This window comes from Amphiura filiformis, unplaced genomic scaffold (assembly GCF_039555335.1).
Source record: "Amphiura filiformis unplaced genomic scaffold, Afil_fr2py scaffold_53, whole genome shotgun sequence".
NCBI lineage: Eukaryota > Metazoa > Echinodermata > Ophiuroidea > Amphilepidida > Amphiuridae > Amphiura > Amphiura filiformis.
The window spans coordinates 614,672-686,760 of record NW_027305517.1 but is presented as its reverse complement, the minus strand read 5'-3'; the positions used below and the strand labels follow the sequence as shown (position 1 = coordinate 686,760).

Below are 72,089 nucleotides of genomic sequence, written 5' to 3'. Positions count from 1 at the left end.
CCAGTTTAGAAATAATCTGCGTCCACTGGCTCTACGTTAGTCCTCAAGTCTTGGATTCTTTTTACTCGCACCTTGTCTGCAACTGCACCTGTATATATTTTTCTTCATGAGCAGCTAGAAGCCGTGTTCCCGCTCGTCCACATTTGCACTGCACACAGTACGACGATACTCTCGAAGAGAGGAATGTACTCACCGGTAGAAGAAGAAGAAGTAACTAAATGAAACAGGAGCAAACTATTAAGAGGGAAAGAAAGAAACTAATCAGGAAAATTAAGGGAAAAAAAAAGAAGTTAAAATTAGAAACTAATCAGGAAAAATAAGAAACATAAATAACAACTGAAGGAAACGGGAAATCACAAGCTAAGCAGCTAATAAAAATGAAGCTATAAAGGGAAACGTATAAGAAAGGATAGATTTAGAAAATAATGGGAATGGGGTTAGGCCTAGATAGATAAATAACATGGAAACGGAAAATCGCAAGCTAAATAGCATTTTGTTTTAATGGAAACAAACTAGGCCCGTGCAGAAGAAACTGAAAAGAAAATGCAAATGCAAGAAGGGACAGGTTTAGAAAAATAAAATTTACCTTTCAATGATTCTACCTTTTCAGTAATTCCTCCTGTTTTAGTGATCGCTCCCATTTACTCATCTAGCGGGGACCCGCGCGAAGCGCGGGTATCCCGCTAGTGATATAATATTGTGGAGGGCGCTAGCGTGAAATATGCTATCATCACAGTCGCTTCTATTCCTTATAGACGGGTTTCTACGGTATATAACTACAAGAAAGGCTTTCAACATTCCATATATGTTCACAAAAAATACCGTAACTTTGCAAGGAATATGATATGGGCACATAAACAAAAAATGTTGTCATGAATTGAGATAAAAGAGTAAGAAAAACTGCGTTATTTTAAAAATGGTGCGAGTTCATAAATCAGGAATTTGGATATGATTAGAAACATGGCTTATTATCCTCATATTAAAAAATCAAGATTTTTGGTTGGTTAAGACAAAAACCTGCCGGGATGAAAAGGGTATTTTACAAGACGGAAAATACCAGTAAACAGTAGGCCATGCGACAACAGCATTGAGAAGGTTCATGCGAGCAGTGTTAAACTGCGCGCGCGTATTTCACTGAACGCAGATGAATGGCGCGCTTGGGCGCAACAAAGTCACCCGCGTGTACTCGTTCATGGTGTCAAGTCACGCGGTATTGTTATGAAGTTGTTTACTTAATTTTCGTCGATGGGCCTAATCTGGGTAACCAATTTAAACTATTATAACAATTTAGAATTTTAAGTTCAAAATTTGGGACAAAGACTAATCGATAGATAAAGGTTGAAATTACTTGTCTGGCTAAAAATTAGAATGATTAAAGCGTTAAGACAGAAAATATCCGGGTTAGAAGTCCTTAGCAACGAAAATAAATTTGAAGGTAAAGCAAACGCAAAAATCACGAATTCTAACGACAAAAGTAGCCAAAATGGAAATCAAGTAGAGAATTGAGTAGTAGATATTTTCTCATAAAACTTATTTGTTAATTGCCCAAGATGATTGGCTACACATAATACGATACATTTCAAATCGAAATTTTCCGCGGGAAAAGTAAAAAAGCATACCCAAGAGTGCGACGGTCATTTTTGCCAAGGTCGCGTCCGTTAATAATTTGACCTTTAACGGAAAACGCGCATGATGGCCCTCCGACTGTGAAGAGCTTGCTTTGCTGGAGTATCATAAGGTAGTCTCAGGAGGTGCCCTAACCAAAGGAGACGCCTTTTCTTGATTTTATTACTCCATCATTTTGTTTCCTTGGTTTTCTCGTAGATTTCTTGATTTTAGATTTTCTTTGGCCATTTGATGTCTAATAGCCTTCTCAGGAGAGATCTTTGGAAAGTGTCAATTTCTTCCTCGCTTGATTTTTTATTGTCCAGAGTTCGCTGTTGTACAAGAAGATACTTTCTACGTACGTATTGAAAATTTTCAGTTTGTTTTTGAGCGTTACATTCTTGTTTTTGAAAACGTGATTTAGTTTATTATAAGCTGCTATGACTTCGTATCATATCGGATTCTGTGTCCAGAAGTGATCCGAGATATTTGCAGGATTTCCAACTGTCATCGCCATTCCGTTTGATTTTATGTTCTACCGTTTTTGTTTCATTTACATTCAGGTTATAGTCCAGTTGACACTCCCATAGGCCCTGTACACCAACCTTGCAATAGTTGGTACTATGAAGTTTTTTTCTTGATTTGTGGTCTCAAGGGGTCCCTGAGCAAATTTAGCTTAGTTGCCAAATTGGCAACTTTGGGCAACTCTCGTAATTTGCATAAATCCAATATGGCTGCCATCTGCCATCTTGAAAATACAACTTTTGGGCCCCTTGCCCAAAATTAATGTACAATTTATCATTTCAAGTGTTTTTGGGGGCAAGGAATCCATTTCTGGAGTTACTATTCTCTTAAGGGGCGCAACACTAAATCACTACGCATTTTATGTAAGAACGAAATTCGGCTAATATAGTCCATAGTGAGTATGAGATTGTAGCGACCATATCTACCGACAGGTTCACTTTAAATCACTCAATATCAGCTCATATGAATTCGACAAGTGTCTTTAATGATAACATGCAGAAAAAACCGGACATTTTATCTCAAAAGCAATTCTCTGTGGCGGATGAAGACAACTTCCGATTTTGAAATGTGAGTGGTGAATTTAGTATATTTTTAGGCCATATTTTTGCACCGCGAAATAGCGAAAAAAGTCAACGGTCATCGATATATGCCGACAAAAGTTTTGGAATCTACAGAAACAGAGCTTTAATTTGATACCAAATTTATTTTGTCAAGTATTGCAGGGACGCCAGGAATGGCGCTCGAAGTAGGCCAAAATCACACGTTATCCTATGGGACGCTTATTTAGTGTTGCGCCCCCTTGTAACGGCCGTCGCTACGAACGCGTTCTTTTTACATTCTTCGCGTAAAATAAGAAATGCGCGTCATGAAATGTGTTCTATTTCAATCATGATGATAAACAAGGATTACGAAAAGTCACGCTGATGAATTATTATTGGGAAAAATGCTTTATTGGCCGAGCAGGCGCCTGCAAAGTCTAGAAATTGTATCCAAAAATCTTCAAAAAGGCTCAAAAATGGGTTTTAAAGTTAATAGGCATTGTTAATCTGCATGAAGCCGTTTTGCTGCATATTCAGTAGGCCTATGCAAAAGACCATAATTGTTACTACTGAAACAGGGGGGGGTGTTTGTACATCACACTCATTAACAAGTGCTTTCCAAAATAAAATGGCAAGACAGATAATCCAGAAAAGAAATTAAACTTGGTTCAAAGACGTGCTTAAATTGTTGTCTGTCACTAGTTTTAGTGAGTTTTGTGCAAACTCTCGCATATTGGAGGAAAAGTCGAAATATGCGATTTTCCGCGTTTCGGCACTGATCTTTAAAACAACATTTCTCTTGAACGAAATGTCGCAGAGACATGAAATTTTCGGTGTTGAGCTACAAATTTTCTCTTATTTAATTAATAAGTGACAAATGTGGATTTTGAAAACTTTTAAATCCTTATAACCGTCGCTACGAACGCGTTCTTTTTACATTCTTCGCGTAAAATAAGAAATGCGCGTCATGAAATGTGTTCTATTTCAATCATGATGATAAACAAGGATTACGAAAAGTCACCCTGATGAATTATTATTGGGAAAAATGCTTTATTGGCCGAGCAGGCGCCTGCAAAGTCTAGAAATTGTATCCAAAAATCTTCAAAAAGGCTCAAAAATGGGTTTTAAAGTTAATAGGCATTGTTAATCTGCATGAAGCCGTTTTGCTGCATATTCAGTAGGCCTATGCAAAAAGACCATAATTGTTACTACTGAAACAGGGGGGGGTGTTTGTACTTCACACTCATTAACAAGTGCTTTCCAAAACAAAATGGCAAGACAGATAATCCAGAAAAGAAATTAAACTTGGTTCAAAGACGTGCTTAAATTGTTGTCTGTCACTAGTTTTAGTGAGTTTTGTGCAAACTCTCGCATATTGGAGGAAAAGTCGAAATATGCGATTTTCCGCGTTTCGGCACTGATCTTTAAAACAACATTTCTCTTGAACGAAATGTCGCAGAGACATGAAATTTTCGGTGTTGAGCTACAAATTTTCTCTTATTTAATTAATAAGTGACAAATGTGGATTTTGAAAACTTTTAAATCCTTATAAGGGGCGCAACACTAAATCACTACGCATTTTATGTAAGAACGAAATTCGGCTAATATAGTCCATAGTGAGTATGATATTGTAGCGACCATATCTACCGACAGGTTCACTTTAAATCACTCAATATCAGCTCATATGAATTCGACAAGTGTCTTTAATGATAACATGCAGAAAAAACCGGACATTTTATCTCAAAAGCAATTCTCTGTGGCGGATGAAGACAACTTCCGATTTTGAAATGTGAGTGGTGAATTTAGTATATTTTTAGGCCATATTTTTTGCACCGCGAAATAGCGAAAAAAGTCAACGGTCATCGATATATGCCGACAAAAGTTTTGGAATCTACAGAAACAGAGCTTTAATTTGATACCAAATTTATTTTGTCAAGTATTGCAGGGACGCCAGGAATGGCGCTCGAAGTAGGCCAAAATCACACGTTATCCTATGGGACGCTTATTTAGTGTTGCGCCCCTTAAAAGGTCGGGATCAGCTCAAATCCAAGATGGCCGCCATCCCCCATCTTGGAAATATAACTATTGAACCCCTTGGTCAAAACTAATGTGCAATACACCATTTAGTGGGTTTTCTAATATGAGCAATCCATATCTGGGGTTAATAATTTCATCAAAGAATGGGATTAGCTCAAGTCCAAGATGGCGGGATCAGCTCAAATCCAAGATGGCTGCCAGATGTCATTCAAAATTTCTCGTAAATAACCATAGTATGAATACATTTTCCATTTTTTATTTTTGTTGTCACTGGTATTATTTTATTCCCTGTACTTCGCCAGGTGGGGTAACATCTAGATAACCACCATACCTCTGCTCTTATTACATGTATAACGTCACTTTAATTCAATAGCTGCATTCGTTCTACTAATAAAACTGTAGAGTGTTATATAAATCTTTAGTTAAGAAGCATCTTAAGCATTTATAATGGTACCATGAAATGCATCAAGGTAACTCCAAATGCTCTAAGATATAACTCTTATCCATACCTTTTTATTTCATGATTTTGGGCCAATATCCTATCAATTCCCTAAATATCTGTGAGCTTTAAGAATTGTCCATAGTCCATAACACATAAATTGAAGTTGTCTATTTGTTATATAGTCTAATAAAACCCTTACCCGTAACTTGATATATGTTATGTGTTATACATGTATACCATAAGTTTACTGTACATTACTACCCACTCATCATCCACGTCCATGCCATCGTCATCTTGATCCAAAATACTGTCTGCGTTCATCATTCTCCTATTCAGTCTTGTCTGCATTCTCCTCTTTAGTTTCGTCCTCATCATTCTCCTCTTCAGTCTCGTCCTCGTCATTCTCCTCTTCAGTCTCGTCCTCATCATTCTCCTCTTCTGTCTCGTTCTCATCATTTCCATCATTCGTAGCGTCTTCAGTCAGTCTTTTGGTGTAAGGATTGCAGCACACGTCTTCATCACATTTGCAAAATGAGGTACATGTGAGATGCTCCTTGTGACAGCTGCATGCCTCGGTCCCGCACTTTCTAGATCTTTCTCGTTCTCATGTCCATCAGCTCAGGTGCTGCTGGATCCACTTGAGCAATGACAGGCACAGGGGTGTCGTCCTTGATCTGCCAGCCAAACTTTGTGATATCTGTTGACTCCTCAGGAGAGGCTTACTGATTTGCAGACTTCCACAGCATCACCTGCAGATGAGCACGAAGTACATGAAGTGCAAAATTTACAGATATCGGCGGTAGTGCCCTAATTTTGGGTGTTGTCTTCTTCTTGGTAAAGAGCGTGAAACGAACATGTTCCATGGATGTCAAGTAGTATGGTTTGGCGGACTCTACGACATCTTTTGTGGTGGAGCTAACTTCACCAAGCGCATTGTCTTGCCTTTGTAGAATGGGTATGAAGCTGTGTCACAACCACTAAGAGCATGCATTCCAAGCAGCTGGAGAGACTTGGGTCCCAGGGTGGCACATGTGGCATTGATATTCAGGATTGATCCATCCCATCGTTCCATTTGCACCTTGCATTGTAGCTTTGCCCAATATACCCAGTAGACCAGTAGGACAAATACATCTGTATCATCACAGAGGATCTATTTGTGTTCTGTCCAGAATTGGCAGCATCAAGAACATAGGACACAATGGTAATGTCTGCCTCGTCATGCTCATAATTCTCCATCATTGTGACTCTTATCACATTGAAGGTACTTAACACACTTCCCAACTTCTTGTTGTTTGTGCTCTTTATTACAGCTTCTCTCTTTGGTAGAGTACTAGTAATAGCAATTTCATACTCTATGACAGCCTTGTCAGCCCTACGCAACCTCTCAAAATCTTTGACAGAGATTCCCTGGTATTTGTCGAAGACAAGGATTCTCTTTGCTCTATAGCGATCTATGCGAGCTTGCATGGAGGCAATCAGATCTGAGGGACTTCCACCATAAGCTTATGGTGGAAGTCCCTCAGATCTGATTGCCTCTAGGCCATACAACATGGTATAACAGCTGTGATACATCCACGATGACAGTGTCGACATCATTTTTGGGCGAGATCTCGATCACACCAAGACGTTTGACAATATCTGGCTTGGGTTTTTTGCGAAGGCAACCAAATTCATCAATTAGGGATGAAGGCACAGCACACAGCTCATAGTTGAACATAGACCTAAGATCCACCTGACGCCGTTCACTAACTATTATCAACCGGAGGAAAATTGTCTCTAAGTTCTTGGGCTTGATCTTGTTTCCTCTTGCTTTTTTGAGTTTGCGCATCGGGGTACTGATAGCATTGTAGAATCCATCTTGAAGAGTAGCTATGAATTCCGCTTCCATCTGTTCTCCAATTGTGAGAGAATCTGCTACATTCACATCAGTAGATGTAATTTGTCCACTGACAGGATTATGCAGATGAGGACGAGTGTCTTCTAGTGGATGAGGGTACTTTCCTAATACTTTCGATCTTTGGTATCCAGTTTAAGTCGGTGATCCAACTCCTCTTTGTGCTTCTGCGCAGGATGGGCTGTTGTAGTATCAGAATAAATTGTGTCTACCCTCTCTGAAACATGGACAGTAATAGGAAAGGCATCGATTGTATATCAGTTTTGGCCAAGGGGTTCAAAAGTTATAGCTTCAAGATGGCGGATGGCAGCCATCTTGGATTTGAATTGATCCCGTCCTTTGAGGAGAACAGCAACCCCATAAATGGATTCCTCATACCAGAAAACCCTTAAAATTATATATTATACATTAGTTTTGGCCAAGGGGTTCAAAAATTATATTTTCAAGATGGCGGATGGCAGCCATCTTGGATTTGAGCTGATCCCAACCTTTGAGGAGAACAACAACACCCAAAATGGATTCCTCGTACCAAATAACCCTTTAAATGATGTATCACACATTAATTTTGGTCAAGGGGCTCAAAAGTTATATATTCAAAATAGCCGACGGCGGCCATATTGGATTTATGCAAATTACAAGAGTTGCCCAAAGTTGCCAATTTGGCAACTAATCTAATTTTGCTCAAAAAACTTCATAGTACCAACTATTGCAAGGTTCGAGAAATGTCAACTCGACTATTATAGTTCTTCATCTGTTGAGGAATGGTTTCTTTTACATTTTCTATTATGTGTTATCATTTGTGATCCAGATGATATCGTCTGCATACTGCAGATTTATGTTGAGGTAGACGTCACGATTTACTGTATAGTTATGATCTTTCAGGTGTTTAGGAAGTAATTCTTCTCTCGTTGCTGGTTTATTATTGTCATCAAGTGCTACGGCAAGATAAAGGGTGAATAAAACTGGGCTAAGGCAATCACCTTGTGGCACTCAGACGTTCGTGCTGATGGCGGGTCCAGTATTGCTTCCTATCTTGACCTGAACTTGAGTTCGACGTCCTTTTATGGGTACCTGCAGGTAATATGGGACCATTAAGGACGTTTAGCTTATGTGCATAAAAACTATAGAAGATATGCCCAAAAGAGATTGTTATGATGAACAACCTGTTCTTTAAGATTAATAAAACAGGCAATATTATCTTGTTTTTATGTTTGTTTGGACGCTATGACGTCAAAATGACGTCATCGTCAAGTGTCCCATATTACCTGCATGTGCAGGTAATATGGGACACTCTCTATGGTGAAAATCAAAATGTTCCGAAAAATCACTCTTTTGTTCTAAAAACATTTTTGTTACATGATTTTGAATGTTAAATGCAAATTTCAACAAGAAAATTCAATTTTCTAAATAGTTTTGCTTTTCGCATTGACAATGCACACAATTTCCTATGTGTCCCATATTACCTGCACCCATTCAGTTGAAAATCAGAGAAAATAATCATTTATAAAAGGAAAGTGCCACTTGTCAGTGGAACTTTACCTGCTGATAAGCTTAACCCATCACCTAAAGATCATAAAAAGTGACAAATGCACCCTCAGTACCAGAGTATTTGGATACACAATCATAAAATGTGGCGTCATTGATTTTATATCAGGCCCAAAAAACGACGTAAATTTTTGGGCAATTTCACTCTTTTTGGCATTGATTTCCAAGAGTTTCATAATGTTCGTCTTTGTCTAGCGCGTTTGACAGTATTTGGAATAGTTTTCCTCTGTCTACCGTGTCGAAAGCTTTGCTCATGTCGAGCATTTCAATGATAATTTCGTAATTTGACGATGTTATTGCTTTTTCTACCAAGCATTTAAAGCTAAAGACATGTTCCGTGGTGCTTCTGTCAGGCCTGTATGCTGCTTGAGAGTTTGGGATTCTTGAATGAAGTTTCTTATGAATTCCAGTTATCATGAAAATGCTTAATATTTTTCTGAGAGTTGACAGTAGAATTATCGGTTTATTATGAGGTTTCCCGGGCCCCTGGGGCTTCCCAGGTTTTGGGATTGGTATCAGGACTCCCTGCTGACATGGTGCTTGTCCTGTTTCAGCTACTTCGTTGCATATGTCCGCAATCTCCTCGTGCAGTTCTCTGGTGCGTATTTAAGTAGTTCGGCATTTATTCCATCTATCCCTGGCTTTTGTTATTTTTCAGACGTTTAGCAGCATCTTCCGATTTCGGTTGCGGTGAATACCTGGCCAATCTTTGCAAGCTGGATGTCTTCAATTTGATTAACATTATTTTGTCGTGTCTTTGATAAAATTTGTGATTATTTGGATCTGTTCTTCTGTATTTGTAGTCAAGCCGTGTTCTCCATTCACCAGTATAGCCTTTTTTGGTTTCATCTGTTGTAAAGCACGAATTGCTTGGAACATTCGATCATTAACTTCCTTATGGTTTTCGATGTCTTCAACAGTATTCCAGTATTCATTATTTTTGGGAGACTTTCTTCTGTGATGGTCATGGTCTTGTGTATTTCATTCATGATCTTGTTCCTCGTCGTTTTCATTTCTCTTCTTTTGGCCTTGTCCTGGCAGTTGTCTATTTTTTGTCCCAGTTTCTTTAGTTTTTGCGCTTTACATTTTTGGCACAATTTTGTTTTTGATGCATACATTCTTGATTTTATTCCACTTTTCTTGGGTGGTCACGTTTGGTTCAACTTCTGATGATTTTGTCATCATTTTCGTCATAGTTTCGTTATAGAGTTTTCTGCATATTGGGTCTTGAAATCTCTGTATATTTATTTGATGGTTCTGTTTCGTTTCTTTTGTTACAACATGCTTTTTGTAAAGTTGGTGCGTAGGCACAGATGAAGTGCGGTTTTCTTTTAGATATATCCTCTTCTATCGGTGCGATTGAAATATGCAAATAAGCTCATCACACAGCCGTGACGTTAGTCACGGCTGTGTCTTTTTTCTTACAGGTTCTTTCTTTCTTTCTTTCTTTCTTTCTTTACAAGCCGACGACGAACGTCGGCTTGTACTGTCTTCTTGGCGTTCTTCTTGCACAGCCGCCATCGGCGCTGTGCATTCTTTTTACCGCGTTCTTCTTTCTTCTTCTGTCAACATTATCATAATCGGCCATCGTAGCCACATGCTTTCAGGCATGTTGACCATACTTGGTCAGTAGAACCGTTTGGTGGTGCCACAGATGTCACATGATTAACTTCCGGTCAAATGTCATCAACTTCCGGTCAATGGCCAAAACTTGGATTTTCACTAAAAATGCTACTCCTCCCACATATTACATAGCACCGTGACGTCACTTACACACATGCATCACCTACAGCCAGTGTCTAAAAGTTCCTCACAGAATTGGGATCAAAGGTCATTAAGGGGTCACTTCCGGTAAAAGTCTGAAAAATTTGTACAAAATATTCAAAAATCACTGTCTTTACAAATTACATAGCAGAGAGTCGCCATTAGCACACATGCATCGCTACTAGCTAGGGTCTTTAGGATGCCTACAGTTTTGGGGTCAAAGGTCATTAAGGGGTTACTTCCGGTCAAAAACCAAAATTATAAAAAATTTAAAAAAATTTTTATCTCAAAATGTAAACAGACCAGAGCAATATAACCATCATACATGAATTGGTATTACCTGATGTATGCACGGTATTTTTATTTTGGGGGTCAAAGGTCATTAAGGGTTCACTTCCTGTTTTTAGCTAAATAACTTTAAGAATTTTTATCTCGACAACTAAACAAAGTAGAATTTTTTAATTAAAATTGGAACAATACATTTTGTCGGTGTACATAAGGTTTTTTTTCATTGAGGTCAAACGTCATTAAGGGGGTCAAAAGGTCAATCATAAATTTAAAAAAACTCAAAATCCATTTATAAATTCCGATTAAGCTGGAATTCACCAGGAATATTCCTTATGACATCCTGAGCAGTATGTAATATTTTGCGGGGTCAAAGGTTATTAAGGGATCACTTCCGGTTATCAACAAAACCGCCTGGTGGCTGTGCTCGCGGTCGCAGGTGACCGCAACCAATCAGATCTCGTTCTTTCTTCTTTCTTCTGTCGACCACATTCGTACGTATAACTCAGTCACGGGTTGACGTATTTTTACTAAACGTTGTCAGAAGGACCGTTAGCATTGCCTGCATATGTCATATGACTTTCAACTGCGTGTGACCTTTGACCTAGATACATGGGTCAAAAAAGTGATTGTTTTCCTTTTAAATGCATTTCTTGTTTATTCTTCAACACCACATTCGTACGTATAACTCAGTCACGGGTTGACGTATTTTAACTAAACATTGTCAGAAGGACCGTTGGCATTGCCCGCACATGACATATGACTTTGAACTACGTGTGACCTTTGACCTAGATAAAGAGGTCAACAATGTGATTTTTCTTCAAAATGTATCTTCTCCTACAAACAACATGCGATGATGACACGGTTTGGTCACATGACTCGTCTATGGTCGGTGTATATAGGGTGTTCATTAATAAGGGGTCAAAGGTCATTAAGGGTTTATTTCCGGTTACAGTCTGAAAAACTTGTAAATAATATTCAAAAAATCACTGTCTTTACAAATTACATAGCAGAGTGTCGCCATTAGCACACATGCATTGCTACTAGTAGGTATATCACCCCAAAAATAAGCGCAGCAGAAACATGTTATTTGACGCTTTTAATTGAATCATCGTTATGAATGCTTCAAAAACAAAAACAGAATTGAAATCGGATAATGCAAAGTGATGTAACGTCAACTTGAAGATACCCGGAAATCGGGTGAAAACCTGCCACAAATTGCTATAAATGGCAAAATGGTAATTTTTGGGATTTGTAATGCTTATTCGGACACTTACTTGAAAAGGTAGCATTGATTTAAGTATCACAGATTAATTGCATATCTTTCCGGACTTGGTTAAAGAAAACAAGATTAAAAAATCTCTCCTCGAATAAATGTAATAAATCCACCAAATATACAATTTTAGCCATTTTGACCAATCTGCAGACAAATAAAAGCTTAAAATGACTAAGTCCAGCTAATTAATATGCAAAAATAATGCCAACAGAGAACCGTACATGATATGAGGATGCGGTTTTTTTTGCACACATAAGTACCCAAAGTTCTTTCATTTGGTAACAAAAAATACACAAAAAGTCATTAATTATGCAAATTAGCTAATTACATCTAATTATATATTTATGCCATTCTTATGTTAATTAGGCATATGTAATTTTTACTTTTTTCAATATTTTATTTATGTTTTATTCATACAGCATGATTTTGTCAAATATGAACCTGCTGTGATGTTGAATAAAGAAACTGCAGTTAATTACCTAAGTGCACCGAGTTTTCAATTGGTATAGGGAAGTGTTTCACTCATTGTCCAAGGAAAAAAAATACATGATAACAAACACTGGTATTTCAGACCGGTGGTACTAGGTCCTCTATTTCGAGAGACCTATATTTATTGATTTATGGACGATCTAAAAAAATTCATAAAACAGGTCTTAACTCTTAAACTAGAAAGTGTTTAATTTCGGCGGAGTTGATAGTGATTTAGGAAATGTTTCACCTACCATATATTAAAAAGACAAATTATTGTGATCAATGAAACATAACGAGGAAATCGTTTATTGACATGTATGTTTTCAAAAATTGGCCAACTTTGATCCGCGCGCTTTTTGATTCACTGTTATGTATGCGTGCACAGTATGACAGAATTATTGTGCAGCCACTGTGACATACCTACTACTAGACGGGGTCTTTAGGATGCCTACAGTTTTGGGGTCAAAGGTCATTAAGAGGTTACTTCCGGTCAAAAACCAAAATTATAAAAAATGTTCAAAAAATTTTTATCTCAAAAGATAAACAGACCAGAATAATATAACCATCATACATGAATCAGTGTTTCCTGATGTATGCATGGTATTTTTATTTTGGGGTCAAAGGTCATTAAGGGGTCACTTCCTGTTTTTAGCTGAATAACTTCAAGAATTTTTATCTCAAGAACTAAACATGTTAGAATTTTTTAATCAAAATTGGAACAATGCATTTTGTCGGTGTACATAAGGTTTTTCTTTCATTGAGGTCAAAGGTCATTAAGGGGGTGAAAAGGTCAATCAAAAATTTAAAATCCATGTATAAGTTCCGATTAAGCTGAAATTCACCAGGAATCTTTCTTATGACATCCTAAGCACAATGCAAGAGCAGTTGACCCCATCCGTGACCCAAGGGTCAAGTTATAGGGGTCAAAGGTCAAATTTCGAAATTGGTCCAATCGAGCTCAAATTCAACAGGAATTATTCTTACGACATTCTAAACATGTTAAAAATATTTATGACCCCAAAGGTCAAAGTTTAGGGGTCAAAGGTCAAATTTCTAAATTGCTCAAACTTGACCCATTAACAGGTCGGCTTGTGTGTCATGTCTCGCATGACTTTCTATATAGCTCTTGTTCTTTCTTCTTTCTTCTGTCAACCATTACATTTGCTCTAGCACTCACATGCTTGCATCGATTTTGACCTAACTTGGTCACAATGATCATTGACCGTGCCCCTACATGTCACATGAAACTTGTTGGGTCAAACGTCACGCAGGGGTCACAGGGGTCAAAAACGTGATTTCAGCTCAAAATGCACCTTCTCCTACAAATTACGTAGGACAGAGACGCCACTTGCACACATGTATTGTAATTACTCAGTTTCTATAAGGTGTACACAGATTTGGGGTCAAAGGTCATTAAGGGGTCACTTCCGGTATAAAACGAAAAACCTTCAAATTTTTTTATTAGCTCAGTAAAACATGGGACAGTAACGGTATGTTCACATATGATCTGCAGTCACCCAATGTATATGTGGTATTTTTTATTTGGGGTCAAAGCTCATTAAGGGGTCACTTCCGGTATAAAAAGAAATACCTTTAAAATGCATCTTCTTCCACAAATTATGTAGGACAGAGACGCCACTTGCACACATGCATTGTCATTACCCAGTGTCTATGGGGTGTACACAGATTTGGGGTCAAAGGTCATTAAAGGAGTGTTTCGTGATCCTGGCATCCTCTTTTTGTGACATTTTTCAGTAGATATCCACGAAAAAAGCCTATTCCCAAAATTTCATTTGATTCCGATTTGCGTTTGCGAGTTATGCATTATTATGTGTATTACACTGCTCCATAGACAATGCGTTGTAATTTCGTTCTGGTGCACCAGAACGAAATTCAAATTTCACGATATCTTTGCAAAACGAATTAATCTGCAAGAAATATTTTGTACATAAACATTATGTAGCCAGGGGTTTCCAGTGATATAAAAATCTCAACTTTTTTTTAGAAAAGTGGGGGGATGAGGCTGTGGATCACGAAATGCCCCTTTAAGGGGTCACTTCCGGTATAAAACGAAATACCTGAAAAAAATTATATTAGCTAAGAAAAATATAGGAGAGTGATGGTACGTTCACACATGAATTATGTCTACTCAATGTATATATGGTATTTTTTTATTTGGGGTCAAAGGTCATCAAGGGGTAATTTCCGGTATAAAACGAAATACCTTTAAAATACACCTTCTCCCACAAATTACGTAGGACAGTGATGCCACTTGCACACATGCATTGTTATTACCCAGTGTCAATGGGGTGTACACAGATTTGAGGTCAAAGGTCATTAAGGGGTAACTTCCGGTATAAAACGAAATAACTTCAAAAAACTTTATCAGCCAAGAAAAATATAGCACAGAGACGGTACATTCACACATGAATTGATGTTACTCAGTGTATACGTGGTATTTTTTTTATTTGGGGGTAAAAGATCATTAAGGTGTCACTTCCGGTCTGAGACAAAAAAAATTCAAAATGCCCCTTCTGCCACAAATAACATGGCAAAGTGATGCCACGTGCACACATATATTGACATTAGCCAATGTCTATGGGGTTTTCATATATTTTAGGGTCAAAGGTCATTAAGGGGTCACAACACGGCTGTGTTCGTGGTCTTAGACCACAGCTAAGTCTAGTTAATATTCATATGCAAATAAAATGATGCAAAACTATTCAGCACATCAGGCCAATCACCATATCCTATCACAGTACCCAAGTTCGAAGTAAATCGGTGATTGCGTTTAAGCTCTAGAGTGGAATAATAAATATGTAGGCAAAATATGCCAAAGAGCTCATTAATATTTAAAAAATATGCAAATAATGTGACACAAAAGTATACAGCACATGAGGCCACCATATACTATCACTGTACCAAGTTTTGAAGTTGATCGGTGATTGTGTTTAAGCTGGAGAGTGGCTTAATGGAAATGTAGGCCAAATATGCAAATGAGCTTATTAATATTCATAAATATACTAAAAACATGACACAAAAGTATACAGCACAATGAGCAAATGAGGCCACCATATAGTACTATCACCGTACCAAGTCGGAAGTTAATCTGTGATTGCGTCGTTTAAGCTGCAGATTGGGGGCTAAATATGTACTTTGTGGCATTTAGAATATTTTAATTGTCATCTCCAATCGCTATCGCTGTGATAAGTACAAATACAAGTGACAAACGATGCATCGCAAAATTGGTGATTGTCCATCGCTTTCCAAAAGCCCAGCGTTAGTGGCCAATTATATTCAATGATGAGTAAACAGGTGGTCCATATTTCTTCATTATACAAATTGTAATAAAATGAGATTAAAAATGAGAAAAACATTTTTAAATTGATACAATCTGACACATTTATTACTTTCACATTCTTATGGTCTAGTAGAAAGATATAAATCAACAGCATGCAAGTGATGAAATTTTTTTACACATATGTGTAGTGCTGTCTAAGGCCTCGTATCCATAGGCTGTTCCCTTGTGGCGTGTGCCCTTGTTCCGTGTTTACTTTTTCCCATGTGACCTGCCACACAGACAACCTAATGATACGGCCACTAAGCAAAACAAAGGTTCGTTGTCTGTGTGGCAGGTCACATGGGAAAAAGTAAACACGGAACAAGGGCACACGCCACAAGGGAATACGAGGCCTTAGGCCTCGTATCCATAGACTGTTCCCTGCAAGTGATAAACATTTGTACACATTATGTGTATTGTCTAAATGGTGACTGTTTGGCGTGTTCTCTAGCTTTGCTAGTTCAAATATTGCTCATGGAATATGGTCCATAATCGTACAGAATTGTGTAAGGTATCAAAATGTGCAAAACAAATACGCAAAACAAATGTTCCCACTGGAACTAAACTGATTATTGTCATTTGTAGATAATTTCATCAATAAATTGCCTCTCATGTATGGCGTGTATGTGCACTTTACAATTGTGTCGGCAGAAAAAACGGGATTCATATTATTTTGAGCATTTGATACCAATTAATTGCCTGATTGTTCACCTCTATTATGTTCTATGACAAACAACATAACACAGCATAAATAGACAATACAAATTAAAACAGTGAATGTGGATTAGCTTTTAAAATAGCTACACCACCTTCACTAAGTTCACTGAATAAGAATTTCAAATTCCATCCAAAAGCATATCCATTAGGCCTATACCAGAGGATGTATACAGACATTCCCATAACTCAATGGGGTTTCTGACCTTGGTATGTCTGGCTTTTGTACACATGTGGCACAGTTGGCCATACCTTGCATTGGGATTGTGTGTAAATAAATATCTGCATGGTATTTTCATCCTTTTATTTTACATTCAAAACATTGAGACTTATGAATAAAATTTAGTGGGAAGAATGTTTTCTATAAGAAAATCCAATTTAATTTGATAAGTCTCAACCATTAGCTCGTTGGCTGCAATTTTAAAAATTACCATTTTGTGTGTGTGGTATGGGGATTTTGCTTTTAAGATTAGGTTATATTGATCAAATGTCCCAATCATAGTGCATTGTAGGAATGCCTTTAAGCCTCCTCTGGGCCTATACAGTAGTTGTGATCAAGCAAAATCAGTCTGAATTCAATTTTCAGTTTTCTACATGATTTTATACAGCATGTGGAAAGCTACATTATGCAGAAACCTCCATTGAAATTGAACATTTATTTCTAAAGATATGAAAAGTTGGAAGTGTTTCCAAAAACAAAAGGCAACAAAAGCAATTACTTCCTCTGTTTGACTGAATCTGAAAATCAATATTTCTGACTTCAGCCTAATTTTGCTTGATCACATCACATTTGGCCAAAGAAAAAGGTTTGTCTCAGATACACTTGGTAAAACTATGCACTACACCAGGGACTGCCTTTTAAGAGGAGTGAGCTCAATACAGCTCTTTTTGTAGTTGCAAGAGCTCCTCATGACTCGTTAAATTCTTTATTCTTGAAGAGACCAGAAGAGCTAGAGCTCTTCTCTCATTTTCAAAAGGCAGTCCCTGCTACACTTTATGAATGTGTATGGTCAGGGCAATATATTCCTTATACAATGGAAGGAATACCCTCTACACAGGTTGACTTATGTTATCTCATTTGGATTGTTTTTTGTGTATGCTTCATGTTTCACAGGCTATAGTTGATATTTCTTCCCTAACCCTGACAACTAAAACTAAAAAAACAATTTCTGATACAAACCTTGTTCTTGGCATTAGACAATTTTTAACCTTACAACATTTAGCAATTACAGACAAAACTATCATTTAAGCACTTGTCAAATCCTATGTCATAACTGACATTTCATATATAATCAAGATTAGCATATATAATCAATCTGTATAGTATTGTATTTTACAATAATTTCTATTTTTACATTATATATACAAATCCTTTGTGTCCTCCAGTAATTAAACAGATTTGACTTTTAGGCTGATAATATGGGATCAATTCCACAAAGAGTTTTTAAAACTTGGAATTACACTTGCAAGTTTAAGAAGCCTTCACTTATATTGGTTTTACCCTTCTAATAGGCTAATAGGTTAATAAATGCCTATCACTTGCTGGGAGTGAAATATACAAAATAATGCATGTATACGTACTGCGATATTGATGCATCTAAATGCATGAGCCCCGTAGGCCGGGGAGTGTATTAAAAGCTTCAACGTCTCAGTACAAGAAGTGCATTATGTTGTACATGTACAATTGCAACAAGTGTGACACATTTATTAACCTATTTCATATGCAAGAAAACAATCCTGTGATTATTGCTATTTTTATTACAAAATTGTCACTAAAAATGTTGGTAATTTGAGCAAATACATGCATCAACCAACACGAAAAAATGAACGTGCGCAAAAGAACTGCACTGCACGTAATACAGAGTGTATCAAAATGATTGGTACCGACGACTTTTAATTTTTGCCGATTTTTGGTACTATTTTTGGTACCAGTTTGTGGTTAATTGTTTAAATATTTGAAATTATAGTAGTTTTATCTTTTCTAACAATTTCAGATCATAAAGAGAGCACATTCTGTTCAGAAGTTACATGATTCTATTTTACTACAAATACCTTGTGAGAATGATATGTTGAAAATCATAGAAATGTTAAATTTTTTCCTTGCCTATTTCTTCATTCATAATATAAATAAATATTCTAATCAATATTTATTGGTTGAGAGTAATATTATTGACTTGAATACTTTAGCTGGGGTGAAAGAAGTTTATGTATCAACACCTTCTAGGACGGTAATTTAAATTGTAGTATAATATGCATTGAGATTACTAAGTAGATGGTGTGGCAGAATGGCTATAGACTGTAGACAGTGTATGTTTAGGTTAGACCAAAAGTTATTGGAATGGATCCACAGTATTCCACACTTCAGCGTGCATTCATAGTAAAAAATTAATTTTTGACATGAAGCTATGGAGAAGTGCAGGGGAGATTTAGAGTTTTCTTTTAAGACAGTTTTCAAGAGCAAGGAATATTCCATGCAAATATGATATAACTTGCAGTGTTTCAAAATTTGATATGGGCAGTTACAGAATGGATCCATCCCAAGTTCATTCAAGATAGGGCTTTACCTCACACTTCCAGAGTGGTAAGGCAGATACTTTATGAACTATCTTTCTAAAAGCATGTGTCAAGCAATTTTATGTTATGTAGACTGAGGTGAGATATTGAAGAACATGTATGCAATAAATAGTTCAAGCAGTGAACCTATTCATCTTGTGTTGTGTAAGTAAAACCATGATTACGTCAATCTTCGTTTATATGACAATAGCTCCCAGTTGCATCAACCTATGATCTTCAAATTATTAGATCAATAAGTTAACATGTGCCCCTTTCCATTTATAGTACAAAAACTATATTAATTAGCATTTGTATATTTTTGATATATTTTTGAAAATGTGACATAGCCCGGTACCAATCATTTTGATACACCCTGTACATGCCCATGCAATTATTATACAATCAATACACTCATGGCATTTTTCTAACGTTTGCCCTGATTGGTTCTCGCTATCTAAGAGTTGGCGTAAACAAAATGTCACATTGGGTCATTATAGTTGAAATACAATACATACACCCCCCATGGAAGACACAACCTTAATCTCCCACAAAGGAGGTGTAATTTCAATTAGGGTCACATATTCAAGTGACCTGTTCTGTAATTCACACCACTCCCTATGTGAAAGATTAAAGGTCATGTCTTCCATTAAAGTGTAAGGATTTCAACTGGAATAACCCATTACAATTGATGGACACTTCAACAACCAGAGTAATTTTACAACTTTGTGTACAAACATTGACTTCAAAAACTAGAGCAGAGTATAATATTGTTGGTCTCTTAATAACATGTGGTCCTACTCACTCTGGACTGGGCTTTACCAGTTGAAATCCATATATCTATGGAAGACATGATGACCTTAATCTTCCACATGGGGTGGGGACCTTCAAATGGAGTCAGCCAATCAGGTAACTATTTGAAATACATACTCCATGTGGAATGATTAAGGTCATGTCTTCCAGAGGGGGTGTATGGATTTCAACTGGAATAGCCTAATCATGTATACAATTAAGTAATATTGACAGTTCAGAACTGAGAGAAGTTTGCGTGAAAGGTTTGCCTTCAAAGTTGAATGGCATCATATTGAGTTAATAAACTGTGGTCTATAAGTAGGCTAAACCCAATTACAATGAGGCCAGAGTACAATGTGAAAGAAAGTTGTTCTTTAACATGTTTACATTAAATATGCAGTCTATTTTTCAATAAATATAATTGCTACATACACACAACTGTTTGGATACCATTGAAAAAAAATGCAAATTTTGCACTCCATTTTGACTTGATCCCTGGTAGTGCCCATAACCAAATTATGGCATGGGGTTTATCTTTACGACTAATCTTTACTCCTCATATCAGGCTATTCCAGCTGAACTCCATACACCATCGATGGAAGACATGACCATAATCACCCACACATAGGGGGTGTAAATATCAAAGAGTCGCCCATTCAAGTAACCCCATTTGAAATTCACACTCCCTGTATGGAGACTCAGGTCATGTCTTCCACAGGGGGTGTATGGATTTTAACTGGAATAGCCCCATTATTTGGATTTTGTTAATGTGCAATATGTAAAAATAGACCACAATCTACAAATGAAAAATACCTAAATTACTTATAGTAGGAATTTCAATTGAATGAACACAGCTTTCAACAGCTGTACTCGATCCAACCATGATAGTATATCGCGTATTTCAAACTACAACACGACCCTGGATACAATACTAACCAATCACGAGTGCCTAGCATGGTTGGATTCATTTCCGCGTTACTCACGCAGTCGCACATGCTGGCATACATCACGCATTCTTAGTCAGTGGGAGTGATCTAGTTCGTAGACACATTTCTGATTGGACAATCGCATGATTTGGTGCCGTCTATCAGGCCCAGACGCGACCCCACGTCATCATGCGCCTTGATAATGCGTAACATGCTTGTAGAGGTGTGGCGATGCATCGCGCTGTATCGCGAGACTAGTGCGGAATACGCGAACGCGCTAGCAGTATGCGCAACAGAATACGTGAAGTTGTAAACAAGTTTCGTTCATTTTATAATGAGGGAGTTTTTATGACGGTAACTTTTAGTTTTTGCTTTAAAAAATTGTTTACAGTTATTAAAATAATATTTAACTGACTAAGAATGAGAATAAACAATATGAATTTTTATTTTGCCTATCATCTACCTATGATAGAGCGACAGGCAGGTCCAATATTTTTTATCGTAGTGGATACCCGCCACGCCGCATCCACTACTCAAAATATTGGACCTGCCTGTCGCTCTATCACACGGTAGAGGATAGGCAAAATAAAAATTCCTATCGCTTATTCTCTAAGTGTATGCAAAAAATTGTCACGCTAATAGGTTGTGTTCATTCAATTGAAATTTCCGCAATAAATAAGATTAGCACACTAATTTTTTCAAACATTCAGGTATCTTATATAATCAGTGCTAATTTTTCCCCTTTAAATTATAAAATATTCACTTAGTTACAAGGTTTAGTTGTGTATCTAGGCTGAATCCGTAATCGTCTAAAGTTTGTTCGGCTTGAAAAAATGACTCATAACATTGTGTATTGATATAGAATGGCATGCACGCATTTGGGCAAAGCAATGACACTATAGTTGTTTAATGCGAAACTATCGCACGCTTACGTTAATTTATGCGAGCATAGATTGGGACGTGCGTGCAGTAACGAAAACCAAATTTTTGCCTATTATAAGCCGAACAAACTTTACCCACTTCACATGTTCCTATATAGCGATGACTGAAAGTATTCACAAAGTGCAGGAATCAAGAAAATGTGTGTTGTTTTTGTTGCGTTCTAATATATATAGCCTGACATTCCATGCGCCTGTGTCTTTGCCCACCACAGAAAACAGGATTGCAAGCTGAATATTCTAAAAATATGTACCATAATTTTAGATGTGGTTAACAGTTAATTTGGATGCAGCATCAGGTGCCCAGACTCCTGGGGTAAGTCTGTCACAAAATTAACACATAATTCTTCGTCTGCATCATACACTGTCGAATCTCAAAAGGCTGCCTTGTGTGATTTTTTTTATTATTGTCATCAAATTGTGTTGAGATACACTGTAAAATTAACTTCAAATATTAATTTTGAAGCATTATTACAATATTACAATCTCATGTCCATTTATAAAAGAAAGAAGCATTCTGAAATATAAAATAACAAAATAATACAACAATGATAATAAAAATCACACAAGGCAGCCTTTTGAGATACGACATTTAGACGACTTATTTTCTCAAAAGCACAGTCAGCCAAAATGTTGATTAATTTTGTATCACCAGATATAGGAGACCATCAGCTATGTTGGTATCCAATAATAGTATAGGGCATTAAATATACTAGTAGAATATCGGGGGTTAATGGCACATATATCACTTGTATCAGTAGCTGGAGTCGTCATCAGAATCTGGTTGTGCCCATGACCTGCCTTTTTCAAGTAGCGACTCCCCTCGGTTTACTTCTTGGTTTGTTACCTGGAAACAAAGCATTGGGGTCAATGGGCTATTCCATTTAATATCCACACTACCCCTGTGGAAGATTTTGGAAATATCTTCCACAGGGGGAGTGTGAATTTTAAATGGAATTAGCACATTAACCAACTCTATTTGAAACTCTCCCTCCCTCTGTGGAAGATTCAGGTTGAATGTTTCGCAGGGGGTTGTATGAAATTCAGATGGAGCTGCCTAATGTGTTCATTCCCTTTGAAATTCATACTCCCCCTGTGGAAAATATTTCCGGAATCTAGGTAAGTGCTATGCATTTTTTTGTAGAAAATGAGCTACATGTATGTGATATGAGATACATGTACATGTATATTCTTTTTTACAGTCAAGGCACAATGTTTATGTACTTTGTAGTATTCAAAACAGAAATTAGGCAAAACCTGTGCTATGTGAATTCCAATTTAGAGCATAGCACTACACGGTAGTTATCTAGGCCTGATATTTGACCTCTGCATGAACTTTAACCTACTTAAATCCTGCTTATTACCTCTATATCTGCATCATGAGGTACATACATGACCCAGCCTTGACATTTAACCTCAACATGAACTTAAACCTACTTGCATCATGAGGCACATGACCCAGCCCTGACCTAAACACAAACTTTAACCTAATCAGATCATTATGCACATCATCACACTGTTAATAACACACATCTTACCTCTGTATCTGCATCATAAGATGCAGGGTCCCAGCCCTGACCTGTGACCTCTGCTTCTGACCTTTGACCTAATCGAAATGTGCCCCCTCCACCATTCCTATTTTGAGTTAATAGTAGCAAAGAGTCCAAATAAAGCATAGATGAGTTAGTACAAAATAAAATATGATGGAAAAATAGCAACTTAAAATGAAGGTGTGAATTGGAGAGGGTGAGGAATAGGTGCAGAATTTGTATCATGTGTAGCGGGATATTTTTGACATTATGTCGGCGTGAATTGTGCAGTTTTCTCCCAATAGAGGTTATCCACTTTACTCATGTGTGACTTCTAACATAAGGCACTGGTTCCCGTAGTATCTCTCATTCAAGCCAATTCAATGCAAGACCTTGGAGTTACCTGCATGATTTTGGCAGGGTATTTCCAGTCATGGTTGCACATGCAGGTACTTCTTTTGAAAGTCCTAAACAAGGTATAGCAGTTGCTGATAGGATATGCAGCTTATAGAACAAGGATAACCTCTATTACCCAAATTGTGCAGCCATCTTTTTTCAGCAATTTGTGATATCACTGATGATGTGCTCAAGAAAGTTCCCTTAAAATGCTTGCTATTAAAATGCTGATAATATTGAATGGCGTATTTTTGGGTGGTACAAGAACATATTACACTTTAGTATGAAGTATTGTATGCATATGCGACTATTACAGCATAGTTCATTAAATATGTTCTTTTATCACCCTCAATGTCATTTAATAAATACATAATTATCACAGGAAAGCTTGGATTACTTTAAAAAGTTATTGGTAATATCAACTGATAAATGCCAATAAATCCAAGCACCCTGTAACCCAACCCTCAACCAGCATGTGTCTGCAACAGTTTAAAAAGTGACAGAACTGGGGTACAATGGACCAGCTAGACATAGGGGGTGTGATGCAAGGGGCTGATATGTATAGAGGATATGAGCAGAGGTTTGATGGATTCTCTGGATTCATTCAGCTGTAATATGATATAACTGAAAAGTGCAGGTGCAACATGGGGAATATGGCATGCCCTTGCGTGTTATTTTCATCAATTTTGCGATTGCTATATTGTTATCTTTTTATAGTTTACTTATTCCTCTGTTTGGAATGCATATCACAAATTTTGCATTCACCCAACTTAGTGCCCCTCTCTAATAATAGTACGGGGAAAACAAACAAACAAATTGTTCCACATGGATGAGATTATTGAATGGCATTGTTCAACAGATACACACTCCCCAATCTTCTGAACTACCTGTAGAATTCCGTCTATAAGCGATGTATGCCTCTAAATGAGTGTTGTTTTTTTGGCAAGAGACACCCGCCACAAAAACATAACGATAGATTGGTCTTACAATAATACATGTTTGTACATCCGCCTGTATCAGTAATATAGTTGCTCAAACTCCAAATAGCATTTTTGTGAAGAGTGTTTACCTTTCGTCTCTTTCGTCAAAAACATTAATTTTACAGGCATATATGCTTGTAGATGTAATTCAACAGTATTGCAATAATGCCTTTTATACACAAAATTAATATAAAAAATACACAACACAGCCTTTGGATGTATCATCTGAACTCTTCAATTGTTACAATATTTACGGCTATAAATTAAATACATTGATATTTACATTCTTACATGCCTGAATTAGCCCAGGGTGCTGTACCTTTATACTATAAAACTACTTATTTACAGCTCGGCTTCATAATACCTGTTGTAACCTTTTTGGATTTCCTACAAATTTGGAAGTAACATTGCATTTCTGGAAGTAACATTGCATGACTCTTTGAAAATGCTGGTGCAGGTTATTGGTATTTTGTGAAAATAGAGCACTGACAAAAGTAAGCAGTTTTACAGTATCTCTTTTCTTTGTGAACCAGATTAACTAGTTGTATGAAGAAGGTTGCCTTCGGACTATTCCAGTTAAAATACATACACCCCTATATAAAAACATGACCTTTATCATCCACACAGGGAGTGTGAAATTCAAATGGGATTGCCTGAATGGGTTATTTCATTTAAAGTACACCCTTGTATTAGCGCTAATCTGACTTGAAATGTGGGGGGAATCAGCCTGAATTGTCAAAACGTGGCTGAAACGAACAAACAACGGGTCATTTTGCCAAAAGGTGGGGAACACAGCCCATTTATCCCCTGTGCGGGAGATTAAGGTCATGTCTTTCATTGTATGGATTTCACCTGCAATAGAGGCCGTCAGCGTGACGTCATATGCCGCCATCTTGTGGGTACACGCTGTGATGGTCGTTCGATCTCCATGCGTGAACAGCAAAATCACCGCGTTGGTGCGCGATAACAGCTGCGTGGCAAGCTGCGCCCTGCGCGTAGTGTCCGACGCATGAACACACAGATCATTTGTGCCCACAAGATGGCGAAAGGCTGACGGCCTCTATCCCTTTACTTCCTATTGGTAGTGATGTAGGTGTGTATTTTGAATAACAAAAACAAAACAGAATTGTACATTTGCATGACCATGTTTGGAATCAACATTAAAATGTACGAACAGGCCCATTTATTGGTCCATCTGAGGTTCTTCAGATAGCTCTTGATATTTTGAGAAAATACCTCATAACTTGGATATTTTTTATTACATTGAAGCCTATGGCCAGCACATTAACTTACTGAGATTGATTGCCTTTTGATGTGTCACCATCTTGCTGTGATGCATCTATGGAAGATAAACAAAAGACATTGATAATTAATTTACTGTTAAATAGCATTATTGCATATGTCATACAGGCTAACTGAATATGAACATATCAATATAATTGCATACATCATACAGGCTAACTGAATATGAGCATATCAATATAATTGCATACATATATCATACAGGCTAAATGAACATGAACGTGTCAATATAATTGCATACATAATAAGTCTAACTGAATATGAACATATCAATATAATTGCATATCATACAGGCTAACTGAATATTAGCATATCTGAACAACTGGCAAGCAACTACTGGGGCTTCAAAAATGTGTTGCTATGACCCTATGGGGACGTGCCACAAATAAGAGTCTCATATTCAGTGCCCTAGTATAACAACGGCTCAGGTTTGGCATAAAAATAACTAATTTTTTAAAACTTTTAGGAAAAAATACCCGGGGGGGGGGCCACTCCAACTTTGGAGGTGACGCGTATGTAGGGCTGTTAAGACCCCTTTTTCAGCATCGCTGTCACCCAAAGACCCCATATTTTTTACGAACACATGCTCTGTCACCGAAGACCCCTATTTTTCCATTTGATCTGTCACCCAAAGACCCTTACAAGTTCAATTTGAACAGAAACTTCATTTATCACTGATTTTGTTACTTATTTTGAAAAAATAACGAAATTTGAAGCCATTTAGAACTAGAAATTCGATTTTCGAGGTTTCTGTGGTGTTGTTTCGGCTCTCACCCAAAGATCCCATTTAAAAAAAGGCAATGTTCTCACCCAATGACCCCATATTTTTACATTTTGCTCTCACCGATTGCCAAAAATCATGCTCTCACCCAATGACCCCTTATTTTTTACATTTTGCTCTCACCGAATGCCCCTTAGTGCGAAATTGCCAGCCCTACACCTATATCCATTTCATATTGAAGTGCCCCCCCCCCCACCCCCCGGAAAATACCCCCCTGTCATTCACCTATTCATTCACTGAAGCCCAAAATTTGAGAGAAAATGAAATTTTGTAAAAAAATCTGCACAATTGTTTTAAATTTGCCCAACAATCTGGGCCTCAGGTATACCAGATTTTCTTTATAAATATATGTTCACTTTTAGATTCTCTGTGGTATGTCCCTGCCCAGAGAAGATAGCTTACACTTCCCATAATGCATTTCTCCCATTTCAATTTTCTATACTAATTTGCTATCTAGTGCACCATGGGTTGATAGCTAGTGATGAAATGTAACTCATTGAAGAGGCCACATCCAGATCTTGCAAATTTATGTTTATTTCTTGACTATCAACCCATGTTTGGCCAGTCTATTCTCAAAATGAAAACAAAGGGGAGCCTGTTCAAAGCAATGGGAGTGCCATTCGATGACATGAGGTCATGTATCATGTTGAAAGGATTCTGGGGAAGGGTAATAAACTTATTTCATACCCAAACCAAACTTGAGTATCTCCCTTCCCCAGGACCAGAATCACCCGAATGCAATTAATAGAGCCCCCCCCCCCCCAAATGCATGTCTCAAAGTTGTGTGCCCATTTTTGTCTCAGAGAAATGGGCCAACTTGTTTTTAAAACAAAAATATGGCTGAAATATGTTTTGAAAGCATTTCCTGGAAGAACTGTGTGATTAAAAATAAATAAGTGAAAATATATCATTATGTGTATACTATAAGGATGTCAGTTTTCAAAGGTCCGAGCTGATTTTGACCGAACTAAAAAAAGAGCAAAACAATCCCACAGCACATTACGTTTTGTTACCTGGAGAGATTTGATCATGTCTCACCTCCTTTTTCAACCAAATCGATGGTAATAACTCTTGTAGTGAGGGATCAACATTTAACCACAAATTGCCTCAGGCAAAACTCACTTCCTGGGAAACAAATACTCTTTTTAATTAGTACCAAACAAGGTCATTTTTATGCAACTCATTGACCCATTTGTGTTATATACTGCCTCTAGCTATAATGACATCTTTGTGATCTGGTCAACTCACTGACAGATACGAACCTCAGGAGGGAATTAAATTTTTGATCAATTCTATCCAGGTAGTGAAACATAATAACCTGCACTGGATTTAAAAAAAATGTTTTCTTAAGCTTTGAGACATACTATTTTTCTTTTTGGCTTTTAAATAAGATTTAATAATCAGACTTACCATCATACCACATTGGCTGCCTCTGTGGATCAAAACAGAAGAAAAAAAGTCATAATTTAGTTCGCTATGAATTAAACATATCTTAATTTACATTGGCATACATCTAATCCCAAATAACACACAACTATAATATGGCTTGAAAAAATGTGACCGTTCACGGCGAATGAGCCGTAAATTCCTCCCCGGTCAATTTTGTTTTATTTCGTGTTTAAAAATAAACATCATAAACTTAAAAATGGTATATCATTTGACTTCAAACGATATCCAGAAGCGCGGTTATGGTTTGTTAAACTTTGCTCCTTCAACAAAATGGTAGCATAGTTTCTACATGTGTCTCTTTTTCCACATTGCTGGCAATAAATATCAAACAGTCATAATTGGCGGTCATTTCAAATCATCCCCAAGTCAACGAGGTTTAAGAAAGTTCTCTCATTGTTAATTGTTGGTTATGCATACCTATACAAAATACAATGCCTGGTAACCCACCACTTGAACAGGATTTAGCAAAAGCAAACAAAGACCAGAGCTATTAAAACTTCTATAGCCATCTAAGGTAGAAGCTTATTATCCACTTCAACAATAGGATAAATGATTAGTGTTTCCACTATCAAAATGAGATCGATGTCGGGCCAGCTTAAGTTACCGATGAATATGACCTTTGTACACATTTTACACCGTAACTCAGAATACAATTTAGGGAATTTACGGCTCATTTGTGCTGCCGGGTCACAAATATACTTTAAAAAAAAAAAAAAAATCACAATACTATGGTGCAAGAATAGGAAAAGTGCAATTTGGTTTAACAAAGATGACACAACACAGCACAAATTTCACTAACTGAGGAGGACATAGGCCTACTGTAAAAATTTAATAATAAGCTTATGTGCCTATTAACGAGTTCTCTGACAAGAACACATTTTTACGGTAGTTTGTTCAACTTTTTCTCTTTTTTTCTTTGAATTTACAAATATCTGTAATCTGTAATTTGTAAATTTAAAAAATGAAAAAAAGAAACAAACTACCGTAAAAAATTTGCTCTTGCCCGAGCAACTTGTTAATAGGCATTATACTAATTATTAATGAATTTTTACAGTAGTGAACTATCATTACCATATTTGACCCATTTGGTTCTCTCCCTGAAGAGCACCAATAGTTGTGACATTGTATGTTAGATCGTATTATTTTCTATTTTCTTGAACTACAAAATTTGCATGAAAAATGTTCTGTTTGACTCACAATTAAGTGCTCTCTTCAGATGATTTAATTAAGTGGCTGAATACAGTAAATATATATTTGTGATGCGATCAAGCAAAATCAGTCGGAACTCGGAAATATTGATTTTGAGATAGCCAAACAAAGGAAATATTTCCTTTTGTTCCTGTTGTTTTGGAAACTCTTTAAATGCTCATATCTTTATTTGTTCAATTTTATTAGTTTTCTGCAAAATGCAGCTTTGACTTTTACTATCCAATAATAAACTGAACATTTAATATTTCCGAGTTCCGACTGATTTTGCTTGATCGCATTACATTTATGGCATAAGAAATAGATAGAAAGCAAATTGACAATGTCAAGCCGAAATAATGCATGCAATGATAAAAATAGGTGAGCTGATTTGATACAACCACTGTGTGTCCACCACCTCATTTTTTTCCATGCGAATTCCTATACTACCATAGAATTCCCTCTACAAGCATAGACGTCTCTCAGAAGGAAAACACCCTCCACAAAAACATTTGAGTTTGAGCAATATAATTACAGGGGGCTATAATAACATATATTGTTGTCAGCCCAATCTATTGTAATAAAAGTGAAACATTGATATCAGTGTGGCAGAAATTTGTAATCACTCGACAGCATTTCCCCTGTATTCATTGAAGGAAAAAAAATAAGCGCACACAAAACGTTGAAAAGTATATAAAATGTGAGTGTATCTGTGCACATTGTAGTTCTGAATGGCTTTCTCCCGAGAAGATGTCTTGCCATTCCCAGAAGCCTTTGCATTATGATACATCATCTCATTTCATCAACCCAGCAAACACAAAATGTTTTCGACATCATTCGCAAAGGGTTATAAAAGGTTGTCAGAAAACGTTTAAATGTCGGGTTATATAAAGGGTATATTAAGAGTATAAAACGTTTTCATAACCTTAAAAACATTTTTGATAATCTACTGCTCAGCAAACAAAAATGTTTTACAGAAAACGTTTAAATGTCGGGTTATATAAAGGGTATAAAAACGTTTTAATAACATTCCAAAAACATTCTTGAAAACTTGATACAAAACATTCTAAACAGAATGTTATTTTGGGAGTGAAAAAATATTTTGCGAAAAACGTTTGCCAAAAATATTTTCAATAACGTTTTAAAAACGTTTTCATGACCTTTATATAACCCGACATTTAAATGTTATTAAAAGGTTTTGAAAAAAACATTTTAAGAACATTTCTGTGCTTGCTGGGTTCAAATATTTTAACATAATGTTATTTAAGTATTGACACAATATTTGGCAAAAATGTTTGCAAAAATAGTTTACAATAACATTTTTGAAAACATTTAAAAATATTGTTGTAATGTGTTTTCATACAAAACGTTTTAACACGTTATCATGACCTTTATATAACCCGACATTTTAATGTTATTAAAACGTTTTTACCTAAACCAAAAGCCAAAATATAACTTATTTAAAATGTTTTTAAAACGTTTTTGTGTTTGCTGGGAAGTAACAATTCTATTACTTTTGTATATGTTCCATATGTTTTTATGTGAATAGACTGCCTAAACATGGGTCAATAGTCATGAAATGAACATAATTTACAAGTTCTGGATGCTCTGTTCATTGAAGACATTTTCTCACTATAGCAACCCATCTGTAATGGATAGCAAATGAGTACAGAAAATTGAAATGGAAGAAATGCATTGTGGGAAGTGCAAGATTTCTTCTGTGGACTTTCTCACAACAACAACAAAAACAAATCACAAAAAGAAAGTTCACATTTCTTTGATTGATCATAAAAGAATAAAACTGATATAAATGTGTGAAGAATTGTGTTAGCAGTAGTGTTCCAAAGAAGCCCAAATTTTGGGTATGAAATCTATTAATCATCAATTTACACAGGCTCAAATTTAAATTGTACAGTGTTAAATGTTATACTAGTCAAAATTTGTGATACTTTATAAATTCCCCACACATTCATATCAATCTTCATTTATAATCTATTGTTAAAGGTTTAGAGTGTTATTTTCACTGTAGTTTTCCCAATTTATTAGAAATTGCACCAAAATAATTATGTTAAACCCCATAAACCTTAAACTTAGACCAACTCCTTGGAGCCTTTAAATTTGTTTAACAGGAGTTAACATTATTGTGCACCAAATGCAAGCAGCCTAATATGCAGTTGACCTTTATGTGCTCCAGATAATTTCAAAAATAAAAGGTGCCTACCTCTTCACCCTGAAAATCAAAGAAAGCAGGGGTGAAATAAATGAATCATTAAAGTAAGTTTTTATGTCTTGAATTGCCCTGCTTAATTTTCTATCTTCCCATCAGGGCTCCAGTTTGGAACTCGCCCAATGGCAATGGGCTTTCCAGTTGAAATCCATACACCCCCAATGGAAGACGCAACCTTAATCATCAACACAGAGTGTGTACTTCAAATGGGGGTACCTGAATGGCGACTCTATTTAAATTGTAACTGCCTGTGTGGGTGATTGAAGTGATGTCTTCCATTTAGGAGTATATGGATACTGGAATATCCCTATTGAGCACAAAATATGCACACACAATAAGGTATCAGATTTCAGGCAGACTGCTGATTACATTATATAATGTTGACATGCAGTAATGGTAACAGCTCAATTATTTGTAAACAAAATCTACACATGCATCACAGAACCTTGGAAATGAGCTTGTATACATTTATATTCAAATGGCATGCACTTGTGCGCTTGTAAGGGAAGGCCAGTTATGGCATGCAACTAACATACATCTTAAACAATGGCATGCACCATCTAGTTCATGCCGAGTTGCATATAATCAATGTAAATATTAACACGGGTCCGTAGGCTTACACATACATATTTCTTTTTATATAATGGAACAAACTTGCAAGTTCATGCTAAGTTAATATTACATACATATTGTCATTGCCAAATAGCATTCAACTATTAACCTGTAATATTGTATTATTTTGTCAACAAAAGATGATATTACCAATTTATTTCCAGTGAAAAGCCTCTTATATTATCTTGGTTGCCAATCCCATAAAAGTTTATAGTGAATAGTCTAAGTTATTTGGCATCCTGCAAACAACAATAAAATCAATGCAAAATATTGATACTTACTGGTCCTGATACTTGCGAGGCACTTTCAAAATCATCATCACTAGGAGCATGATGGGCAGCAGTTCTAGCCGGTGCAAAATCAGCTCCACTCACCTCACTGAAGCTATCGATACTGGCATATTTACCGTATCCCCCATTACCTATAGTAGTGCTCGAGTCATCGGACCCTACCAGTCTGTCATAAAAATACAGAATAACAAAATAAAATTTGATGTATTTATGTACAAATATTTAATAGAACAGCTGCTTTGCATATTCAACAATTATTTCACCAAACATTCAGATATCCATAACTACCATGTAACAATAATCTTAACCTTACTAAAAACAAAAGTCTTTTCTCATATTAGCTATAACCGGTCCAATTCTCTAGAACAATTTAGAAAATTTCCTTAAAACATCCAAAACTGTTATACATTTTTGGAAAGATTCCAAGTTAAAATTAATTAATACAAATATCAAGGGTTCAGAACCAGAAAGCCACTATGACCAGCTCTCACAAAATAGCTTTGAGATATTCCAGATTTGAAATTTTATACCGGTACCCTTTAACTTCATACCAAACATGTTATATATGCTCCTTGCTTTGGTCTTCAAAAAATCAATATTTCCTCCAGATTTCCTTTGTTTTCCATCGATTTTTTTTGCGGATTAATGGACTGTATCTTCTATAGTGTCCTGGCGACTTTATGCTCATTTTGTTGGAGCAGGTGATTGTGAGTTAAGACTTTCTGGCTCTCAACCCTCGATATGATTGATTGAAACTGTTTTAAATTTACCCAATTTCATTTTCTTGTTGTCTTCGTGAGCATATTTGGTGTTTGTGTGGTTTGAAATTAGAGATGGCCATATCCTTATTGGCCTCCCAGCCATCTCCTCCATAACTTGTTTTTGCTGTGCTTTCATGTATGTTTGTTACGGAAATCATTAAAGTTTAAGTTAAGATATAATAATGTGTTAACTTGATGAGGTCTATACTATGATCAGCATGTAAAGTGAGAATTATTTGGGTTTTCTTACTGCACAAATCAATAAAGTCCCAACTTACACCTAGTGTATATTAAAAAAGGCATGCGTCAGTTACGCAATACACGAAACGCACTTCGTGTTGGGGCTGCGCCCAGCTGTGTGTATGCCATTCCATATCAATCCACAATGTTATGAGTCCTACTTATTACAAGCTGATCTCAGAGTATAGATTCATCAGACCCGACCTATTTGTCAAGTAAATTTGAAATAGCAAAATAAATTGGCAAAACACAATATTTTGAAGGCCAAGAAAAATGTTGTTTGTTTGTCAGCATTTTTATGACCTCTATAAAATCCTACATTTAAGGTGGTACTATATACCACCTGATAAATTTTGTGAGTAATTTTGCATTTTTCTCAAAAAATAACTACACTCTGGTAACAAAAGTTCTGTATATTATAGGGGCAAGGAATCCAATTACTTCACTGAAATGTCAGTGATTCAAGACAATTAGTTCATATATGTTAAGAAATGCAGTACCTCTTTTCTTATCATAAATAATATACCGCTTGTCTTTTAAGACTGGAATTTCAGTGACTTAAAAGTCACTGAAATTCCAGTGTAGTAACTGGATTCATTGCCCCTATAATATGTGACATGATCAAGGGAAATAAGTCACATGTCGACCCTGGTCCAAAATGAGTTTTACATTTGTTTCTAAAGAGAACATTTAGAGCTTTCAGAAACGGAAAACCCCATGTTAATAAGACTTTTCTTTGCAAAGTTATGTCAATGTATCAATCGCTAAAAAAAATATAAAACAAAAGAATTTAAACACTTTCTTTGCCAATATCTCAAAATCAATATGTGACCATCCACCACGAAGTGGTAGTAAAGTCGGCTCTAGACCATTTTCTGTTTATTGCAGATTTTGTAACAATGTACTTTCAGCTTTAGAGTGACACCTCAACCAGCTTCATCGGACATCTTGAAGTGAAGTTATGGTTCATCAAAGGTCAAATTTCTTATATATTTTACATAGAAATCCATATATTGTTTTTGATTGTATCTCAAAATGGTAAATGCTGACTTTACGACCAGTTTGTGGTGGATGGGCACATATTAGCAACATCCGACTCATTTCCCTTGATCGTGTCACATATACATAACTTCTGTTTAAATACCAGTGTGTCATTATCTTTTGAGAAAAAATGCAAAAATAGTCACACATTTATCAAGGGGTGTAGGTAATACCACCTTAATGTTATTAAAACATCATTTTGACCGAAACCAAGAAACCTTTTTAGGTCTAATGACCTTGCCTACCTTGCACATTTACTACACATTGTAACTTTCACCTCTGGTTCACTGGATCCAGCTCTTCTTCTTGACTGCAACAATAAAAAGGATATCAAACAGACCTTACAAGAATGACTGATAAATATTAAGAGAATGCTATAATGTAATTACACTGCCATGGAAGTGGTTACAAGATCCTTGTATGGAGGCCTATCATCACAGGGATCTTATTCCTAGTTTTCGGTTAAATTAACACCGCAGTTTGAACGGCCCTTGGAACATTATGGGGTGTTCTGTTGATGAAAAAGTCAGACTTATAGTTTCCCCATGGTTCAATAAGTATTGGGTAAGCAATGAGAGTAATTTGTATGTTTTGGAAACAATTGAAGCAAAAATAAAATAAAATACAGAGATTACCTTTGTTTGATCAACGCCTACAAGGTTTGCAGGCGATATGAGTAGAGGTGGACACTAACACATATTTTTTTTTCAGAAAGCAGTTCTATGGCCAAATTGCATCAGGAAAAAGAAAAAAAAATCACCAGATGAAACTTTAGGTCGGGTTTTGGCAAAAATTTAAAATGGCCACCAAAATAAGTTTTTTTGAGGGATTTTACCATTATGATGTTAATTTTAGTCCCATGTACAGAGAGCCATCTAGCTGTCAGCTTTAGGAAAGAGGAGGATAATATGGTGCTGTTTGAAAGTTCACAATTGACCTCTCGGTAAATCCAATATTTGCGAGTACACCTGACATGTTGTCATTTGATGTCATGCCAACTTGCAATGTGCAGTAACTATGTTCGTTACATGATGTGACGCGTAATGACATCAGTTAATGACGACATCTCAGATGTACTCGCAAAGACTTTACCGAAAAAGTCAATAAGTACCGACGTGATCTGCACCAAGGCAGCGGTCAAATCCCCAATTTGTAGGGGATGTTACGTGCACCAACTAAGTACCAATGTGATCTGTACCAATACAGGGGTCATGGCAGAAGTTCTGACATCCTCTAAAGATCTGGGGGAGGGAGGGATCTTGATGAAATGGTGCTATACAAATGACTGTAACTGCATAGTTTATGCATTTGTGTATTTCTGCTTCTTCTGCTTCTGCTTTGATACTCCTCAACACTACATTTGTAACCAGGCGAGGAGAACTCTGGAACCTAGAGTTAATGAGTGTATTTTTGAAGTACAGTCAACAGTAACGGGATGATCCCCTGCTCTTTTCGAATAGCCTGTAACGTTCTTTAACGTGCACACTACATTAATGTGAGAAAATATGCATGTACACGGGACCGACAGCTTATTTAAGTGCCCTCCGAAGCACTAAGCAAGTAGAGTGAAGTGCCTTGCTCAAGGACACAAAGAGCCAGACCTGTGATTTAATATGGACTTTGATTTTATGTTTGACTGCAGCAATTGTGAAGGTACCTGAACATGATAACAATGGGCTATTCCATTTAAAATCCACACTACCCCTGTGGAATTTTGGAAATCTCTTCCACAGGGGGAGTATGAATTTCAAATGGAATGAACACAGTTCCATTTGGAACTCACCCTCCCTGAGTGGAAGATTCATGTTGAATATTTCTCATCAGAGGGTGTATGAAATTCAAATGGAGCTGTAAATATATGTTCATTCCATTTGAAATTTATACACCCACTGTGGAAGATATTTCCAAAATCTTCCACAGGGGTAGTATTGATTTCAAATGGAATACCCCAATAATTTCTTGAAGTCACTCACCTTCTTGCCAGTTGTCTTGACTCCAACAACTCCTTCATCCATAAGATCACTGGCATCCTCTGAAATAATAAATAAGTACATAATTACCCAATTAAACAAAAAAACCAAATAAACAAAACTGTATACAAGTATATATCAATCAGTACATAAATAAATCAACAAACAAAATAAATAAAAAAAGTGATAAAAAACAAACAGTCTGAATCTTAGTTTTAAAAATTGTTCAGATATCCAGTTCTATAAAAGTATTATGTGATTCGATAAAGCAAAATGGGTATTTGTTGAGTGTAATTTTTGACCAATTCTGAACTTTTTGCCTATAGACAGCTCTTCATCGTGACAGGCACCTGCAGTAAAAATACCTAATTCACAGACTCTCTACAGGGTGTATCAAAATTATTGGTACCCATCAGCATTTTTGTCTAAATGCCTGCTTCTTTCAAATCCAACACTGAATGAATCCTCTTGAAATGACTACAATTCATAGTTCATTACCTTTTATTACATAAATCTACAAATAATTAGACAATAACTGCGCACCATCTATTTTGAGGTCATTGTGTGAAATCAGAAGGTTTTGCTTCGGGCTGAGGTATTTGCTCCTGAGGAAAAATATGGAGGCCCCCCAAAAAAACCAGACAATTTCACACAATGACCTCAAAATAGATGGTTCAAAGTTATTATTTAAGTTATTATATTGTCATTCATTACCGTCATATCTAATATTTTGAACAAATTAAAATGTCATTTGTTCATTTAATTGTTGTTATAACCCACCCTACAAAAAAATCGACCAGGCGAACTTGACATTTGTGCCATAACACGATCTACCAATCACAGACACACGACGGCATCGTGTGTTGTTGTCATAACGCTTAGCGTATACACGCACGGGCGCACAGAAGTCATTGTAGCGCATATCGGTGTGTTCCAGGAGTCATTGGGAGTTATTAATGACCGCGCAATGAGTGCGTGGTCAGGCAATCAATTTCTTTTGATTGGATCACAGGCTTCAGGTATATTAATGAGGTTATGAATGGTGGGATATTATGCTGCATTTTGATTTAGCAGTTGTGGCAATGCTCACTGGATATAGGTACCAATCATTTTGATACACCCTGTATAAGTGGTGCAGCCGAATCAACAATATAATCAGTGTCCAAAATAAGGAAAATATGGAGGTTGTCCCGAGGACAACTAAAGCATTAATTCTGCTTGTCCACAAAACATTTTGGTTGTCCCCAAAATATATATGTCATGTTTTTGAGTGCAAAGAATCCAAATAGTGGTTATCCAGGGGATAAATACATAGCTCAATATGGTTGTCCCCTGTGATTTTTGGACAAGAGGATAAGAGGATAAGTGTTTATTTCGAACACTGAATATAATTGTCCAAGTCAAGTGACTCGGATATTTTTTCCCCTTTTTTTAAAAGTATGCAGTAATTTGCCAATTTGAGATTCTTGCTCATGTATGACACCAGTTAAATATGCCTAATTCACACGCTCACTTCAAGCAGCCAAATCAAGAGAATAATTGCAGAAGTCAAGCAAGTGAATTCTGTCACCTAGTCATCACTCATTACAATGTATATCAAAGAGAGCCAATTGTGATTTTAATTACAACATTGATTGTGAAAACGACTTTACAGACAGAGCAGATAATTTTATCCGAACACTAGTATGACTCAGGCATTTAGTGTACGAAATTGATGATAAGTAGGCAACCTGCGAATTCGCTGTTGCAGTGCACGTTAGAATATGACCATTGCTAGGTCAACTGGATCACGATTTCTTTGTTACGAACCACTAATCGAAATGATCACAACACAAAGCCTATGGCATATCAAATTCGGAACAGGTGCAAGAGCCCAGGCTTGGAGCAGTAACCAATGGTTACTAACGTGCACTACGACATTGAATTAGTCAAGTTTCTTACCCAGCATATCAGTAGCCTCCTCATATCCTCCTGAGTCCGGGTCTCCATCCACATCACCGGTATCCAAGTATCCTAGACTCTCTACCTTTAGTTGTGCCTCCACCATCTGAGCCAATTCCTGCTTGTGTTTCTTGGCTTTATTGCCTGGTCTCTCGTGCCTCTCCTTCCTACATGAGCAGTGTAAAATATCAAAATATAATAAAGCAAAAAAATTAAAAAAATGTGCAAAACCCCCACTGGTGGGGAGACACTGGTCAATTGCTCAAAAGTCGGGGGAAATGCATCAATTCTAGAGAAAATTTGGGGCTTACCTATTACCTAAGCAAACCAATAATTTGTGGTCTGTCAGGGGAGTCGAGTCCCGTGGCCACTCAATTTTGGATGCCACTGACACTGGTTAGCAATGTACTTTGTAATTTTCATCAAATTTCATGAATTTCATCCATTTCTATACATTAGACCTCAGACAAGTTTTAGTATTTGATGCTAAATTTTCGAATTTCTTCAACAACTAAAAGGGCATTTTCGTGATCCACAGCATCATTCCCACACTTTTCTCAAAGAAAAGATTAATAAACAGATTAATTTGTTTAGAAAAAAATGAATCATGAAATTTGAATTTTGTTCTGGTACACCAGAACGAAATTACGACACACTCTATGGAGCAGTGTAATACACATAATCATGCATAACAAGGAAACAAAAAATCAGAACCAAACATTTTGGAAATAAGCTTTTTTCTTGGATATCTGCTGAAAAATGTCATAAAAAGAGGATGCTAGGATCACAAAATACTCCTTTAACAACAAATGCTGACCCATGATTTTGCATTATTATGTTTTGATGAGTCCAAGTGTGTGAAAATATTGGATCCAAAACATAATAATGATAAAATTGATGCTTCGCCCTAATATTTATTGGTTCATAATGAGTTTTAAAATATTGGACTCGACTACGTCTCGTCCAATATTTTAAAACTCATAGCTCGACCAATAAATATGGGCTCAACCGATCCAATTTTATATCAAAATCAGGTCAGTCTGGAAAGGAACAATATTTTTTTGGCCTTACACAAACTATACAACTTTCTTACACTAGTTCTGGCGTTACTTCTTTCGGGGCAAACTTGTCCTCTTCATTGGTCATTTTCTTAGTGAGTTTCACAGCTGACATCTCTTCCTGCAGGAATTGCTCCTCAACCCGTGCTGCTTCTTGCGGTCTTGACATTGCAGATGGACCTGTGAACAAGAGGTCCTCCTGTGTAAATAAAAAGATTTTTGTGTGAGGAAATGTTTGCCATTTATTTTCAAGTTTTATTAACATGTTTAACTGGATTTTGTTGTAATTCTTGGAGTCTGCTGGTATGGATACTTGTGTGTGCACACATGGTAAATACAAATCTCCTATACCCGTGGAAGAAAAATCAGTGTTTCGAAAAGTGAGAAAGTGCCATGTGATTTATGCATCAGAAAAGGTTTAAACCCAACTATTAGGCCCTTATTTATTCCTCATTTAGGCCTGGGTAATAAATTTCCTCATTTAGGCCTGGAAAACATATTGTACATGAAAAATGAGCAGGATCAAGCTTTTTATGAAGATTTGGCTAAACTTTCAAAATGTGTTACATTTCAGAAACACCAAGCTATTTGTGAGCTAGTATAAGTGGTGTGGGTCACAGGATGATCTAGTCAGCAATTTTCTGTGAAAAGTCACTGGACTTTGTATGTTTTCACTGAACTGCCTGTCTTTATCTGACCTTCAACTTGCAGAAAGTGTAAATTTTGAAGAACTGAGTCGCTGTCAGGTCAAAAAAATTATGTTTTCCCAGACCCTGTTTGTACAGAAAGTCAATGGGGAGTATTTTAAACTGGTGTGCAGCCTTGTAGCAACATGTAATTGAATGCAGCTTCAAATATTTTCAAAGCTGCTGTTTTCTTCATTTTGTTCATTTTTATATGAAACAAATACTTAACCCCAACTAACTATCTGCTTTTTGATTCAGTTCAAGGAAAGAAGAGAAGAAGGAAGAAATATGTTTCTTGGCAAAGGTCTAAGCATTCAAAATATGGAGTATATGCTACATGTATCAGTTTGCTTATAAATTTAAGTTTTTTATGTTAATTTTGATAAAGGATATTAGAAAATGTGGATGTTTTCCAAAACAATAGAATGCATAACCTGAAATTAGTCTTAGTACAAGTCTTTGGGCTGGATTGTCATAGCATACAAAAAAAAACCCATAAAAATGCATGTTTTTGGCCCTTATTTCCAAAAATGACTGAGCCAAATATTAAAATTTGACTTTAATTGCAAGTTAGAATTAATTACAGGATTAGGATTTAGCTATTTCATTTGGCAAAACAGGACAACATTTTTTAATCCAAAAATTTTTTAGGATTTCCTGTACTTTTCTGGAAAATTGAGAACTAATTTGGTGAAAGCAAATAATATTTTAACATACCTGCGACTGTCGTGTAGCTGAAATAGAAAACAAATAAACAATTAGTTACAAATAAATTAATGTAAAGGATGCACCACGAATCAACAAATAAAAACTAGTTTACACATACATAATACAACCAGGGATATGAGACATACAATTAATACTGCAAAATTATGTTCAAAATCACACCTCCATGTGAGTGTTCATAATTTTGTAATTATGCACTCTGTGTTTTTATCTCTTTAACGAACAAATAGCGCATATGCATGTTCATACATGTATGCACTTTGCATAAGCCTTCAAGTCCAACTCGTACAATATCTTGAAAACGTATGCGTACAAATATTCCACGATTTGATATAGAAATACCTGATATTTTCATTTGGGGGTGATGAGAGTCACTTTGAATGCTGCCAAAAAGAATGCTAGTGGGGGGATGGGGTTGCATCTTATTGTGAATTGCTTACCGCTGTGCTTCCCTTTCTTATCCGGAGATTTCCTGAACATGTGCTCTGCATCACCTGCCGACGATGTCTTGCTAAGAGGTTTTCTGCTAACTAGAGAGAGAAGGCACAAGGTGGTAGATCAACAAGTGAACTATAATAGAAATGAACTTGTCAAAAATGTCAATTTTTAATAACTAACATTTATATTTGTAATGTATCACAAAAAATATCAAAAAATCTAAATTATTTTATATCAGAAGGATAATTTATGTTTGCTTGAATTAGTGTGTTTAAAAATTAGAATAAAGGTACCATATTTATAGCTACTGTTGTGCATCTATCGCCTCATTGTTCTATGTCACCCGTGTTATGAGACGATACATGTAGATGCACGACAGCGGCTAAAAACAATACATGTATTCTTTAAATATTAAAAATATTCATTAATTTGTCTGCTTTTTTTTTTTTTTTTTTTAGAAACAAAAATACCTGCATATAGTGCATATATCTTTCAAGAATCTGAGTATGTTAAATATCCTTGATTTAATCCTGGAGATCTGATAGCCTAATGTTGGGATTTTTACTTAAGATATAGCTCAAATATGATATTATAATTAATTATTAGAAGAAAATTTATACACTTAGAGAAAGATTATAGTTCAAAATATGATATTGTAATAATTATTGAAACAAAATTATATACACTTCGAGATAGATTTACATGTAGTAAGTAAGCACAATGCTACATAAGTCATAATGATGCAAAGTAATTTGTATTTTAAAACCCCATGAGTACTACTTGATTGGTTACAAGAAGACTTTTACGATTTATTGAGCCAATCAGTAACATGGTAAGAATGGTGGTAGGGCTAAAGAGGCTACCTGCTGATTGGCTCAAAGAAGACCATTATGATTTATTGAGCCAATCAGCATCATGGTAAGGATGGTGGTAGGGCTGAAGAGGGTTGAGCTTAAATATATCAAGCTGTATTTTAATTGTTCACTCTGATGATTATATCCTGTAATTAACCAATCACAAATGCTGTAACAAAGGCAGTAGTTCTCATGGGGTTAAAATGTCAGATATATAACAACAGGCACAGCAATCATATAAACATGCAACACCAATCACACATGGTCACAAATGCATACATACCACAAACTTACCATTCAAACTAAATAATATGCAATTTTTTCACCTAAAATTGTTTTAATTTGATCATTTATGCAACAACACAAATTTTTTAGCAAAATGCATACATAGATACACTATCAACTTACCAAACTATTTAAAAAACTGTAATTTTTAACCTTAAAAATAAATTATGAATAAAATAAACAATATCACAAATGAATACAAACCCAACATTTACTCAACTTACCACACTAAAACTGAAAATTATCTTGCTGAAAGCAAAGAAAATTTACATAATGAAGATGCTAATGTTCTTATGCATAATGCATGTACTCAAAGCAATTTCTAATAACCAAATTAAGCTGAAGATATTTTTTGTGCAAACTGCAAACAAACCCAGATGTAGATCTTGTACATAAGGTATATTGCTGATAGCGAAAAAGTGATCAGGCAAAAGTGATGCATGCTGGGAAGGAAAAGGGCTCAAATTCGCGATCTTGGGTGCCAAATTCTATAGCTTTTGAACCCTTTTCATTCCAAGCATGCATCACGTTTGCCTATCGGTCTCGATCAGCAATATACCTTATAAAATATTACTTTTAAATCCCTTCTGATTTTCATAAAATTAACAGGTCTTCCATACCTCTCCTCGGTTTAAAATAATTTACACCTTATATGGTTATGATGAATATTCATGATGGCCTGTCAATGAAATGGAAATGAAGTATGGATGATTGTATAATGTGATGACAACAAAAATGTATTGTAATGAATCACTCCACCTAGGGAACTGAATGATTCTCCCTTTACCCAAACACAGAATATATATCATAAGGCCACAAGCCACTATTTAAAACCAATCTTGAAAAATCTAAAAAAACAACCCCAGAAAAACTTACTACTTTTTCTCCTAGTATAAACTAAGAATGTATTGGGTAAAAATGACACAACAAATCAACTATGTTACAACCATTAATGCTGAGAAAAAAAGTTTTTGACTAAAGTTTCAGAAATCATAGAAGCGGGGCCCTGGGATCACTTACATGATTGTGTTCTTATGGTGTTTTTAATTGCCACCCTTGCAGACTTGTCAATGGAAGACAAGCTATAATAGTTTGATCAGCTCATAATTGGCATGAATGGTTAGGCTTTCACCGCTATGCTGAAAAGTAGACCCATGATATTAAAGAGTGATATAGTTGACCTGTCTGGTCTATATTGTGCATGTTGACCAAAGTAGATAACATATAGGGACTTGAATTTATAATTGACAGTTCTCAAAATAAATATTAGTATTAATTCAAGATGTTATATTACAAGGCACATGTTAATTATGAGCCGATCAAACCACAGTTCCATAATCAAATGCATTCCAATTATAAGGCTTTTCCCCCATTTGACCGCCAGTTTAAAACAAATTGGAGGAAATGGATTTTTGTCACCACCTATCCCAAAATTCTTTTATCCCCACCCCACCCCTCCTGCATGGTAAATAATTCTGAAGTCACAGCTGACAGTTCCCAAAGAGTATTCCAAGGTATATGACTATGTGTTATTTTAATTTCTAATCGCTATTTTGTTAAAAATGCCAGAATTTCTTTTTTCTTCAATGGAGTAATGGCAAAAATCCACCCGATCATATAATTTTTGTTCCTTTCTTATATCAGTATTCATTTACCTGGACTTATGACTGGCTTCTGTAGACTAGTCACCTCACCAATGTGGGACTTATATTTCTTCATATTTGATGTCCATGGCCGCTCATACCCACGTTCAGGACCCATACCGGCCAGTGCTACAGTATGAAGTAAACACAACGACTCAAACGATAATGTGATGTCAGATAGAGACAAACATACATGTACATTTATGAGCATATCATACTACATTTAAGCAATTGCTAGGAGCGTAGCATTTACTTAGGACGTCACTTCCATCACTGATCAGCAGAGTGACTGGTGATATCTATTTGATAAGTTGCTAGCATGCCCGAGAGGTAAGTCAGAAGACTTCAAGGCAACTTTGGCACTTGCAGTGATTGCATGCTGCTGATGACGATTGTGAAAATGCTACCAGCGTTTGATCACTAACGATTTTTGAATTGCATGCTGCGACTTCTAGTATGATATGTCCTTTGTGTTTTAAAAGAGAATGATTAATTTATCCATGTTGGCTGATGACCTCTACCCATGTACATCAGCCATACCTGGCAGTGATAGAACGTTAACATGATTGAAATGTTAATGTGATAAAGTATAATAATTGGCTGACCATAAATGTAGCATACGTAGCCTCTTCATCTTCACCCATTATTTAATACTGGGTGATGATCGATGGGAAATGTCGGTGCTATAGAAAGAAAACACAATGACTGAAATAATAAATGGGGTATGATGTGAGGATAGAAACATATTTAAAACAGTGATTTATGTCCATGTTGGTTGACCATAATGTGTATAACCATGGCTTGTGAACAGGACCCATAGCTGGCGCTGGAGTAAACAAAATGACTGACACAATGATGTACATGTAATGTAAGGATGGAGACACATAACTAGACATATAGAGTGGAAAGGAAATATTAATGACTTTTGTCCGTGTTGGCTGCTCATACATTGAATAATCTTGAAATGAAAGACAAGTTTTTGTCCTTATTGGCTGCCCATACATGTGTATACTTTAAAAATTCAAATTAGTTATTAATTGAAATTAAAAATTCAAATTAGTTATCCATGAACATCCTTTTAATTCTTTAAATTACTTTTGCAGACATATTAAAATACATGTATGTCTGCAAAAGTAATTTAAAGAATTCCTGCTATTTTTATAACAAAATATTCACTAAAATGTCAGAAAATACAAGCAATATAAAATTGTGACACAATCTGGTCCACGGAGGCTAAAGGCAGCAAATTTGACATAAAGGCAAAAATGTGGAGTAAAAAATAACCTATAACTTTAGAACCAAGTATGCTAGGCATTTCGTGTTTTCAGTATGATAGCCTAGTGTTTGTATAAGGTAATAATTTTAGTAACACCATTTTCAAAAATGCCTACTTTGGCCTCCATGGACCACATCATTACATGTCACAAATTATAAATTTATACATCCACCTCCAAGGAAAATGAATCAATCCTATTACATGTATAAGTCATCAATTAATATATAATATGTGTACATCCATATCAAAACGATGCACTTGTCGGCTGCTACATGTGTCTCATTTTACATAATAGTTAGGAATAAATAACAGACTCATCTCAAGTGGAGGTCACCTTAAATCATACCAAAATCAACTGATTTAGGAATACATGACACACAGAGAACATATTCCTAAACTATGTGAACTGGGGATGTTTTGAAATGATGTCCACTTGAGATGAGTCTGGTATTTATTCCTAGCTATTATGTGAAATGAGACACATGTAGCAGCCAACAAGTGCATCGTTTTGATATGGATGTACACATATTATAGTTAATTAATCAATTAATAATTCTGTTAAAAGTGCTTTCAACCATATCAAAACTTTGATCTTTCTCAATCATTCATTCGAAGAAGTGGTTTGGTTTTAGTTGCTTTGTTTTGATTGTTTAGTTTTGTTTTTGTTATGAGAGCATTGGAATCATGCCACACTCAAGGTGAACAGGATTCCTTCTTTTAAGTTCATGAGAGTTCGAATGTCGGGAATATACCTGAATTTTGTACATAAGGAAGTATATTCTAAGCATGGTATACACTCTGTTCACGTTCAAGTCATTTTAAAGATTCTTTTACTTACCATTATATATTGTCATTAAAACTTTTATTGTCATTAACATTATTTATTTAAATGTTGGTAATAAACTTGAACATCGTACATTCATACATTGATGTCGCCAGCTTTCTTGGTGGGGGGGGGGGGCAAAATAAAAAATTTGGGGCAAAGACACAAAAAATATTCCTGGTTGCATCGATCATTTTGACCCAGTATTTGGAATATATACAATGCATACCAGGGTTTTTTTTAGAGTGACTGTACAATCATGTTTAAGTATTTGAACTTCTAAAAAAAAAACACTTTATTGGGTCAATGTGTGCATTTAGGACACAGAAATTTGGTATTAACTATTTTGGCCCATGATCAGGGTAAATTTTGAAGGGAAATTGAATCCTTCACCCTTTTCTTTTCCTTTGCCTGACCGATTATCTCTTTCATTTTTTTGACAGGGGCACTTTTCTCTTTCATTTCTTGTCAGGGGGCACACTGCACCCAGTGTCCCCACCCCTTGCTGGCTACACTACTGTTACCCTAAGAAATGGGCATGGGTTTAGCAGCTCGAGCTGCACACCGCCTCAAAATTAATTCAAGCCCCCCCCCCCCATTGTTACTATCACAAAGTGTGTGTTATTTGTTGTTGTTGTTGTTGTCATTATCATCATCCTCGTCACTCAAAAGTTTCCTTGAAATTCTTTCTTTACACAATATGTAATATATCCCTGTAGAATTCAATGTAATACAAGCCTCAATACTTTGAAAGTCTGTCAGGATAACATTATTTTTCCTGCTATGCATGCAATGCCCACGTACAGGAAAACAAGATAGTTGACACAATTGATCACTGTTTAGTGATATGTTTTGTTGTTGCCATGGCAACAATGTTAAGTCAATATTTACCTGTCACGGTCTATATAGCATGTGTTTTGAAATTTTATTTTTTTTGTGACTCATCTGGGGAATAACATTTTAAAATATACCATGCTATCACATTTTGTGGTTTTCAACATGAAAAAGCTACAATGTGTACATACATGTACATTGTATGCACCCCCTATGGAAGACATGACCTTAATCTTCTGCACTGGGAGTCCTTCAGGGGCTGTGGGCAAATTCCAAATGGCCTGCCAAAATGATTACCCCTCCTCCCCAATCTCTTAGCCTGCCAATAAAATCTTGCCCCCCTGGCCTACCAAAAATTGCTTGCCCTGCACATCTTGGTGTGCCAAAAAATCCTGTAGCCATGGGGTCCCAATTTTTGGGAACCCAATTTGCAAAATCTTAAATGATGTAGATATAATGCGAGCATTTAAAAACTTGGTTAATGAAATGAAAACAAATTAAAATTTGTTTTCTTTTAAAATATTAAAAATAATCACATGGATATAAAACAAAATACACTTGAATCACAATACACTTGAATCACAAAATGTGACATGATCAAGGAGAAACACATGTCGACTCTTGTCGAAAATGAGTTTTACATTTGTTTCTATAGATGACATTTAGAGCTTTCAGAAACTGAAAAACCCATGTTGATACGACTTTTCCTTGTTAAGTTACATCAATTTATCAATCGCTAAAACAATATAAAACAAAAGAATTTTAACACTCTCTTTGCCAATATCTCAAAATCAATCTTAGCGACATCCGACTCATTTCCCTTGATCGTGTCACAAATGTGATTAAAGGCCCATTCATTGATTTACTCACATGGTGGGCCTGGATGGCCAGTGTACTGTAGAAAGCGTAAGCCGAAGCCTAGCTAGACTACCATGAAATGGTACAAAACAAAGATGTTCTGACTTGGTTCCAACTCATTAATTTCTATGCTAATTCTATTACAGGTGGAGTATGTTCAAGTCATATGGCTACACATTCAATCTACACAGATATATGGGGGCTATCATTATTCGTTTTCTTCAGAAGGGGGAAGGTTGGTCCAAAATTTACAAGTCAGCATCAATAAAATTGTGAGCCCCCCTATTTTGGCAACAAAATGTTATGATTTCACCAATACAACTTTCCCCCAAATAGGGAAAATTGTATTGAAATCAGTCTCTTTTAATAAAATAAACACACTATCTGTGGTCATTCATCTTGTGACTCCCTACATGTACATTTTGGTAATCAAAATTTTATGACCCCCTCCCCTATTTTTGAAGAAAATGATAGCCCTTTAATGTCAAGAAACACAGCAAAATCAATGCTCTATTGGGGCCACTATGTAACCTGACATTTTGTGTGTGTTCCTGGTTGTGCCACCAAACGCAATGGCAAATTTGCTGCAATGTTATTTTCTGCTGCAGAGAACAAAGCAGCGAACAAAGATAATCAGTCAAGGGGAAAATTGCAGCTGATATCCAAAACTCACAGCATTGTTAATCATGAAGGAATAGGGCACACGCAAAATGTCAGACTAAAGACCTTTTCAGCTGATGTCACCAATCAATCAATATCATGTCCAGAAATCAAGTCATCCACGACAACGCCCAAACGCAAATACCATGCTGCGCATGTAATCAATAATGCAAGATGAGCTGGGCTCTATGCATAGTGGTCAGTGTAGTGTACTTTTTAAATAGTTTGAATGCCATCGAAAGCAAATAAATTATAAAACAAAACAAAAATTGATTTTCAAGTAGCATGGGTTTTCCCTTGCTTTAGTAAAATTTAGATCAAAGCAATCTGAAACAAGGCTAATACCCCTGGTACACAGTTTATGTAAGCACTTGTTTTGTAACGGTTGAGATTCAGCAAGGAAAAAATACACATGGCTCACATTGCAATACACGTCTTGTCACTCTTGTGCACATCTGGACCCAATATGAATTAACTGATATCACAGAAAAAGGTCTATACTGGCACTACTATAAACAGGTGAATACAAATGTAACATCATTACATCATTAAAGGCCTAAAAAAAATGTTTGATTGGCATAACCCGACCGACCCTAAAAATAGGCCCAAACGGAGAGACATTTTTCTTAATTTTTTGCAAAAAAATGATTAAAAAAAAAAAAAATTAATTTATTAAAAACAGACACAAAAAAGTTCCAAGGCCTTTATCATACACAATTTACAGCTTAAAATGTGTGTGTAAAAAACAAAAAATTTTTTTGAAATTGCCGACCGAGCTACCCTATTTTTTTATGTTACGCCAATCAACCAAATTTTTTAGCTCTAATAAGAAGAAACAATTAATGTTCGTCAATTCACAGCTGAAAACGCCAATCACTACAAAGAAACAATATCACGTCACAATCACAGCATTCTCCATACCTCGCTTACTGCTGAGTCCCCTATCCATGGCTGAAGAAATATCAGTTAGAGTAGAAAAATAAATTTAGAAAGTAAATGAAAGTGAAAGTCTATGCAATGATATCATAGGCTTAAGAAGTTAAGAGAAATACCTCTCCTAAAAGCTCTCTGTATGGTCCAAGAGATAGCAAGAATTTCTTTGACAAAAATGACCAGGCGTCTTGTTATGAGAGTTAACAAGACGCAGAGACCAAGATGTTCCTACTTACAACATGCTTGGAGTCGACCTGGAAAATACTGACACTTGTCAGTATTTAGGCATCCAGATCCAAAAAGATCTTCGCTGGAACCGCCAGGTTGACCATGCTACTGGAAAGGCAACTAGATTCTAAATTTCATCAGGAGAAATTTCTACCACACCTCAGCTTCCACCAAGGAGAAGCTCTACCATACGCTCGTCCGCCCACATCTAGATTATGCCTCTGCGGCTTGGGATCCGTATACCTCCAATAATATAAATCGTCTCGAGTCTGTCCAGAAGAGAGCAGCTAGATTCGTCACAAACACATATGAACGTGACTCCAGCATTTCTGCCATTTTGAAATCCTTAAATTGGATGTCTCTGAAAGAACGACGTGCATGGAGACTACAGGATCTTAAATGACTTCATGGACATAAACTACAAGGACTATATTACCCCCAAAATTGACAGAGCCAGACGCGGACACAGTAACCAATTTCAACAACGTACACCATACCAAATCAGATGCCTATGCAAATTCTTTCTTCCCCCGCACAATCAAAGCATGGAACAGACTACTGACCGACTTAGTTTCATCACCAAAGCCCGACGCCTTTAAAGGTGCTCTCGAGAAGCTACGTGACACCAATGGACAGCCTTAGACCCCACTCTCCTCACCTCCAGTCAAAGCACCTTTACGGTGTCCTTAGGAGGATATCAACCAAGTACCAAGTAAGTAAGTAGTTGGATAGAACAACCCATAGGGCATCTGAAAGGTGAAGTCTTGAGTGTCGTGAGCGGTGCAGCGTGAGGTCAAACAATAGATAATTTTAATATCTTTCATTAGACACCAAAAATGTGAAAATTGAGGCTGTTGTTAATAAATGGCATGCATAAAACTAATTACATACAGGAAAACAGGTCAAATTTGAGGTCATTGGCCGCTGATGTCACGCTCCACCGCTCACGACACTCAAGACTTCACTTTTCAGATGTCCCATGGGATGTTCTAGCCAACTATCATAACAAGACACCTGGTCATTTTTGTCAAAGAAATTCTTGCATCTCTTGGACCATTAACTTCCTCAGGAGAATGATGTGGACAATGTTGTTCACCTATACTCAATACTGATGTTCAATTTAAATCACTCTACTAAAAGCTCTCCTAACCATTCTGAGGAGTACATGTATTATGTAGCCCTGTATCATTTGCAAAAGGTGTATCAGATTGAACGGAACACTTTTAAAATTACACTGCAACAAACAAGAAATTTCAACAAATAACAAACCAAAAGAACAGTGAATTCTGTATACTGGTGTTATAATACACAAATGACTGCCACCTTATAGCCTGGTTGGGACAAGCTTTTTGCATTACATTCTATAACCTCCATCCATATCAAAATAAGTTCACAGGCCTTCAGCAATTATTTGGTCTATTGAATCATAAAAGGAAAAAACAACAACACACATCATTTATTAATACATGCACTGTAAGGCCAAAAAAATATATGGTTTCCCTTCCAATAAGACAAAAATTTGGAGGGTCGGTATGACAATCGTTATTTTTTTTCTTTCATGGGCTCTCCATTTTCCCTCCATTTTGAAAAGGCTAGTATTGACAAATGCTTGATAATTGAAGTGATTTTACAGTAAAAAATTGTAGACTGAATATAAATGGAAATACTTCTTCCTTTTAATCAAAAATGAATTTAATAAATAAAATGAGTAAATAACAAAAATGTCCTAGATACTGTCCAAATTTAAAGTTTCTCCTAAAAATGTGACTCGAAAAAAAACGACCCACAATTTTGATCGCTGATGAGGGTAACCAAACATATTTTTTGGGCTTAATTGTAAATCAAATCAAATATGCATGAACAATTCTCTTAGTATTGATTAGACATCAGAGCAAACTGCCTCCTGTGCAAAAACATTTCGAACACATGCATATAAAGCAACCCAGTCAGCAAACGAAAAGCACAAGCACACTGCACACGTATGTTAAAACTGTTTTCTTGGCGCTGGTGCCTTTGTAGGAGGTCAAGCTTATGAAGCAATTTAGTGTTCTTTTTGTTTTAAATTTTATATGCATTTAATCAAAAACAATACTGGAAATCATCAAAAGTCATGTCGACAGGAGCCAATGGTGAAAACTCGCACAATATTTTTCTTTAAAACCATTGGTTTCTATAGAACAGGAAATTCTCAGAAGTTGTGGGGAAAATCTTGAAAAGTCTCCTAATTGGTCTACCAAATTGTGGGTTTGGCAACTGTTTCAATACTTACATGCAGCCGCCCAGGTTGCACCTTTTTTACCAGGTGTTGTGGATGATCCCTGTATTAGCAATGCAAATGAAATTAGAAATATTATTATTATCATTGTTTACTGATAAGGATGATGGATTGGTCATTTTGGATTCAGATTCAATTTTATTTAGCCACGAAGGGCCCACTTCAACCCTAGGTTATGCTTCCTTGTATATAATTAATTAATTCCGTGGATATAAACTACAAACAAATATTTAACAAAACCTGTTTACAAGAGATAGTAGTTCTATCATGTAGTTGTTTTAACAGTCAAGAATTATCAGACTTTGTAAAAAGCACCATATTTTCCTCTCCAAAGGGAATGACCTTACTATTCCACTAAGGGTGAAAGGAGTGTGAATTTCAAATGTGGTTACCTGAATGAGTGACTCCATTAGAGTGGAAGATTAAGGTCATGTATCATAATGGATTTCAGGTGGTATAGCCCAGTATAAATATACTCACTGGCTTCTTGACTTTTTCATCAAATTTACTGAGTACTTTGATGAGGAACGGCACTGGTTCTGCTGGAAGATGATGAGTCAGCCGAGCCATCAGATCCTATGGAGAAACAACAACAAATGATATAGTTAAAATAATACAGTGGACCTTGGAAGGAGGAGCTACAAGAACCTTAATTAATAGAGAATAAAAGTACTTATTGTTTTTAGCTGCTGGAGTGCATCTATCGTCTCATATAATGTCCGGGTAACATCATTATTTTAAGTAAAGCAAACAAGGCGAAGCCAAGTCGTTTTACAGCAAACAATAACGCCCTTGTCATATATGAGACGATAGATGCACGACAGTGGCTAAAAAAACAACACCTTTAATCTCATTCTTAAACAAAATCAAACTAAATCCTACATCTTACTAATTACCTAGGGCTTAAAATCGATCAGTACCGTTTGTTGATATTTATATGCACCTCCGATTGGTTCAAATAGCGTGTACGAGTATCGCGTCGATAGTGTGTGATATTGTGTCATATCACACGGGTAAGATCCAATAAGGTTGCAGGAACGTTCTCAAGTGTTTTAAGGATTTATTATAAAAGCTTACCAAGCTAAATGTACATACATGTACATGTATGCCCGGGGGGGCATTTACATTACATGTACGTGATGGACACCATGATCATGGTGTGTCTGGTACTGTACTTAAGTGGTTCGATAGTTATCTGAGTTCTCGATGTAGTAGCGTAAGTATTGATAATGTATTTTCTGAACAGTCAAAACTAGTTTATGGTGTCCCACAGGGTTCCGTCATTGGACCAGTTCAATTTGTTATATATACACAACCGATGGGAGCTATTATTCGTAGTCACAATGTTTCTTTTCATTCATATGCTGATGACACTCAACTTTATGTATCATTCAACCCAAAGATAGCAGGTGCTGCTGAAACAGCACTTGCGAAACTTGAGCAGTGCATCGCCGAAATAAAGGAATGGATGAATCAAAACAAACTCAAATTGAACAATGATAAAACTGAATTTTTTATAGCCGGGTCATACCAAAGCCTTCAAAAGCTCCCCAAAGTACAGTTAAAGGTCGCCGACATCCATATTGAACCATCATGTAACATTCGAAACCTTGGAATAATTTTTGACTCGAATATGACAATGTGTAAACAAGTTAATAGTCTGGTTTCATCTGGAAACTATCAATTACGCAATATCCGCCGCCTATGTTGTGAACTTGACCAGGACACACGCCACCTTGTGGTCCGAGCATTGTTCCTCTCCCGTCTTGATTACGGCAATGCCCTCTTGTATGGCGCAAACTCACAAGACCTAGTTCGCCTCCAGTCCCTTCAAAACCGGCGGCAAAACTGATCTTCTATGCATCCAGACTCGATAGTCCATCACCCCTTCTGAAAAAACTGCACTGGTTACCGGTCACAAAAGCGTATTCAATTTAAGATATGTCTTCATGTTTACAAATGTCTCAATGACTGTGGCCCTGAATATCTTGCCAACTTACTTGCTCACATAAATCGTCCTTCAACGGCTCCGGTTACACGGTCTACAACAGACAAGACTCTTCTTGCAATACCATTTAGTAAGAAATGTATAGGTGAACAAGCCTTCTCTGTTGCAGGCCCATCACTTTGGAACTCACTTCCGCAGCATGTAAGAAATGCCGGCTCAATTGCAGTTTTCAAAAACTCTTGAAAACTCATTTGTTTTAATCTGAATTTGTATTTTTGCTTTGTATTATATTTCATGTGGTATTATTTGTTGTATTTTGTATGGCGCCTTGATCATAATGGATATTGCGCCTTATAAGAATTTAATGTATGTATGTATGTATGTATCATGCATGGACTCTCGAAATGCACCCTAAACAAGTATTACTCAGCGCGTGCAAAACATACCCTAAACAAGTATTTTGTCATTTTTTTAACACTAAGAAAGTAAAAATTCATGTTCAGGTTCTTGTTTTTCTAAGTAGTTTGATGTTTCTTAATGTTTTACCCTACGATTTGTTCTGATAGAAGCCAGACATAGCCTATCTCACCCTTTTTTATGTTGCCATTAAACTTTGGTACCCTAAGCAAATATTGTGCTTGGAAAAGTATACCCTTTTTCCTGATTTTTGGCATTTGTGATGCAATCAAGCAAAATGAGTCTGATGTCGATCAAAATCAAAATTCATTTTGTGATCTCATTATATGAGCCATTTTCAGAGCTTTATTTTGCTGAAAACCCCATCATAATTAGACTTATGGTTCCAGAGATATGGCCATTTTAGTGTTGCCCAGAACAATAAAATACAAAAGAAGTTGAAAACTATTATTGATTACATCTCAAAATCAATATTCTTGACATCCGACTCATTTTGCTTGATCGCATCACATTTTTGACACCCTAAACAGCGCTGTACTGGCCCAATGCTGAAAAACGAGTATGGTGTCCACCTTGAAATACAAGTGCCCCTCCCCCCCCCCTCGTATGTATGTATGGCACACACAATGAAACAATCTCTTGCTGTAGTAATTTTTTTTCAGTGAGAGGCACTAATTTGTTATCAACTTGAAACTCAACGAAAGTCATTGCACACAACATGAAAACTCAACTCCATAATTTTTAAAAATGGATTCTGCTTTTTCCTATCACCAGGGCATATTAGTTGGTATAGCATAGCATGTACTCAATCTTGGCAAAATGCTATACAATTGTATTTCATTTGCATAAAAAAGAATACAACAGCTATACAAATTTTCATCAATATCTGTTTTTGATACAAATGCCCAAAATTAAATTATGCCCTGCCTATCACATATTTTTTGTTTACCCAATCTAGGGGCGGGTCCAGGATTGTCAATTCAGAGGGAACACAGGCTAGAATTGGCTGAAGTTTTAAATACGGTACCGTATTGTTTGTAATAAACGCCCCGGGGGCGTTGCATTTTTCCAAAAGGGGGGCGTTTATTGAAGGTGAATTGTCAGTGAAAAAAACATAAAATCGGGTTAAATTTCCCAATGGTGCTCCTGTAGAAAAGAGGGATTTATAGCTATACTAATGGCGACGCCCATGGAAAATATAATTTTCGTGGTAAATACATCAAAATTACACCTGTAAGTACATCATCAAGCAAGAATCTAGTGAAATTCTAGCATAATTAGGCAATGGAATGGATGGAAGTGTGAGTCATAACAGGTTTTGTCCATGCAATTTACCGATCATCCCTGACAAGACTGACTGAATTTTTGTCAATTGTTCACAGAAAAATTGGAGGGGGCGTATATGAGAGGGGGGCGTTTAATTATTACAAACAATACGGTAGGTTGATTTTTTTTTCTGTTTTAGCTTAATTCCCTATTTTGGGTGTAAGGAGGGGGCATACATGCACCAGATTTTTTTCTAAGTTGAGTAGCTAGAAGTTAACGAAAGTTCATGCCAGCGAGAGATAGGTTGCTCTGTGTGTTGGGTATAAACTAAACTAAACTCGGTTGTCAGTCCTGTACCATTGTTCAAGTTGTACATGGTGCCATAGGGTGTCTTCAGTGTTGTATTCATTATAATGATTTTATAATGTTTTGCAACATTTATAATTATAAATGTTGCAAAATACTAATATTGACAATAATTAACAACCTATTTGACTTCTCCATATATTCATACATTGCTCACCTGTGTTTTCACGATTTCTTTGTACTGACGGCTAAGTGTGTATGTGAATGCACATATTAAACACAAACACATAGTTCAGTACCTATTGGAACTGACCTTAAGTAGTCCGAATATGAGGTGTCCAAATAATCAGTCCCAGAACAAAATATTTACTGACATGATCATGTCCTGGGCCTGAACTGTTTCCCTTCGAAATCTTGATGTCAAACTGGATAAAACATGTAGAAGCGTATGCATGACACGGTATCGATCACTTCACAGCATTTTTAATCTGCTATTTACTGCATGAATTACAATGTTGTAGACCAAGGAGCATGAGCATTAACTTCAGCATGTTGAGTGTTTGGATAAATTTAAGGGGGTACTACGCCCCTGGCCAATTTTGTGCATATTTTTGCATTTTTCTCAAAATTATAGCGCATTGGTGAAAAGTAAAATATGTATATTATAGGGGCAAGGACTACAACTACTGCACTGAAGATTCAGGAACTCAAGGCAAGTAGTTATTGATTTATTGATCAAATATTGGTTTTCCCTCATTTTTTACTGTAACTCCACAACTGGTGTCTGTGTTGAAATAAAATTTCCAGTGCAGTAGTTGTAGTCCTTGCCCCTATAATATACATGTCTTACTTGTCACCAATGCGCTATAATTTTTGAGAAAAATGAAAAAATAGGCACAAAATTGGGCAGGGTTGTAGTACCCCCTTAACCGAACAGTTTGACATGTTTGACAGGTCTTTTGTCTACCTCACTGTAGCAGTAAACAGACAAGGATGACAAAATTGTCATCCTCGCCGAATAGGAAAGTATTCAGGGGTTGTACACCAACTATGTTACCCTCATCATACGCTTTTTTTACTTTATACTCAGTGCAGCCTGCAGTGCCATACTAAACTAGAATGCTGTTACCGTAACCACCTTCGGCTATAAGCCCACCCCTATTTTTCAAAACATTCTGGGAACAAGGGTGCACTCAGGTAAGCCCAGTACTAAATTTTGGCCAAGTTCTTAAATCAATTAGTGGTTTTTAGCGGGTTCGCCGTCGGACAAGTTTAGAACTGTCAAGCTTTCGTCAGGAGTAGCTCTGACTTCTTCAGGACAAAGTACCTAAGAATGAGACATGTAGACTGCCCTTGTCTTGATGACTCTGAAAAGAGCCGTTTGCTGAAGACTGCCCTTGTCAGCAGAAACTAGCAGATCTCGCCTATCTGCTAAGTTATGTTTTGTTGACAAGGGGCAGTCAGCAAACGGCTCTTTTCAGAGCCACCAAAACTTACAAACTCAGCAGATAGGCGAGATCTGCTTGTTTCTGTAGACAAGGGGCAGTCTTCAGCAAACGGCTCTTTTCAGAGCCACCAAAACCTTTATATTAGCAGATAGGCGAGATCTGCTAGTTCTCTGTAGACAAGGGGCAGTCTTCAGTGAACGGCTCTTTTCAGAGCCACCATAACTTACACAATCAGCAGATAGGCGAGATCTGCTAGTTTCTGTTGACAAGGGGCAGTCTTCAGCAAACGGCTCTTTTCAGAGTCATCAGTAGACAAGGGGCGGTCTACATGTCTCATTCTTAGGTACTTTGTCCTGAAGAAGTCAGAGCTACTCCTGACTAAAGCTTGACAGTTCTAAACTTGTCCGACGGTAACCCGCTAAAAAACCACTAATTGTTATGAATTCCCGTCGTAAAAGCCTATCCCACAATTTCTTAAATCAACTTAATGCTTTGCTCTCATATTTAAGGGGTACTACACCCCTGGCCAATTTTATGCCTATTTTTGCATTTTTCTCAAAAATTATAGCGCATTGGTTATATTATACATGTAGGGGCAAAGACTACAACTACTCCACTGAAAATTCAGCAACTCAAGGCAAGTAGTTATTGATTTATTGATCAAATATTGGTTTTCCCTCATTTTTGACTGTAACTCCACAACTGTTGTCTGTGCTGAAATACATTTTCCAGTGCAGTAGTTGTAGTCCTTGCCCCTAAATATATACATATCTCTTACTTGTCACAATGCGCTATAATTTTTAGAAAAATGCAAAAATATAGGCACAAAATTGGGCAGGGTGTATACGTAGTACCCCCTTAACGCGGCTGTGTACTCTAGACATTGTTTCTTTCGCGAAATTGAGCTTTTTTGAAATGTATTTACTTTGTTATGTTTTTTATAAATACAAGGAAAAATAATCCGGATTTGTTAACTCTAACTGCTCTATTTTATGGATTTTATTTCACTATTTCACTCGTTTCCGCAATTTAAAAGGAAAGAAAATCTTCGTTGTACCATCGGGGTACACGCGCGCAACAACGCTTCGCGTTGCGTAGTCTCGCAATTTGTTAACACACAGATACGCTACGCATACGCAACGCTTATCTGCATGCGCTGCGCATCTTATGGAAGCACTGATTTCACAAAAACCTAGCGGTCAAATGGCTCTGTTTTAGCTAATAAAATGTCAATTTTTTAAAGTTCTTTCAGCCGATTTAAACATCAAGATATGAATAGATTTCGCCCAAACTTCTCAAGGGGCTGTGGATTTACCCGATGTTCACGTAATGTAAGGTAGAAAAACGAGAACTGTCGCATTCTCATGTGAGCTTCGATCTAAGTGCAAAATGTGACCACTTTAAACTTCAACGGCCTTTATTTCAACGTTCATTTTCTCGGTAAAATGACGATTTAGGTACACGATAACTCAATAAATACAGCATCTACAGGTAAGCAATTATGCGCATCATAAAAAGCATGATTGACTAAGAAACGGTTTTCTCATTTTTTTATATTTAGGTCTATTTTCGATTTTAGGCATCATTTTGTGCAAATAGGCGTTTGTAAATTTTAAAAAGTTCATTTTGATGCCATATATGGTCAATATCTCAAAATATAAGGACAATATCAAAAAACTAAAAAAAATGTTTTTGGAATGGTGCCTCAAGATTAAGAAAAAAACAAAACAATTTTTTTTTGGAAAGAGTGTTTTTTGTTATGATGTACCGAACAAAAAATGCCAAAAATTCACTATTTTGTGATTTTCTTCATAATTATTGTTTTTACACCAAATCAAATTTATATTGAGATTCCTTGATGTCTTTATAAAAATAAAATGTATACTTTTATATATGTCTTGCGTGAATAATTCAAAGTTATGGCACTATTACTACATGCATGTCTGAGAGTACACAGCTGCCTTAAGAACAAATATAAAAAAATATCAGTTGATAATTAGGCCTACCATTCAATGTCACTTATAATTTATAAAGAAATTGACATAGATGATAGAAATTACTGGTACATTAGGCATATACAAATGGGGGTAATTGTTCTTATTTTTAAATTCAAGCACTAGCCCTTCCCCGGTTATAAGCCCACCCCCATTTTTGAAACTTTGAAATCTGCCATCTGGGGGGGTGGGCTTATACCCGAGTGGTACCTTCCTATTCAGCGAGGATGGCAATTTTGACATCCTTGTCTGTTTACAGAGAGGTCTACAAAAGCCCTATCAAAACTATTCTGGTTGTCCAAGCACTCAAGTATCATCACTCCAATCACTTGAATCAGGTCAATAGACAATTTATTATTTTTATTTTTTACTAGTCCAGTAGAACTAGATAGACATTAGGCGCATGAAAGTCGATTCCGAGTTTATCGTCCCCCGCCCGCGTCACTTTTTGGACACCAAAAACACCCGCATCAATTTTTCAAAAATGCCAAAATATTTCATTATTATCAAAGTATCAGTGTTTTCACCAGTTTTAGCAATTGGAAACATATATTTTTGTTTGTAAAACATATAAATTTATAACTTGGAACCAAAACCAGCACTGAAAACGAAACTTGGGGTGACTAACTAAGGAAAAGTTAGTTAAAACAATGTCAATACGACTAACCTGTAACTAATGCATGCGGCTGGACTGGACTAAACTATATGTTAGTAGGTCAGTATACACTAGGGACTTAACTATCAAAATACTAGTTCATCCTTGACCTACTAATATAATAAATTAGTTCAACTGAGACCTATAATGCTTACTAGGGACTCTACTAATATATTGGGGTGTTCTACTAATGGGCTCTACTATCAAAAACGATGTCAAGTACATGTACGACTATTTTTTTTAATAGGGCATTCTGTACTAATGTTCGACTAGTTCAGCTGACTGAACTAGTCTGTGGAACTATAATAGCCCAATTCTAGCCCGGTAGAAGTGGTCGAAGATATGGAAACTTACGTTTTATTGACCTTTTTTCCCAACTTTGTATTTTTTAATAACTTACAAACCTTTTTGGAATGGTTAGAATTTGAAAAATAGATTTGGCCCCGTTTTTCGAGCCCTGTTTTCTACTACACACGGCATGATGAAGGTTTCCACGAATTCGGCAACCATGACAGCCTCAACCATGCATGCACAAACCCACGGTCCATGATCATGACATTTGTGTTCCGATTTACAATCTCATTTCAAATTCTAACGGTTTGTAAGTTATTCAAAAACAAGCTTGGGAAAAATGTCAATAAAACATACCTTTCCATTTCTTGACCATTTCTAACGGGCTAGAATCGGGCTAAATGTCCATCTCAAGACGCTAGATGTGCTATGTCTACAGCTGCATCAGACTAGCTCTACTAGCTTTATTTGTCATAAGAGTCATGTCATGTGATCAAAAGGGCGGTAAATTCAACTTTAGTACAACCCTTGGTACGGTCCACAACAATGATTCGTTCTACCAATTCGTAAAGCCAGAAAAGTTAGTTGGACTGACTTTTGCAGTGCAACTAATTTTCACTTATTAGTAAAATACCATAATTTGGAATAGTTCGGCATGTCCGTACTAACAACTTCCCTCACTGCATGCTGTACTAGCCAAGCATAGGCCCTACTAGATGGACGTTTAGTCCAACATTAAAAACTAGTTTACCAGGGGAAACTAGTGGTCCTACTAAACAAAAGCTTAGTTCAGCTTACATACTGTAATACTAGTTTTTGTTTTCAGTGAGGCTCTTTTCTAACTTTTCTAGTCCCTACCCATATAAAAACATGTTTATAAATAACATGTGGCTTTAAATCAACACGCACTTTAGGTCAATAATGAAATCTGATGAAATAATGAAAAATGAAAATGAAAAATGAAAAAGTCACCTCACCAACCTGGGAAAAAAAAGGGACGATAAACTCGGAATTGACTTTCATGGGCCTTATGGTGGTATTACACCCCTGGCCAATTTTGTGTCTATTTTTGCATTTTTCTCAAAAAATATAGCCCATTGGGGACAAGTAAGATATGTATATTATAGGGGCAAGGACTACAACTGCTGCACTGAAAATTTTATTTCAGCACAGACAACAGTTGTGGAGTTACAGTCAAAAATGAGGGAAACCAATATTTGATCAATAAATCAATAACTACTTGTCTTGAGTCACTGAAATTCCAGTGTAGTAACTGGATTCCTTGCCCCTATAATATACATAACTTTTGTTACCAGCGTGTTATTATTTTTTGAGAAAAATACAAAAATATGCATAAATTTACCACAGGGGTGTAGTACCCCCTTAAGTGATTCGTGCAACATGAATTAGAGGTTATACTGCACATCGCGTATTTGGAGGGCATTGTGAAAAATCTAAACATTTTGCCTTCGGAACCTGCTTGTGTGACCCCTTCCCAGGGGCGTTGGGCAGTAACTAATCCAGATCCAGAACCGAGGAATATATTCCGAGGTCCAAAGCAAAATGTTTAGATTTTTCACAATGCCCGACATATTACAGATGCAAAGTTATAAAACCTCATTCATAACTGTCACTTTCATCTCTTCACTTTACAAAATAACACACAATTTTACTCAAAAGTTTGAAAAAATAGATGATTTTTATATTTTCCCTTTCCAAAAATCGATCAGGCTAAAACAAGAAGACCAATTGTGCGTACCATCACAATCTGTGCAAATATGGTAGTGCGCATTCCAAATACGGCAGCCAGCGCGTGCGAAGTTTGTTCGATGCACAATATGGTGCTTGCAGAGGTTACTAATATTTACTTTCGAACAATTACGCATTTTGTGGTCAATTGTGAGCTATATAGCCCGAAACATCATGGCCCTGTTCCTTCCTCACTAGGGCCATGAGTGCCACACGTATGTAAAAACGGGGCACCATGAAATCACGTCGCGGTGATGACGTGACACTGACGGCATCTATTTAAATACATGTAGGAAGAATTCAAAACACGGTGACGATAACAGTCACACAAGTCTGGTCTTTTACATCCTCAAATGTGCTCAAAATTTACGAACATGCACCAAATATGCTTTGTTTAAGTCTCATCTTCATGTGTACCCTGGGCCAGATATGCTCTGGAGTCTCAGACCTTCGTACGGAGAAGGACAGTGGAAATCGTAGTGACGGAGGTGTGAGTGCCTCGGGCTATATTATTAATATTCCTAATGACCTCGATTTGCAAGCCAATGCATTTGCGTTTTCACAAATAACTATGTAACTAAGTAGCTGTGCATGTGTGACGTGGTACCATGTGCTTCTATTATTCAGTTTACCATCACAATTTGGAATGCAAACAGTTCAGACCCAGAACACGATCATGTCAGTAAAATGAATATTTTGTTCTGGGATTGATTATTTATTCGTAAGTACTTATGGATAAGCTTCCAAATTCGGAAACGTTGATAAACTTAGATTACCATTCATCATGCATTACCTCAAACAGGGCACTAATTCTGTGCTTTTCGATGTACGCTTGCACCCGTTGTTGGCTTGTCATGGTTGTGGTGATATGTGCCTCTCATACAATATACAAAATCAAAGCATAGACTAAAATAAGTCGAAAAAATAACACGGTTTACTTTCACTTATTTCACTCTTACACGGTACACGGCTACCCAATTTCGACAAGAATTTTTGTTGTTGTAGACTTGGGCAAAGTGTGATAGCGCAGTTCCGGTGTATCAGTGTGGGCAAATCGATGCTAGTTATAATAATACTGGGAAAATCCCTCCCCCACTACTCGCAATTTTTCTTTTAGTAATTAGAATAATTTTCCCCGGTGTTTTTCGTTTGTTTGTGTGCTTGTTTGTTTTGTACCTTAGCAATTTGCAAAATTGCTAAGGTCTGTTTCTGTCAAGTTCTTTGTTTCTTTCTTTCTTTCTTTCTGTCAATCTTATAACGAGCCACCGTAGCCATATGCTTTGAGCCATGTTGACCATAGTTGGCCATTAGGACCATACTACTGCAAGGAAACCTAAACACCCATGTGTCCACTGCAGTAAAGGCGTCGTTAGCAGAAGTAGAGCCATTACATGTGATAATTGTGATAGATGGGTACATAGCAGATGCACTCAAATACTAACGGATGCAGAGTACGACATCATTGTTGCGGAAAACGCAGAGCTGAGTTACTTGTGCAATATTTGTTGCTTTGATGAGCTCCCGTTTGCCAACATTGAAGAAGACCAAGATATTAGCGGTACCAATAACTCTAAATCGTCTAACTTCAATCCTTCCGACGAACAATTTAGCTCCTTTTTTGACTGTTTCTAACAAAAGGGACGCCACTTCATCCATATCACTATTAGCTCGCGCACATCAAAAATATCTGAGCTAAAATTCTTGCCAATAACTCTTCCGCGTCTGTAATAGCAATATCAGAAACATGGCTCGACAGTTCTGTCACTGACTCTGAAATAAACATCAATGGGTATACTGTGATCAGAGCTGATCGGAACAGAGAGGGTGGAGGTGTGTGTATGTACATTAAGAACAATTTGGCTTTTAATTGCAGATCAGATCTGCTTGATGCAAATGTTGAAGCCCTGTGGATTGAATTACTTTTGCCAAAAACAAAACCAATTGTTGTTGGGGTTTGTTATCGCCCTCCCAAGGACAGTGGGTTCCTTGATCGATTAGAGCTTATTATTTCTAAAATTAGATCTGATTGTGAGGTAATGGTCCTCGGCGACTTCAACATTAACACATTAGCACCTAAATCATATGGTCTGTTGAAAAAGTATCTTGATATGTTGGGATTGTTTCACCTCAAAAATTTCATAAATGAACCAACCAGGATCACCTCAACTAGTTCTAGTGCTATTGATCACATCATTTGTAATAACAGCAACAAAATATGCCAGTCAGGGACTATCAATATTGGCATGAGTGATCATTTGTTGATTTTTTGTACTCGGAAAGTTGTCAAAGGCCAGATGAAACATCACAACATTGTCAAGATACGATCAATGAAAAATTACACCGTTGATGCTTTGTTAACTGCCATTTCACTGGCAGACTGGTCTGGGGTTTTTGTACTGATGTCAATAGATCATGGTGTGTTTTTAAAACAGTTTTATCAAATATTATTGAAACCTTGGCTCCTGTCAAAGAAATCAGACTCAAAAATCACACTGAACCTTGGATGACTAGTGAAATCTTAGAAGCAATTAAATTGAGAGATAATCTTTTATACAGGTTCAAGAAAGAACAAAAGCCTGAATTGTATTCTGAGTATTCCAGATTAAGAAATAAAATTCAAAGGGATGTGAAAAAGGCCAAGAGTAGTTTCTTTAGGGATAAAATTGAAGAATTTAGATTCAATCCCAAAAAACTCTGGGAGCAATTGAAAACCCTGGGTTACAGTAATAAAAGCAAGGATCAATCTCGTGTTATTCTTAAAATTGATGGTGACCTTTGTTTTGATCCTAGCACAGTTGCCAATCATATCAACCAGTTCTATACTACTGTTGCTAGCACATTAGTCAACAAATTGCCTGCCTCTCTCGGAAAGTTCAGCGTGAACTCCACAATTTTTTCGAGCCATTACAAAAAACTGGGCGTGTCACCTAATGCCTTTAAATTATCCCTGTGTCAAGTGATTTTATCTTGAAAGAGCTTCGCTCTCTTAATCCCAACAAAAGCACTGGCCTTGATGGAGTTCCTGCCAAATTTCTGAGAGATGGGGCAGCATTATTAAAAAATCAGTTGACCCATATAATTAATGTGTCAATAGCTACTAGCACTGTACCAACTGAATTTAAGCTTGCTCGTGTAAGACCCTTGTACAAAAAAAATAGTCGCTCTGAGGTTGGAAACTATAGGCCAGTGAGCATTTTATGTGTTACATCAAAATTATTGGAAAAAGCTGTGTATTCTCAGCTGGAGACCTATTTGAGAGAAAATAATATTTTGTATGGGTACCAATCTGGGTTTCGGAGTTCATTTTCTACTGATACCTGCTTAATTCACCTCAACGACTATATCAGGAGTCAAATGTCCATAGGTAATTACACCGGTTTAGTCTTAATTGATCTACAGAAGGCATTCGACACTGTTGACCATGTCATTCTCTGCCAACAACTTAGAGCCATGGGTGTATCTTCTGTTGACTGGTTTTCATCGTACCTAAGTGACACGAAGCAGATTGTCAATGTAAACGATGTTGACTCTAATCCCTTGGTGTCTCGTGCGGTGTGCCGCAAGGCAGCATTCTTGGTCCCCTTTTGTTTCTTTGCTATGTGAATGACATGGCCAGCAGTGTCGACTGCAAGCTTCTGCTCTACGCTGATGACAGCGCTCTTTTAGTGTCTGATAAAAATCCGGGGCACATTGCAGAGAGACTTGGTAAAGAGCTTGACTCATGTAGACAGTGGCTTATAGACAATAAACTTTCTTTACACCTTGGAAAGACTGAGTGCATGCTATTTGGTACAAAAAAAAGACTCGGGAGAGTTAATTCATTTTCTGTTTCTTGTGGTGGTCAGAAAATAACATCCTCCAAGGTTGCAAAATATTTGGGGTGACCCTTGATGAAACACTGAATGGGGAGTCAATTGCCCAAGATATTATTAAAAGGCTAGCGCACGGTTGAGGTTCTTGTATAGACAAGCTGGTAATTTAAACTTAACCACTCGTAAGATACTTTGCAATGCCCTTATTATGTGTTATTATGATTATACATGCTCTTCATGGTATTCCTCTCTCTCACAACATTTTAAGAACAGGCTGCAAACCATGCAAAATAAAGTTGTGCGGTTCATTTTGGATTTGGGACCTCGTGCACACATTGGTCAGGCAGAGCGGAACAAAATTGGTTTGTTGTCTGTTCATGATAGGGTGATTCAGTTGAAACTGAATCAAGTTTTTAAAATCTTCCATGAAAAAGCCCCGGTCTATCTAAGTGCCAATTTTACTCGTACAAAATCTTTGCATAACTACGGTACCAGGGATAGCTCATACAATTTTGTTGTTCCTAGAAACCACGGTAATGTTAGTCACACCTTTTTTTATAGTGGCATCAAACAATGGAATTCATTACCAAATTCCATCAAACAGATCACCAATTTGACCCAATTTAAAAAAACCGTCAAAAAACATCTGATGGATCAAGCCATAAGAACTGAGCAAAGTTCTTTCATTAGGTATTGATGGAGTTTGATCTTTTTCTTTTGGTCGTAATTTTATGTGCAATATGGGATTTGGGTGTTATTTATTTATTTTGTGCAATATTTTGGGTTCGGGAGTTATTTATTTATTTATTTATTTATTTGGTTCTGTTGCCTGATCTGCTTGTTTCCCCATTTCTTTTTTTCTTTAAGGACCCCAATGGAAATAAGCCTCAATTTTATTGAGGCTTTTGGGCTATCCTTGGTACTCGTCTGGTGTTTACTCCATAATCCATATATTTCGTTGCTATATCTGGTATTTCATGCAATTGACCACATCTTGTATACGTATTTATAATGTATATTTTTTTATCATATGTGCTGTAATATTATTTATGTGAGTACTGAATAAATATGAATGAATGAATGAATTGGGTGGGGGGACAAATGAAACATGATCAACTTCAGGTCAAAGGTCATCCACTTCCGGTCAATGGTCAAAAATGTGATTTCACTAAAAATGCTACTCCTTCCACAAATTACACAGCACGATGATGGCACATGCATCAGCTATACCCAGTGTCTAAAAGTTATTGTCCAGAATCGGGGTCAAAGGTCATTAAGGGGATACTTCCGGTATATGACCAAATACCCTAAAATGCTGATGCTGTCACAAATATATATAGTACAACAATGTTACTTGGTCATCAGGACCAATAGCTGGTGGCACAAATGTCACATGACCAACTCAAGGTCAAAGGTCATGGAAAGGTCATTATGGCCGAAAATGTTATTTCATATTATTTTTACTAAAACTGCTACTCCTTACACGAATTACACAGCAAGATGACGTCACTTGACACATGCATTAGCCTTGAGGTCAAACGAAGATCATTATGGCTGATGTGATTTTCTGTTCTGTTACTAAAAATTCTAAGTCATTCCACAAATTATAATATAGCATGACATTACTTGCATACATCCATTGGGGTCAAAGGTCATTGGGTCAAAGGTCATTGGGGTCAAAGGTCATGTAGGTATTACTTCCAGTATGTAGCAAAATACCGTAGGAAGTCGCACTATAATAGCGCATGACCAAAGTTGCACAGAAATATTTACATGAATATTGAATAATTTTTGGTTAGGCCGAATAAAAAAATAATCATGTTTCGCGTCTTCTCCTGCTTCCTTTTTTGAGGTTGCTTCAATTTATATTTTTTTTTTGAAATTCACTTATAACGTTAAAAAAAAATGTCTAGGGAGTAAAGATGCTTTCTATAGCCTTGTTAATATACAAGAAACACTTTTGGAAGGTTTTGTGATAATTAGAGGAGGCCTATCTCGTTGAACAAGATATAAAAAGAGGCCTCCTCCTTTTTCCGGGCATTATTGTGTGCGCTAAAACAGTTCTAATTATGGGTATTTGCACCAATTTTACGATAAAAAATAAAAAGCCCCTTCTTCCTCCTTTTTGAAACATGTTTTTTATTTTACTTGGCCTTATCAAAATGATTTCACATACTGTAATATTATGGAAAATAATTATGTAATATAATTTATGATTATTATTATAATACTACAAACATCTGTTCATACATGTATATTCCAATGAACTTGCATATGCTATAGGTGAGCTAACAAATTAACCTTGGTCTCTAGCCAAATTCCAAAGTTATAGTGCATTTAAAAAAAAAGACCTTTCAGTAAAATCAGCATAATATACTACTGCTTATGTGCATTCATACTATATAGCTGGGCTAATTAGCTATAGGCCTAGTTAATTAGCTATTGCTAAGGTCGCGTATATGTGTATGCGCAATTAGCTCTAGTTTGTTTATTTGTTTGTTTATGTTTTAGTTTGTTTTTGTGGGGGGTTGAAAGGTTGTTTGTATGGTTGTTTGTTTATTTATTTATTTATTTATTTGTGTGTATGTATATACCGTAAACGTTCGCCTAATGGCGCTATGGAGTTCATGGAAATGAGAGAACGCCATCCCTGTAAAAGCCGACTATTATCACTGATCATTAAGGATACGTGTAGTTAAAGGGTGAAACCTATCGACACATTCAATTATGAACAGGATCGAACAAACTTGTTCATGATAATGTGGTAATCATTCACCTGATGCGTTGTGGCCCAGTGAGCAGAGCATTAGACTATAGTGCGAGAACTTGTGGAGAAGATTGATGGTTCGAATCTCGTGCAGTAATTTCTGACAGATTATGATGTCTGTCAATGTTTTTTTTTCTGATTTGAGGAAATTTCATTCTCTATTTTCTTGATTTTATATTTAACATTGTTTATATAATTTTATTATTTTATCTTGTATGTGTCTTTTTTCATGATTCTTTGTTTTTATCGTTTCATTTTAGAGTAACTCAATCCATTCAATCAAATGTTGTAATGAACCTATTTGATTGTATAGGCATTTGATGTGTGTTAGACGAACTGTCGCATGCGACAAGTCTTTCAATTAAGACTAGATTAAGACGCGCGAGTATCCTTGCCTATGCATCAGTGGTCATAAGAGGTATATCATTTTATTCGAAGGGGGGGGGGGGCCCCAAATATACGGGGGTCATAAAGTCTTGGAAAGAATAATAGGAGGGGTCATAAAATGTTTTATGACCAAATGTAGGGAGACAAACGATGACCACAGAAAGTGTGTTATTTTATTCAAAAAGACTGATTTCAATACAATTTTGGGGTTTGGGATCATAAAATATTTTTGTTCCCGAAAAAGGGGGTGCGCAATTTTATCGACGCAGACTTTTTGTAAATTTGGGGGACCCCCCTTTCCGAAAAAAATGATAGCCCTCTAAGAGGATTCAAAAGATAACCTCTGCCCCAATAATCCCTAGCTATATTTGTTTGAAACTGTTCCACGGAGGATGTATCATAATAGGCTCAGTCTTCAAATGATATAAATAAAATTTGAATGAGTGAACGAACAAAATCATACAACGACCAACTGAATAGAGGCTGTGCATATGACGTATCTTCCCGTAAATATGGCGGACTACTCAAATGCATTCAACAAAAGCATGATTGCATCTACCGCGACAGTTCGTCTCACACACCAGAGAAGATGATAAAAGAGGAGGTCGCTCGCTGCCCACATCAAATAAATAATGTGTGCATCCGCCTATTGATGGAAACAATGATCTAATCCGATTGATCAACTAATACGATAAGTGGCTTTGCGAGTCACGACTGTCTAGCTCTAAACGACGCATGCCCGGATATCAATTTGTTACGTCAGTTGACCGCGAAATATAATTTCTGTATTGTTTGGCATGACTGGCTGCTAAGTTTGACCCGAGATCGAGATCCCTGTGAAAAAGACCCGCATTTTGGATCCAAATAGCATTTTTGGACACGTTTGGACACAAAACGGGAGTATACAGTCAGCTACCTGCACAACCGATTATTTTGTTCTGCAAGGCTCACTCAGTCATTTAATGAGGCAATACAAACGATCGAAATTGGTGTTGAAATGAGCAAAATTTTGAGTTACACCTTTTCAGTGTAAAATTTTTTTTCTCAGCCAAATGAAAAGCAATAATTTTCATTTTTTCAGTAAATGGCTGGAAAAACTATAATGCTTGATACTGATTTTTTTTAAAATCCTGGTGTTAAACTTAGGCCTAAAATTCAGTCATTTAGTGTAAGATATTCGATTTTTATAGGCTTCAGCTCGGCCCGCGAGCTTTTTCTTGATCAACCTTTTAGCTTTTCAAAGTAATATAGTTCGCTAATGAAGGATTTTCCCCAACTTTCTAAAGCACATCACCGTGAGCTATATATCATAGTTTTGTCAGAATTTCCGTTTTGATTTCACCATCTTTCAATGTCGGCTGAAAAATTTCTAAATCAACACGTGAAATCTAAAGGCTAGTACTAGCATTGTGGATCGATATCCCTGGGTTTAATAGGAATACCGGCATGGCTATAGTGTTGCCAGAACTTCAATATAGCAAAGAAATCCCCAGACCTATAGCGCTCCTACTGATCATGTTTAACCAGAACACCCAATTGGGGATTTAATCGCTGGTCGGGCAATTTGCTTTCAATGAAAAATTGACCTGGATAACAACAAAGGAAATATCGACTATTTCTGCTGGTTGCTCTTGAGATAAAAGTACTCACCATTGCCTACTTTTACTTAGTTTGACATTTTCGGAGCATGAATAGAAAAAGGGTAAAACAAAAACGGAAATTCTGACAAAACTATAACATATAGACCCACACGATGTGCTTTACAGAGGTGGGAAATATCTTTCTTTAGCAAACTATGTTAGTTTGAGACGCTAAAACATGAATTCCGTAAAAAGCTCGCAGGCGAATTCAAGGCCTATAAAAATCAAAATATCACACTAAAAGACACAATTTGATGCTTAATTTTAACACCAGGATTTTAAAAAAAAATGTATATTCAAGCACCAAGTTTTTAACTGACATTACTGAAAAAAAAAAAAAATATGTTTAAAGAGTGATAGAGTTACGCAATCTGCTGTTTAGTTATCAATTAGAACTTTGCAGAGAAACATGACAAGATAGCTTTTCACTGTACCTGATTGAAATACCAAAAAGTATGTCAATATTTTGGTGCACTCTTAGCTATAATTTTTGCTTTTTGCAAAACATGCACATGGAGGCCGGATTATGTGGTTTTATATTAAAATTCCACTTAGCCAAAATTATTCCTAAAATATATAGGAATATCGAATAGACACGAGAGGTTCTTTAAATATTTTAAGAAACTCGTTGGAAGCTATTGTAGGACGCGTTTCGATTAACTGTGATCAAATTAATTTGATCTATTTTGGTTAATCTCATCAGCTACATTTTGCTGTGTTTGATCTTAGGATAGATGCCCATTTTAGGCTGTTTTGTCGCACATATATACCAAATGACCGTCTAGCTTTTTGATATTCAAATTGGTAGATGTGCGGATCAAACACAAAAGCGTGTTATATTTTAATCTTCACTACTTATATGGATGTATCTGGTCTTGATAAGACTAAGAAAACAAACCGATATAATGAACAAGTTTGAAAATACAACATACTTTGGTTTTGTTGGTTGAAACTATGATTATGAGCCCGTTTTAGGCATGTTTTTATAAAGTTCTATACATAGGCCTACAGTGCAGCGTTATAAATGTGCATATAAAAGAGCCTTATTATGAGGACCATATGATTACCCGATTGGGTGTGGTTTTATTATGGTTCATTATAAGGTCTATATATTTAAAATAACATGTTAACATGCAGATCAGGTACGTATAAGAACAATGGAACTAGTGTAACCAACTAAAGTGTCAAGGAAGCTCGTAAGGAAACATTCATGAAGATAATGTGATGATAGATAATTAATTTTCATCTAATAGATCCAACAAATCTCTCAGTGTAGGAGACATAGGGCAAATTCCGGTTTTGGAGTTAGCATCCGCTATACTTTGCAAAGTCGGAGTCAAAGATATATTAGGGTTTTGGTCTAAAGTTATCTTTGCTCTGATAAGACGCTCTCCTATGTTTTGAGTGCGTCTTAAAGCTAGTATAGGGGGGCAAGGGAAGAGTTTGCACAGGTTATGATTATTTGATATAAAATGCCAGTTCCTG

The 72,089-nt window shown here is 36.5% G+C and overlaps 1 protein-coding gene across 3 annotated transcripts; it reads right to left on the bottom strand.

Moving 5' to 3' along the window:
• Positions 1-22,264: 22,264 nt before the first annotated feature.
• LOC140144407 (uncharacterized protein C8orf34 homolog) lies at positions 22,265-62,955 on the bottom strand. 3 transcript variants are annotated; one of them, XM_072166216.1, is made up of 16 exons: positions 62,792-62,955; positions 52,405-52,500; positions 51,919-51,967; positions 49,410-49,439; positions 44,050-44,166; positions 41,258-41,347; positions 40,809-40,825; positions 39,441-39,604; positions 38,348-38,514; positions 36,410-36,468; positions 34,682-34,746; positions 32,386-32,560; positions 28,042-28,063; positions 25,842-25,887; positions 23,182-23,278; positions 22,265-22,490 (listed from the first exon to the last, which is right to left on the bottom strand). In XM_072166216.1, the coding sequence occupies exons 1-16, from the start codon at positions 62,852-62,854 to the stop codon at positions 22,398-22,400; spliced, it is 1,350 nt and encodes a 449-aa protein (XP_072022317.1). In that variant the 5' UTR covers positions 62,855-62,955; the 3' UTR covers positions 22,265-22,397. The 3 variants fall into 3 exon arrangements, with proteins under 3 accessions (XP_072022317.1, XP_072022318.1, XP_072022319.1); XM_072166217.1 differs by lacking the exon at positions 49,410-49,439; XM_072166218.1 differs by lacking the exons at positions 44,050-44,166; positions 49,410-49,439.
• Positions 62,956-72,089: the final 9,134 nt, after the last annotated feature.

Coding starts and splice junctions, on each gene's coding strand:
- LOC140144407 (XM_072166216.1), bottom strand. CDS start 62,854: ATGACAAGCCAACAACGGGTGCAAGCGTACATCGAAAAGCACAGAATT. Junction 49,440..51,918: donor TGCAACCTGGGCGGCTGCAT/GTAAGTATTGAA, acceptor ATATTTCTTCAG/CCATGGATAGGGGACTCAGC. Junction 22,491..23,181: donor CTTATGATGCAGATACAGAG/GTAAGATGTGTG, acceptor CTTTGTTTCCAG/GTAACAAACCAAGAAGTAAA.